Here is a 71,353-nt window from a genome sequence, read left to right as displayed (position 1 = left end):
AGTTTACACCCACAAGTTCAAATTCAGGAATTTGGCACATTAAGATGAAGTCAGTGGTGATGATTCTCCAGTCAGGCACCCTTACAGCTTCGAAACGAGCAGATCACAAACCGCAGAAATATTGTTTGTTTCGTGTGAGAATCACATCACGTTTGTCTACCTCTATTATTTGTCTCTTTAGTGTTGAGTGACATTTAGGTCACATGCTTTGTCTACATGATGATTTAAGCTGTTTGCTACTACGTGTTGCTACACAACCTTTTCCTTCAGCTCCCCTGTTTTGTTACCTTGTACCAAATAAGACTACTGCTTTAGTGGAGTTCACTCTTATCTCCTCATCCTCATCCTGACTCAGTGTTGTGTTTACAGCCTGGTAGTTTTCCTGCTCTGTGTAGAAACAGCAGAGGTAACACCAGACTGCTGGGCAGGCTGAACAAAGCTTTAACTTCCTCCACCACACACCAAACGACGAGGCTCACTCCTGGTGAGAGTAACACAACATAGCAAACCAGAGTCCCTCCAAACCTCAACCACAGCACTCCCATTATGATGATGATCATGTGGAAAGCTCTTCGCTTTGATTGGTCAACGCGTGCCCCCTTCCTGCCTGCCTCCCCTGGCCGTGGGCGAATCAGAACACGGAGAATAGAAAGGCTACAGAAAGTTACAGCAAAAAAATGGACATTAACCAGATAGCTGGCATAAGGTTAGAAGCACTGTTGTTTCCTGCCATGTACCAAAACCCCCCCACTACAAAGCACTGCAGCCAAACGAGACCAGTGCTGATATTTCTGATGTAGACACCGGCCACTTGTTTCAGTCACCGGGAGGTGATATATCATGAGTAATGACGCAACTGACATTTTCGTCACCAACAGAAGTAAAATTTATTGAACTTCACCTTTACCTTTGCTGCTTTTCCTACAAATGTCTTAAAAAATGATGAAAAATGTAAAAAAGATTAAAAACTTCCACCTTACCTGATCTTCCTTCTCCTGTGTCAGTGTTGTTGTGTGAGGGCTTGTAGTCCGGATACTCTATTAATGCATCTGTCTGTGCGTGTGCATCTATGTTGTGTTTCATGTATATGTAAAGCATGGTTGGAGGCAGGGCTACATATTTTCTGGAACAGGAGTGGAAAAAAACAATAATCATCACTCAAGTACTTCATGATTGGAAGATGGTCACAGTGTCCTGCGACAGAGAGGTCAGGACTCGGGGTCAACTGCAAAACAGCAAGGCAAATTTAATGGATTGAAGCATAATATTAATAATAGCAATACATTTAAATATATGTTTCTATCGACAGAGACAGAGATTCATGTGAGCCAGTATTTGCTCTATTCTTTTGTATAAAATGAATGTTGGGACAGCCGTATCTATCACCACATTTATGTCACAAACACGAAGCTCTAAAACATGGATGACCAAGCTGTTTCCCATTGAGGGCCAAAACTGAAAGGACCACAGGACTGGTGGACCACAGGCCAAAAGAAAGGAGCTAGTTTACTGTATTTAATTGTATTATAAGTTGTGCCAAATGACTGACTTCCTGTGCCACTCTGGACGCCAAGCTCAGATTTTGAAAAATTTTAAAAAAATGAGGGAATCCTTTGTATTTAAAGAGCATTTTCCCTCACAAAAATAAAACAGAATAAGTAGTTAATTTGTGACCTGTAATCGTAACTTTTTGACTAGGAACCACCCTGGACCACAACTGAAGGCAGTGACATTTATCAAGGAGAAAAGTTATAGTTGTTCTTCTGACACTGCTACAGGTGTAATCAATGATCCAGTTAACCATAAGTAAATGTATAAAGGTTGAAAATACAGTGTACTTTCTGCTAATCACTGCTAGTATAGGCAGTGGTAAAAGTTTGTAGTAGTGGTAGTTGTCATTGTAAAGGTAGAGGTCAGATTCGAATCAGCAACCTTGTGATCAAACAGTTAAATAGAAGTGCATGTGTCCTTAAAGAGCTGCAGCAATGCTCGGGCAAACAAAGCACAGTTTAATGACGATCATGCAAATGCAATGGACTGATACTGAAGGTGATTACGTGAAGGACCTCTACTGACCCAATGGAGAATATATTATTGGGAAATGTTCCCACAAGCATGCTCACGCTTCATTCAGTCTCTGTGTTTGACAGGATTCAAATAACCTATAAACCACCTGCTGCAAATCAGAACACCTGTGTTTTGTCCATTTGGCCGTGTGTAGATGCTGGTGTTGATTAGAAAATGCGATCATCTTGACAGTTAGTTATCAGTTAATATTTATTTTCATTTGTGAAAGACTAATTATTCAGGAGCATTTAAAAAAGCATTGTATTTGAATAGGTGTAAGTAATGTAAAGGGCTATTTCAAATCAATTGTATTATTTAGCCCAAAATCACAATCACATTGCCTCAGTGGGCTTTACAATCTGTACAGTGAACAACATCCTCTGTCCTCAGACCCTCGATTCAAGTGAGGAAAAACTTAACATGTTGATGGAAAAAAAACCTTTTGACAGGGTAAAAAAAACAATGTAATAAACCTCAGGAAGAGCCACAGGAGGGATCCCTCTTCCAGGACGGACAGACATGCAATAGATGTTGCATGTACAGAAAAGAGCAACAATTTAAAGTTTACAAGTTACATTAACAGAAAGTCTGATACAAGTTATATGTAAAGTGAGTGGATCCAGGAGACGACCAAGCAGGACGAGGCATCACCAAGTGGTGCCCGAGCCACACGGCCTCCTATCCACCATGGTGACCTGGAAGAGGGCAGGCCACACAAGATCCTTAGTAATAGACAGAGAGAGGCATCAAGATTAACAGAAATAAAGATATGAGGAGATAGTGAAGCAGAGGAGAGCAATGATCCAGCAGAGCCCGGGGTGTGACGATCCAGATCAGTCAGTATTTCAAGGCAGCAGGAGCCCGGAACCGGTAGATGTTCCCAGGGGGCCGTGGTCCATCAGAAGGGAGCCTGAAAGAAAGAAGGGAGGAGGAGAAAGAGAAGGAGGAGAGAAAGGAGGAACCTATAGAGAGTGTAGAGAGTGACACAGCTTGCAGCTTGTGGGAACAGAAAACAAAAGCAAAGTTTAGAGAAATACAATATTGATCAGAATAAACAGATTGTTTCTTGTCGGCAGCACAGTGTAACTCTAGTACTATAGGAACTCATTGAGACTGACACTGACCCACTGAAGAAGCTTACAATTTATATCAGGGCTAATTAAAGGCTAAATCGAAGAAGTGAGTTTTGAGTTTAGATTTAAAGGCGTCAACAGAGCCAGATTATCTGATGTCAGCTGGGAGGTTATTCCAGAGGAAAGGAGCCCGATAGGAAAAAGCCCTGCAGCCAGCTGACTTCTTCTTAATCCTGGGAACCATCAAGAGCCCTGAATTTTGAGAGCGTAATTGGAATATATGGTGTAATGAGATCTGACATGTACGACAGGGCCGTGTACAGTTTTGTATGTCATCAGCAGCACCTTAAAGTCTGATCTTAGATGCACTGGGAGCCAGTGCAGAGATTCTAAGATTGGTGTAATATGATCAAATTTTCTTGTTTGTGTTAAGACTCTGGCTGCAGCATTCTGAACCATCTGAAGACTTTTAGTGCTCTCACGTGGAAGACCTGAAAATAAGGCATTGCAGTAAACCAGCCTAGATGAAACAAAGGCATGAATCAGGAACTCTGCGTCCGCGGTGGACAGGAAGGACCTCATTTTAGCTACATTGCACAGGTGGTAGAAGGTGATCTTGGTGTAGAATCAAAAGTAACACCTAGATTCTTGACGGTTGAGCTTTGAGAAAAAACACAGTTGTCGAGAGTTACAGTCACCTGGTCAACATGGTGTCTCTGTCTGGCGGGGGCGATGACCAGCATCTTAGTTTATTTCCGAATTTAGGAGCAGGAAGTTTTCTGACATCCACTTCTACACTGCATATAGGCAGGTCTCTAGTTTCGTGATTTGAGATTTGTCATCAGCTTTTAAGGGCACATACAGCTGAGTGTCGCCCTCATAGCAGTGGAAATTTATTCATAACTCTGAATTATTTGGTGGAGAGGTGAAATATATAAAGAGAAGAGCAAAGGGCCCAGAACAGAGCCCTGGGGAACTCCATACTTCACAGCAGTAAAAAATGATGAAGTACCATTGTAGGAAACACACTGGCCCTCATTTATCAAACGAACGTACGACAGAAAAACGTGCGTACGACCATTTCCACGCAAACTTCGGCATTTATCAATCTGAACGTGAGCGGGAGCTACGATCAAATCTCACGTCAGGGCTGAGATCGTGTACGCAAATTTGAGTCTGTGGATTTGCGGTGCAGCACAGCAAAATCTGGCTGAGTCTGAAAATAACAAACCTCAGCTGTCATTAAGCATAAGCAGTCACATATTTAGATCAGATCAAAACGGGTTCTTAAAACGAATAAAACAAAAACATTTTTTTTAAAAGCCCACATTCTTACTGAAAGGCTACCACTTTTTTGTAATATAAAATATGATAGGCTACGTGACAACTAATTAATGGAATACCTAATAACCCTGCTACAGAGCAGGAACGCAGACACAGTGCGCACACACGAACACCGGTCACAGTGGAGCTGCTTCGGGTTGCTGAAGGGCAGGTGGCTCTGTCCCGGACCAGCAGGGGGAACGCTGCACCCCGGAGAAAGTGTGCGATATCATTTTGGCCTGTCAAGTTTTGCACAACATTGTATTAGTGAATGGAGTGAGTGCCTTCGATGTGCTGGCGCAGCCAGATGAGCCAATGCCCATGGAACCGTGGCCAGCACAGCCTCCACTGGGGGCTATACGGAGGAGGCAGGACCTCATTCATCACCTTTAAAACGTAAAGTATACCTTAAACTCTTGCAAATGCTCTGCAGTATTTAATCAGTAATGTGAATTATTGGTGGAATTGGCTAAAGGCATAATAAACACAGAAAATGGACAACATTTAGTCATTTTTAGACTTTATTAAGGCTTTTTTAGAGTTTCATTAATTTCTTTTAATGTGTTATTTGTTGCCTCATGTGCGCCGACAACTGAGGCCAATAAACTGCATATTTCTGTGTGTCTGTCCAGGATCTCTGCCGTGATGATGTTTGGTCTGGGAGCAGCACCGGGGCCAGAGGGCACGCGCTCTGGGGAGGAGACCTGGCCGACATGATGCTGGTGCCTGGCTGTGAAGCATTTAAAAATACAATAAAAATGTATACCCATGTAACATGTGTAAGCCTAATTATGTGTAGGAAATGTGAACAGTCAGAGTTTGATAGATTATACAATGCAAGCAAAAGGGGGTTGTTAGTTACCATTCTGCTCTGACTCTGACGCGAGTGTGTCCGTGTCACCTCAGCCGGAGTCCGTTCCTCTGGCAACGCTGTTGACTGCCTCCGTTATTCTCTTCCATACAGCGTTTTTATGACCCCCTTTAATTCCATTTTTCAGACTGCCAAAACGCAAATCTTTGTTTTGCTCCACCTCGGATGTCAGGATGCCGAGCTCCATCTCGAAAAAGTTTATTTTCTTGCCAGTGTTTCTTCTCTCCATGTTTGACCTCAGTGGGCGTGGCCTCCGAACCAGGAATATTTAAGGGCGTAACATGTTAATGACGATCGAATTCAGCCGCCGCATTTATCAAGACGCGCTCATTCGTACGCTGAGATTGGTCAGATACGAATGTTTTATAAATCACACGTGTGTCCTGTCGTACGACCAGTTCTGCGCTCAGATCTGCGCCCGTTTTCACGCAAGATTGATAAATGAGGGCCATTGTGTTCTTTCAGTTCTTTCAATTTTAGCCAGGCTAGAGCCAGGCCAGAGATGCCAAATTGACTTTCAAGTCAGTCTGACAGTATGCCATGATCTATAGTATCAAATGCAGCGCTGAGATCCAGTAACATAAGCACTGAGGTCGAGTTAGAGTCTAAGGTGAGTAAAATGTCATTTACCACTTTAGTAAGGGCGGTTTCGGCGGAGTAACAGGCTTTGAAAGCTGACTGAAAAGGTTCCCGGAGATTATTATTGAGTAGGTAGCCTGAAAGTTGTTGGGACACGACTCTTTCTAAGACTTTAGAGAAGAAGGGAAGGTTGGATACTGGTCGATAGTTATTTAGTGATCCTGGGTCAAGGTGTGGTTTCTTAAGTGGAGGCTAAACCACAGCAGACTTAAAATTAGAAGGAACAACACCAGTCAGGAGTGATGAGTTAACAATATTAAACATTGTAGGTCCCAGTGCTGGCCATAGTTCTTTAAACAGTATGATAACAATAAGATGGATTAAAAGTTGCCATAAATAGTGAATGAATCATGATTAAATCATTTCTTGGGCCTGAGGGAGCTTAATTTTTAAGGAACTTTGGTAAATTAGGAAGAAAAAAAAAAAATTAGAAATTAGATTTTTTAAAATTAAATCCCTATTGTCACGAAAGATGGAATGATCACAGTTGCCATATTAATATCAGATAAAACATTTTTTAAATAGAAATCTAAAAGCAAAATAACGAGTACCATTAAGCGATTTTGACTACCTGAATCTCAGCTCGACTACACTCAATAAAGCACCGCTGAAGGTTACACGTCTTTTGATAGTTTCCGGTTGGAGTGTGTATTTTGTTCTGTGTGTGTGTTTTTAGTTGCGGTCAGTGTGCTTGTTCTCTCACTGTACCACAGTCATGCTGATGAGTTCAACCTGAAAGACACTCTGGCTGCATGTCTGACGGACAAAGACTACGATGAGCTGCTGCGCACGGTGAAGGAAGGGCTCCCACAGAAGGGAACATCTTATCATGTTGCTATTGTCGGAGCTGGCATGGCGGGCATGACGGCCGCCAAGTTACTGGCAGTGGCCGGACACAAGGTACATGTAGCAGGCGAATGTTAGCAAGCTAACTGCTGCTTATCAAAGTTACACAGAGTTGCCAAACAAATTACTTCCCATAAAGAACATCTATACACGGCAGCAATACACACACACATACTGGCAAGCATACTAAAGCAAAATGTGCTTCATATGATAACAAAGTTAATGCTAGCTGAGCTGCAGTTGACACAGAAAGAGCAACATGGAAAAACAGTTACATCAGACCAACTCATTGACATTAAGTTGGCCTCAAATGAGGCTTGACATTCACCCAAATTCTTTTGACTGTCCTTCAGTATTACAACATTATTGCGATATTCCAACATTGCCTCGGACTGGCAGTCAGCAGATTTGTTGAGCAACGTACTTACACCTGATTTAACAGGCTGACCAAACAGTAAAACAACAACACTTACAGCTTCCAAGTTTGACACCAGGTCACCGACAGCTGTTATTGATCCATTCCTGAGCTTGGACTGTTACCAGCCCTTGTTGATAATGGAGTCCATAGTAAGTCTCACACATCCGCAAAGTATGTACAGTTCAAATATTTATTTCAAGATGCATATTCAACTCCCCAGAAACCCTGTCATAACTTCAGTAATGCGAATAATAATTATATGTCAGTAAGAGCAGCAGTATAATGTACAACATCAAAAGTAGTAGACAAATCAATTCATAATAATAATAATAATAATAATAATAATAATAATAATGATGATAATAATGATGAATTTTATTTGTAATGCACTTTATATTGACCAAACAATCTCAAAGTGCTACATCAATAAAACAAGAATTGGAGAGAGAACGTCTCCAACTAGATTAATAAAAGGCTTTCTTAAAAAGGTAGGTTTTTAGGCCTTTTTTAAAAGTGTCCAGGGTCAGCGATGCTCTCAGGTGGTCAGAGAGAGCATTCCAAAGACAGGAAGCGGCGTGGCAAAAGGCTCTGTCTCCCATGGTTCGGAGCTTGGTCCTTGGGATCTGCAGGACGTTTGCCTGACCGGAGCGGAGGTGTCGTGAAGAGGGCTGAGGGGTGATTAGCTCCTTCAGGTAAATTGGAGCATTACCATAAAGGCACAGGTGGGTCAGTAGGGAGACCTTGTATTCAATCCTGAGTGAGACAGGGAGCCAGTGGAGGGATTTGAGAACTGGTGTGATGTGATCAAATTTTCGCGCCTTTGTGAGGATCCGGGCAGCACAGTTTTGAATGTATTGGAGCTTCTGAATGTTTTTGTTGGAGATCCCGATAAAAAGAGCATTACAGTAGTCCAGCCTGGTGGAGACAAAGGCGTGGACACTTTTTTCTGCATCTGGGAGAGAGAGTGAGGGGCGGAGTTGTGCAATGTTCTTTTGGTGAAAAATAGTTTTTGCAAAGCTGTTTGATATGAAGTTCAAAGGTCAGATTAGGGTCCATTATTACACCAAGGTTGGTGACTGATGGAGAAAGGTGGATGTCGTGGCCGGCGAAGGTGATACTGGTAATGGTGGATGACCGGGTCTGATGTGGGGTGCCAACAAGAATGGCTTCTGTTTTTGAACTGTTAAGTTGCAGAAAATGTTCCTTCATCCACACCTTTATCTCCCCCAGGCAGGTGGTGAGTGTGGAGGATGCACTGCATGAAAAGTGGGATTTTCGGCCCCGTAAACGCCCGGAAATCTCCTTAATTTTTGGCAGTTAACGACAATTTACAGGCTGTGAACGTGGCGTTTGTCTGTGCCGAAAATTGTCGGAAACGAACCATGACGTCAGTGGAGCTCCCGGATGTGCGAACGTCTCTAATTTGCATATGAATAGCAGCGAAACCACGCCTGGCCAGAGAACGTGTGGGCTGGCTTCAATATCCTCACTCAGTATTGGATGAAACCACTACTCATAAACAAGCAAAATCACTCATGATTGGTCACCATGGGTCATCATAAATGTAAACCCCGGTGGGAATATATATATATATATATATATATATTATGTTTATATATTTATATTTATATGATTTATTCATTCATTTATATTTACGATATCATCAATGACATAAATGAATTTACTGAGGAAAGGAACATTTACCAGGAAGGAGTTGTTTATTCAAAGAAAGAGTTTTATTAGCACAAACACAATCACACAGCATGTACAGAGCATAATCTGCCCACACAACAAACGGGAAGATCACAAGAGGCCCAAAATCCTGCAGCACCGCGAAGTGTCTGTTTTTGCAGACGTCTGTGGTGCTCTGCTCTGTACTTCAGAATCGCCTCTCATGTGACAGCAGTGTGGCACAGAGCTCGGTGAGCTCCCGGCTGTGAAAGGACGGAGGTCGCACAATTCATCCAGACACCCGCCATCTTGAGCCGTTTTCCTCTTCAGACATCAGGTCCATGGCGGCGCAAATCGAAAGATCCACCTCATCCTCAGCAAGCACTCTGTCTCGCTTTCAGCAGCTGTAAAAACAAAAAATAAAGACGATCAGTACTGCGCGATGCACTGCGTGTGGATACAACACATCTATTATTTAATAGAATAATAGTCACACTGACCAAAAACGGATCTAATCTCATAAATCTTACCCTCTTTGTCCTCGATCGACTCCGAGCTGAACTCCTCACAGCGTCCGCCCGCGATGCAAGATCTGGTTGTTTGTTGTCCTGCGTACTGCCTCGTAATGTCTCACAGGCAGCTGGAAAACAATTAAAAAGACTGGTATGAATAAAGAAACGTAAGTCACAGTAAAATTAAAACAGGGAGATAACAGTAACAGTTAACGTTACTTACACACAATGGCGTCATTATCGGCATCGTGTAAATCCGGACTTGCAGACGTGGCTCCGAGCTAACAGGAGGTCGTGGCCTTGTTATGAGGCGAGGTTAGTCTGTGAAAACAAAATGCTCGCAGTGATAAACCTCCGTGTCCCTCTGCCGCAGGGAAGCTCCGTCCGTCGGCGACATTCTTCGTGGCGACCCGGCAAAGCTCCTCCCGTCAGCGCAGACGTCCTCTCAACAATGGCCGGGCCGCTAGCCTAGCTCCCGCTAGCTAGCCTAGCTCCTGCTAGCTAGGTTAGCCGAACTTGCTTCGTGTCCATTAAAATACAAACACTTCGACTGCGATGGAGAGTCCAACTCACAGCACGTCGTCCGACAACAGTTCACAGTCTGTCAGTGATAAAACACAACACTGACGACACACACAGTCCACCGTCAGCTGCTCGACACCATTAACTCTCCGCTCCTTCTTCCTCGTCACTGTCGCTCCGGTCTACCCGGAAGTGTAAAAACTCTTAAAGGTCATGAACTCTCACAGGCAATAAGCATTACTTTTTAACTGCTTTTAAAACATTCAGAACCCATGAAATTATAGAAATACTTGGTTACCTCAAAATATTTCATGCACATTTTAACTTCTTAACAACTGGAGTTTTATCTTTAACTTGTTCCCAGGAGAGAGAGAGAGAGAGAGAGAGAAAAGAATAAATAATCTTTTTTACATAACATTGGCCATTGCTAATGACATACACAGTAATTAATCTAGCATAATTTCATTAAATAAATCCATTCAAGCTCAAATATAAGGGTTTATAATTAGGCTATACTGAGCCTCATCTATTTATACCAGAGATTTTCTTAAAATTAAGTCAACACCTTTTAGAACAAGGTTACCTGGGGTAAAACTCCCCCTGCTACCCTGATTTGCATTTGTATAGCCTCTATGTTAAAGCCTCCTCTAGAATCAGGTGGAGGGGGGTCAAGGGGGAACAACTGCCAAGCAAGGCCCACGTCAATTTCTGACAATTTCCGTCAGTTTTCAGTGTTGCCTGCAAATTGCTGCAAACCTGAAATTCCACGTCAATCTACAGTGCCGCATACTGACGAAAATCCCACTTTTCATGCAGTGATGGCAGGGATTCAGAGGATGCTGGGTTGATTTTGAAGTAGAGTTGGGTGTCATCAGCATAGCAATGGAAAGCTATTCCATGCCGGCTGATGACACGGCCAAGGGGAAGCATGTACACAGTGAAAAGGGTGGGGCCGAGGACCGACCCTTGGGGGACACCACAGGAGACAGGGAGCGTATCAGACTTGGCTTCTCCCAGGGAGATGTATTCAGTTCTGTTAGTGAGGTAGGAGGTGAACCAGTTGAGAGTTGAGTCAGAGAGTCCGATGATGGAGTGTAGGCGACGAAGGAGAAAGTGGTGGTCAACCGTATCAAAAGCTGCAGTGAGATCAAGAAGAATGAGCAGAGATGGTGAGCCAGCATCAGCTGACATCAGTAGATTGTTGGTGACCCTGGCCAGAGCAGTTTCTGTGCTGTGGCCAGGGCGTAAGGGTTTGAAACTTTTCAAACATGTTGTTAGATTTAAGGTGGTCATGAAGTTGGGCAGCAACTACCTTTTCCAGCACTTTTAAGATGAACGGGAGATTTGAAATTGGTCTGTAGTTGACAAGCACTTCTGGGTCAAGGCTGGGTTTTTTCAGGAGTGGCTTGATGACTGCAGTTTTCAGGGCAGATGGGATGTGGCCAGTCTGAAGGGAGCAGTTTATCGATCTATTTCAGTATCCAGGTCACCATATTAGAGGCCAGTGGTCGTGTTGGAGGACGGGTGGAGACCTACAGGAATGAAAAAGAGGGCTGGTATGCAGAACTTGGAGCCATGCGGATCCCAGGTTTTCACCAGTAAGTTTATGCAATTTTTAAAGTTTGGAATTTACATATAGACAGAAATGTGTCTTAATTGAAAGAAACAAGATTGAACCAGTCTTTTGATATGCAAAATTCAGGTGAGGATCAAATATGACACTAAGGTATCTGGAGTGTGGTTTTTCCGAGGGGGCAAGTGGACCAATATGCTGAAGGATATTATTTGAGGAATTATTGGGACTGATGGTAAGAGTCTCGGTTGTGTCAGAGTTTAGTTGAAGGAAATTAGAGACATCTAATTCTTTAGCAATTATCATGACATTTATTCAACTGACAACTATATATGATAATAAAGTAAAGAAACAGCATTTTGATTTTTGGGACGGATAGCATGTTTTTTTTTTTTTGGTGCAGTGGTGGAAAAAAAAGTAAGTCTGGATCTCTCAAATGGAAGATGAAAAGGAAAACTGACAGAACCCAAAAACTCTGAGGTAAACAGTTACGCTGTTGTAAAAGTCATACAATAGGAACAGTAGAATTGACTCTGAAAATGGTCTGTTGTCAACAGCATTTGTCCTTCATTATATTAACAAGCTGGATATCAAGCTCAATAATTTCATCATGGATGACAATCACACCTTCTACTTGGTGAATCGGATACTGACAACGACAAAAACTGTAAAAGAAGACCCTGACATCCTGCAGTACAATGTGACAAGACAAGAGAAAGGGATGTCAGCTGAGAAGCTGCTTCAGCAAGCTACACAGAAGGTATGTAAAACAGAGGAAAAGACAAAACAAAGTAATGGAGTCAAAAGACGAACCTGCTGATTAATCCTCCTGAAACTTTACATTATGTCCTGATCAACTCAAAAACAAGTTGCACAGCCACACATTACAACAGCATAGCTGTTTATCTTAAGGTTATTTTTGACGAAAAGGTTTTCATGCAAGTATTTTAAAATGTTTGTATGTTAAGGAATCTCAGCTAATGAACTAAGTGTCCAGTCATCAACAATCAACAAGTAGGACTGGTTGAACAGAGAGGTGGTAGCTGAAACCTTCATCACCCCATGATGGAAAATCTAATTACAGGGAAGCTTTCAGCAAAGGATTTTGTCTCAACAAGGTGTTAAGACTAATTTCTGAGCCACTCTGACAGCATGACTTTTTCTCTTTAATAGGAGTATCTGATAGAAGAAGGAGATCTGAGTTCACAAGCAATCAGAATGATTGGAGATCTGCTTAATGAACAGAGCCTCATGTACACAGCGCTGAGTGAGATGATCTATGACCAGACTGACATCAGTAATGACATTCAGTAAGGCCCTACTCCCCGCATTAGTCAAAGTGTAAAAAATGATGTAAACCCCCCTGCCGGAGACTGCCCAGTGAGCTCCAACCAGGATTTAAATATTGATTTCTAGTTGAATGCTGGGTGATATTCGATCTCTGAGGTTCAAAACATGTTATTGCAGGTTATGCAATCCAGACATCTTTGTCTATTAGCCTGGCTAATAGAGTCCAACAGCTTTCCCAAATGAGAGCCAACATTGGAAATCCAAGGGAAATATGGTCAATGCCATCAAATATTCTGTGACAAAAGTTTCACTTTGAGCAATGTATGAACATCTTTTCATCAGCTACCATATCCTTTTATAAACCCCTTGGGATTGAATTTGTTTACTTCGCAGATGAAAGATTTTATACATTTTATTTCCTAACAATATGTTTTTGCATTTCATTTTCATATCAGTTGTCACAGATAAAACAGAAAACTAAGATAATACTGTGGTTGATGGAGTTAACTTAATCAGAACTGAGAATTGTGGTATGACGGACATTACATTATTTCCCATTTGCAGTGGCAGCATTGAACTAATCTCAGTTGGAGACAAACAATGTTGCCCTGACAGTCTGCATCTTCTGAACAGTTCATAATCATCTTAACATGTAAATGGCAATGACTTAAACTAAACCACAGCATAAAAGAAGGAATAAGAGCATCTTCTTTCCTTTTCTTATTAAGGTACAAGGAAGTGACTGGTGGGTCAGACCTTCTCCCCAGAGCTTTTCAGAAAGCCCTTGAAGAACTTGATGTCTCTATTCATCTCAACTCTATTGTCAAACGCATCAACCAATCAAATGAAGGTGTATTCGTTGAGTATCAGCAGTCTGATGCAATGCATGTCCTTCTTGCCGATTTCGTCTTGGTAACAACCACAGCCAAAGCAGCCCTTTACATGGACTTTTATCCCCCTCTTCGCATTGAAAAGATGGTGGCACTGAGGGCCAAGGGCGCTGCCAGGGATTTTGGGCCCCATGAAAAGAAATATTACTGGGATTCTGTATAGCCGGCCGTAAGGCCGACAAAAAAATGTTATGCTGTTTATGTGAAACTGTGCATTTTAATGATATTTTTGACTATAATTTGCTATATGTGTGAAAAGAACAACATGACAGTTACTTGGTAAGGGAAGCATTGAACACTCAGAATACAATGGAATTTAGATTCATTGTCTGCAAGTCTTCAACTTTAATGGTTAAAATATAAAATTCTCTTAAATTAAATTACCTGAAAAATACAAATGCATGATGCACATGAATTATATAGAATTTCCTGTAATACCATTTGAAATAGCATCACCATCACCAGATTCAGGTTTCCTCCCACCATTCTGTTTTACTGTCAATGATTTGATCAAAAAAAACAAAAGAAAATGGGATTTTCACAACCAGTACACCACTGCTCACTGTCTCCCTCTTGTAGCCCTGCATTTAGGTCTAATTTATCTCCAAAATTACTATTATAGCAATACCACACAATTGCTCTTTCAAACATGCACATCACCCCCCACACACACTTAGACCAGCCACTGCACTCAATGTAAAAACTGTATGCTGTCTTACATTATGTTTTTGTTGCTGTTTTTATTAAGTTTGTTATATACGTTTATATTTTGTTAAAAAAATCTATTAAAAATAATAATAATAATAATAATTTATCTCCAAAACTGTACGTGGTGGAATTAAATACATAAATGAGGCTCTATGGTCGTTGGGATTTAATATTGTTAACGTTTCTCTGATTGGATTGAGAGCAGTCACTTAGTCTGCAAGCACAACCACAAGGTTAACGTTAAGATTAACAACAGACTAATGTGTTCCAGAACTTTCCACCCCATGAACCAAATCCACCTTGTTTTTGGAAAAACTGGGTGACATACTGACGCCCCTTTGCTTCTCTCTCCTGCCTAATCTTTTTGTCTTTCCTTTTTCGGCTACCCGACTTCTGGGGCATTTTGCCTTCTCTCGGTCTCCTTACTGACTGATACACCGCACCACGCAGCAGTTCAGTTGATTCGATGGGAGGACTGAACCATTTTACGTAAGGGGGGTGGCCTTGAGAAATGTTTCCAAAATCAACTTAGTGTTATTATCAGTGCATTAAGTGATGCATATTTATGATTATAAACTAACAAATTAGTGTCATATTATTTTTGTCAGTATTATAATTTTATTAGGGGCCTTTCTGGGCCCCTTTCAATGATGGGCCCCTAGAATCCTTCCCCTTATCCCCCCCTTTTCGGCGCCCCAGCTTGTTACTTTGCACATTACATGCTGCATCAGAGCCAACACTGACTCTCACACTTACATAAAAAATGCATACATGTTTTACTTTTAAATGTACTTTTGACACTTAAGTTAATTTACTATCAGATACTTGAAGACTTTAACTCCAGTACTATTCATATCGGTGACATTTACTTTTACCACAGTGATATTTCTTTTTTAGGATGTCCTTACTTTTACTCAAGTTTGACTTTTGACAACACAGATAAAGACAACTCTTTTCATCTCAGGCTCAGGGAGTGAATGCTAACAGTACTAGCATTATAACATCACAATACATTATATTGCAAACCTGTGCTTTTGGAAACAGATCGGGATTCTAAGAGCCACGACATCAAATTGATAGAATGAAGTACATGCACAAATATTTTGATAAACCATTTATACAACTTAAAAAAAAAGACAGAAAAGGTGATAAATTGTCAGCATCAGTTTAAACTACAACATAACATCCATCCTTAGCATCAATTCCAGTTTCAATAAAAATAACTGGTCCAAAAATCACAAATGTTCCTTGAAAGGCAGATTAACATTTAGTTAAAGATTAACAAAGACACTTTGGTCCGTTATTAAGCAGTAAATTACACCCAGAATGTTTCCTAACATAGTTAAAGAATATACAATGTTAAATACCAAAATCATAGTCACAGAAAACATGTACACATACAGACCTAAGATTCAAGTAAATTCTTGGAACAGGAACATTAGGTTGATTAGGCCGTCCTGAGAAATAAGTCTGAGAGTTCCTGATGTGGTTCATATTTTCTTGGAGGTCACAATTAAATCCCCTCGCATAAATTATTCATCAAACTGTAACCTTGACTAAAAAATGAACAAACTGAATATGAATGGATTTTGGAGCTTTGTACATTGACAAGAAGAGGGATGGTAATTCTTCAACATCTTCACCTACACACCTTAATTGTCTTTGAATGGTACCTTGAAGAAGGCATTCACAAATATGTAACACAAATGTTGGCCGATTTATCATGACATTGTCAAAAGCAAATTTTACACCCATGAGTCATGTTATGAATTGGGCACATTCAGATAAAGTTGGTGGTGATGATTCTCCAGTCAGGCGCCCTTACATCATCGAAATGAGCAGATCACAAACCACAGAAACATTGTTTGTTTCATGTGAGAATCAGATCACATGTTTGTCTGCCACTCATATATCTACGTTGTTCCTCTTGTTTCATTGTGTTGTTATTGTCTCTGTGTGTAATTCTGCTGCTACACTGTAATTTCCCAGCTTGGGAACAATAAAGTATATCTATCTATCTATCTATCTATCTATCTATCTATCTATCTATCTATCTATCTATGTTGAGTGACATTTAGTTCACATGCTTTGGGTACATCCTGATTTCAGCTGTTTGCTATCACATGTTGCTACACAACCTTTTCCTTCAACCCCTCTGTTTTGTTACCTTGTACCAAATAAGCCTACTGCTTCAGTGCAATTCACTCTTATCTTAAATAATCTACATTAACTTCTCATACTCTGACCTGAGCTGATCCTCATCCTGACTCAGTGTTGTGTTTACAGCCTGGTAGTTTTCCTGCTCTGTGTAGAAACAGCAGAGGTAACACCAGACTGCTGGACACATTGAACCAAAGTTGAGCTGCCCCCGCCACACGCCGAACACCAGGGCTCACTCCTGGTGAGATTAACACAACATTGCAAACCAGAGTCCCTCCAAACCTCAACCACAGCACTCCCATTATGATTATGATCATGTGGAAAGCTCTTTGCTTTGATTGGTCAACGCGTGCCCCATTCCTGCCCGCCTCCCCTGGCCGTGGGCGAATCAGAACGCGAAGAATAGAAAGGCTACAGAAAGTTACAGCTATTAGAAAAATGGACATCAGGCAGACAACTGTTGTAAGGAAGACATGAGGATTCTTTTTGGTCAGGAAATAAAATGTAACCCCGAAGAAGCACTGCAGCCAAACAAGACCAGTGCTGATATATCTGATGTAGACACCGGCCACTTGTTTCAGTCGCCGGTAGGTGATCGGGTAAACACCGGCCACATAGCGATCCAAACAGGTCAGGATGGGAAAGCTCATCTGTCCATTCCAGGGGAAAATTAATATGACAGTCCCCATCTCCACCAACCAAGAGAGACGGACGTATATGTTGCAGATGTTTATTATACACCCAAATACTCCAAACAGCTCAATCACAGCCATGTTGTAGGTGAAAAAGTCAGAGAAACTCACGACAGCTGCTGAGGAAACAGAACGCTGTTGCTTCCATCGCTGAAATCCCAGATTGAGGACAAGGACAGAGAGAGGGAGGAGGAAGATGACATTTGTAAAGGAGGAGGTCATGTATATTTCTACACCAAAGGACGAGTCAGGGCATCCAGGGACATAGAGGGAGAAGTTAGTGGAGGATGAGGTTACTGACATTTTCAAACAGCAGACGCCTGTAGAGCTGTGACACAGACATGGAGGGAAAATAAGATTTACACAATGAAACAAAATGACACATGAATTGGGCAAAAACACGACCCTTACAGAACAATATTCATTTTAGTTGCTTATAAATTATTTTACAATTATATATGATTGTTAATGAAACACTTTACATTTTCGTCACCAACAAATGTAACATTTATTGAACTTCACCTTTACCTTTGCTGCTATTTCTACAAATGTCTTATAAAATGATTTTTTTTTTTTAAATATAAAATGATTAAAAACTTTCACCTTACCTGATCTTCCTTCTCCTGTGTCGGTGTTGTTGTGTGAGGGCTTGTAGTCCAGATACTCTATTAGTGCATCTGTCTGTGCGTGTGCTTCTATGTTGTGTTTCATGTATATGTAAAGCATGGTTGGAGGCAGGGCTACATATTTTCTGGAACAGAAGTGGAAAAAAAACAATAATCATCACTCAAGTACTTCATGATTGGAAGATGGTCACAGTGTCCTGCGACAGAGAGTTCAGGACTCGGGGTCAGCTGCAAAACAGCAAGGCAAATTTAATGGATTGAAGCATAATATTAATAATAGCAATACATTTAAATATATGTTTCTATCGACAGAGACAGAGATTCATGTGAGCCAGTATGTGCTCTATTCTTTTGTATAAAATGAATGTTGGGACAGCCATATCTATCACCACATTTATGTCACAAACACGAAGCTCTAAAACAAGGATGACCAAGCTGTTTCCCATTGAGGGCCAAAATTGAAAAAGGACCACCGGACTGGTGAACCACAGGCCAAAAGAAAGGAGCTAGTTTATTGTATTGAACTGTATTATAAGTTGTGCCAAATGACTGACTTCCTGTGCCACTCTGGACGCCAAGCTCAGATTTTGAAAAATGTTTTTAAAAAATGAGGGAATCCTTTGTATTTAAAGAGCATTTTGCCTCACAAAAACTAAAACGGAATAAGTAGTTAATCTGTGACCTATAATCGTAACTATTTGACTAGGAACCACCCTGGACGGCAACTGAAGGCAGTGACATTTATCAAGGAGAAAAGTTATAGTTGTTCTTCTGACACTGCTAAAAGTGTATTCAATCATCCAGTTAATTATAAGTAAATGTATAAAGGTTGAAAATACAGTGTACTTACTGCTAATCACTACTAGTATAGGCAGTGGTAAAAGTTTGTAGTAGTGGTAGTTGTCATTGTAAAGGTAGAGGTCAGATTCGAATCAGCAACCTTGTGATCAAACAGTTAAATAGAAGTGCATGTGTCCTTAAAGAGCTGCAGCAATGCTCGGGCAAACAAAGCACAGTTTAATGACGATCATGCAAATGCAATGGACTGATACTGAAGGTGATTACGTGAAGGACCTCTACTGACCCAATGGAGAATATATTATTAGGAAATGTTCCCACAAGCATGCTCACACCTCATTCAGTCTCTGTGTTTGACAGAATTCAAATAACCTATAAACCACCTGCTGCAAATCAGAACACCTGTGTTTTGTCCATTTGGCCGTGTGTAGATGCTGGTGTTGATTAGAAAACACAATCATCTTGACAATCAGTTAATATTCATTTTTATTTGTGAAAGACTTATAATTGAGGAGCATTTAAAAAAGCAATGTATTTACAAATCCTCCCTAAATTTACACAAGGTTAAGATACATTTATAAAGTAATCATAAAACAACATTTTAAATGTAATGTGTAACTATAATCTTTTCTCTAGCACCATCATCAGGGTAACAATTAATTCACAATTGTTTGTGTTTTGACTTAATACTTGAAAAACTATAATGACAAATCCCACCAACAACTCAGCAGGTAAACATGGTCAACATTCAACTACAGATTAGCATTTAACTTGGGGGCTAGTGGGGTGAGTGACAACTCAGTGCTACACTTGTTTAATTTAAAACTTAATTTAACTTACATGTTTAATCAGTTAAATCATAACTGATTTAACTGATTAAACATGTTTCTACCCTACTGATAACAATGATGGCTGGGGTCACACACACAAAAGCTGTTTATTGAATGTCATCATCAAGCAAATACAGGAGGTTTGCCAGCAAACTGTACTGTGTCCTGTGTACACACAGTCTGCATGGCACTACTTGATTTGAATAAACACCTGTCTACACTTGCAGGCCATTTGAATCCTGTCAAAAGTAATGGACTGATGCATAGCATTGAACTGTATATGGAAATAAGCCACAGATCTCTGCTATTAGAACACTATAAGAGAATGTTGAATAAGAATAATAAAATAAAAATGGACTCACTTTGTCCTGAATGGTACCAATCTGCAGCCTACTGTCATAAAATAATAAATATTTCTCAACGGGCTCTCAGTTTAATTCATTTTTGTGTTTGCAGAACAACAGGAATGTATTTAAGGCCTAACGTTTTTTATAAACTTCAATCTGACCCAAGGGTTTAAGAAGAATTTGAAAAGAAAAGCTGCCTAATTTACAGCATATTCACACACAAAACAATCTTGTTGTTTGTGTGACATCAGGGAAGAAAACAGTCCTCCTGTTGTCCGACACGAGAGCATGATCAACACACCCATGCACAAGTGTCAATGGAAAGTCCATGTCAGCAGTCAGTGAGCTTGGAGACGTGGACAATCAGCAACGAACACTTACGAGGTGAGTGTTTGTAATAATGTAGTGATTATCAGTTCATATTTCTAAAGTTACACTCACCTAATGCCCTGTTTTCCACAGATAAGTCTGCCTTGTTTGTTTTGCACTGATTTCACTAGCTCAAGAACACGTCTACCAACTTTAGTCCAATTTTGTCAATTTTACAGATGTTATTAAAAAGTTATGTAAACAAATATATGTCGACATAAACTTGAGTGAAAAGTCATCAACAGTGTTTATGTTTGAAAAAAAACATTTGCATTCATTGCACAGAAGCGTATAAAACTGGAACAATGTACTTCCTAGACAGCTTCAAAATTGCAATGGCCTAAGGATCAACAATAGTCCATATGGGTATGGATATTAAACAGTTAAAGATGTCATATGTAAGATCTCTGCATTAAAATGTTGGAAAACAACTGGACATCTGTTTTTCTATTTTGTTAAGTTGTGTAATACCAGTATCCCTAATGCTTCCAACAATAACACCCAACAACAGAGGTCACAAAAATGGCTCTGGATCAGAGCAGAAGCTGATGTGACTCCAGAGCCATTTGTGTTAAGTCCTCCAGGAAACATTTTCAGAAGCAGTGTGAATATAACTTTTGTCTGAATCTCACTCTTTCGCCTTTACCTTGCTCGACAACTCCTTTCTCCTTATTATCTTCTTTAGTCTTCTCAGGTCAACAAATAACTACAGTAGATATGCCAGTCAACTCCTCCTCCAACACCAACTCCACCGTTTTTTTAGACTTCAACTGCATCAGTTACATCAGCCTTGCCGGTGTTGTTGTGAGAGGTATCTTTTCTCTGCCTCTCTCCATCCTCGTCTTCTACCTGGGTCACCAACAATGACGGCGGCAGCGCTCCTTTAAAACAACAAGTCACTCTGACATCTTCACCTACCACATGTCTGGCATGGATCTCTTCTACTGTGGAACATATGCTAATCTTCCGGAGATATTTTATTTCGTTTCATTTACAGCGCTTTGTTCCAGCTATGGCTGCTTAAAGCGCTTTATAAATAAAGTTGAGTTGAGATGAGTTGAGATGATGATGATAGGAGTCCATGCTAGTGCCGGCTTTTTCTATGGAGCAACCCTCTTTCATCTCCTGACTTGTGTGGAGAGATACCTAGCTGTTGTTCACCCAATCATCTACATGAAGCTGAAACATGTGCGTGGGGTCTGGATCAGAAATATCAGCATTGGGTGCGCTTGGATGCTCTGCTTTGGATATATGGGAATAAGTGCTTTGTATCTGCCTAGCTACCCCATCATCCCACTTCTCTGCTATACGGTCGTCTCCTTAATAGTTGTGTCTTTTTGCGGCCTTTCTATTCTCTGTGTTCTGATTCGCCCAGGTCCCGGGAGAGGAAGAGATGAAAAGGAGCCCATTGACCAAACAAAGCAAAGAGCCTTCCACACCATTGGAGCCATAACCGGAGCGCTGTGGTTGTGGTTCGGAGCGCTGCTTATTTCTATAGCTCTGGACAACTCACCACTGCTGAGCCACAGTCTCAGGTGTCTGGTGATCTCATCCATAGGCTGGTTTAATCTGCCCTGCTATTTGGTGTTACCTCTGCTGTATCTACATAGGGCTGGAAAACTATCATTTTGCTGTTATAGCAATGAGTAAAGACGTGCATTTAATAACAGTTGAGTAGTTTTGCCTAAACCAGACCACCATTTGGACAAGTGTAGCTTAAATCATTTTATTAAAAATGAGAAATTTACTGTATACTGTAGGTTAGATTCTGCTAAATTGCCCTCAATGATGTGACTTGAGTCAGCATCGATTGGGTGTGATGACTACAACTTTGAAGTAAAAAAGATTGCAATTTAGATCATGGATTATAGTTGCAGTTAAATTAATCACAATGGGCCTCATTCACCAATATCTTCTTAAGAATCTTCTTAGATTCTTTCTTAAGTTGTTCTTAAGAGGTTCCTTAAGAAAACTCTATGTCAGATTCACCAACTCGTTCGTAAGCCTCAGAATTGTTCGCAGCTGTGTTCTTACATTGATGAAAACCACAGAAGCAATATATATGCCATTGTTTTGAGGGCCTTGGATGGAGAAATGCCACGTATAAATAGGGTGGGGGGGTTACTAATTGATGGCATGTTTCCAATTTACTTGATTTATCTTAAATCATTGGCACATTTAATTTATTTTAGAATTTAAATTCTTTGTAAATTACCAAAAATATGAAATAAATAAATAAATGAATAAATATGACAGAATTATCACTGTAATATTGTATTTTATTGAACTACACAAGAGAAGAAAACACAACCATGCCAACATGTCGGCACTGAAATGTGCGTAAGAGTACTCCTGAGTGTTCGTAGGATTTGTTCTTGCCTAAGAAAAAATCCTAGATAAGAAAAAATTCATGAATGCCACAATCTTCGTAAAATCTTCGTAAGTGGGACTTAAGAACAAATTTGTTCGTAAGAACGGTTCATGAATGAGGCCCAATGTTATTTTTTGGGCTGGTTGCTCACCCCGACTAGTGGGTATTGAGTTGTTTCAAGGGTGTATCAACCATGCTCAGTGACGTCTTGTTTGCGTGTGACTTGTAATGTGGTTCGTAAGGGTTTCAGGTTTGTTTCTATGGAATTTGTATCAGATTTGCTACATGTATGGTGATTTGGGGTTGATGCTACTGAGCACTTTATATCTGCTAGGGAATATTTTATGTTTTTATTTGGGACAATTCTATCAGTATCGTTAGCACTTTTATTTTATCGACGGTGATATGTTGTGGTTTCTTTCTTATGACAAATGTACTTACTGAATATCCCTTTCGACAACAGCGTCTGCTAAGTGCCCTAAATGTAAACGTAAAAGTCAAATTATGTTGGACAGTAATGGTCTGAAGTCAGTCTGCCTAATTGCCGTGTTCCTTATTTACCAATAAAAATATTACTATGGATATTACATTGCATTTCTGCCAATAGATCCCCCTGAATCCTAAACACTGGACCTCTACCAGTAAAACCCAGTCTTCACAAAATATTCTGAAAAATCATTTTGATGTTCACCCTCTGGGGTCGACGGACACATCGGCGCATCCAAATGATGTGAGCGATTTAAGATCATGTAGCAGCAAGACGCAGCTTCAGTTTCAGTTTCAAATTATGTGAAGGTGCGGCCTTCAAACCATATACCAGTTGTTTTAATTGGGTTAATAGGCCAAGTAAAATAGTTAAAACTGGCTTTTCTCACAAAAGTGGTGAAAAAGTGACAGCACCAGTGACGGCAATAGAGACAGCATTAGAGATAGCGAGTTTTGAGAGTTGAGAGATTTGTGGCATTTAGTTTAGCTTGGAGTGTAAAGTGAAGTGAATATTTAGATTTGTTCATAAACCAAAGAAAAACACAATCTACATGACACATTTAAACAGCAAAACTGAAAGCTGTAAATAAACTTGACAGGACAGGGGAAACTCTCCAGAGGAAAAATAATTAAAGGTTTAGCTTTTTCATATAGTTACAGTTAATTTGATGTGTATAAATACCAACCAACCTTGTGAGTAGAGTTTTCCTTAACTCTGTTTCCTCTGCATTGATGAAGCTGTGTCCCTTTGTTTCTGCCCACAGATTGCCATACACAGGTGCCCTGTCAGAACATATAGTTGATAAAGGTTTGTCTTATGTATATGTCTGTTGAAAATAAACACACATTTTGGGTTATTTGCATGATCTATGTGGGATAACCCTCCTCACCCTGTCTAGCTGTGGTAGATTTGTGCCCACTGACATTAGACTGCACAGCAGCAATGGAGACCAAAAACTGGAAACATGCTGATTAGCCAGTTTTTTAAATGGGACTTCAGTTGAGATAGTGTTGAACAAATATGGCACTTTCCAAAGCCACTGATGTTAGGATGCAAATGTCAGCAAAACACCTTTCAAAGCACAAATGTTCACAAAACCAAACCACAACAAATGGCTGCCATTTAGGAATCAATGCTTTATTTCAGTGTTGAGCGTGTGTGAATATTAAAGAGACAGTCCATACCAGTGAACAGACATGACAGATAGTAAATACAGAGAGAGAGAAAGAGCAGGCAAGTGACACTGTAAGAAACTATCAGCTGTGTTTCAAAGCACTACACATCCATTTGAGGAAAAAGCAATGGTACACATCAAAGCCTGTTATTGATTAAGGAATTTATACTTTATTTTCACATTACGACTGATAAAATAAATTCCATACATCATATTCCCTTAAATGGATGTGTAGTCTACAAATCAGCTATTTGTTTGGAGTTCTATTGCATTCATTCAACAAATAGCTATTTGTTACATTTGCAATAACTTTCAAACCAAGATTACTGAGAAGGCAATTCCATCATATCAACTTTGAAACAACATTCATATGTATTACTGACATTAAGGCTGAATGTTCAGCAAACAAGGCCCAGATTAATTTAAGAAACACAACCTGGTTTTGTTGAAACAATCAATAATGCCAACAAATCCAAAAATGTTATCCCAGCTCAGAGTCAATGAGCAAAATTTGAGATTCAGACACCGTTAGGGGGAAAAATGAACTCCTGTTTGGGACATTGACAACTCACATTTTGAACTGCTATTTTTATTGAACATGCACTTATCATATTGATTTTAAAAACCTATTTTGCCTTGCTATGTGTAACAGAGACTGCAAGCATTGTTAGCATTCATCATTGAAACCCATGGCTACAATTAACCAAAATCCTCTAAGTTAGCTTAAAACTATTTGAACCATTTGTTACAACAAAAGAAAAAAAAAAGTACTTGATCCTTAAATATACCTCCTGACTTGGACAGCTGACGGTTTAAACGTTTGTTCACTGTGCTGTATTCTTAGCTACAGCCAACATATTAGCTTTGTGTTAAAAGTGTCCATTGGTTTCAATTAGAAATGCAATACTAACAAGCTAATTTTACTGACTGGCTGGTGTGATTATTTTTCCCCCACGAAAACTTTCATTTAACAAAAAAATTATCAAATGAATGTTAAATGCTGATTTGTCCACTCACAACAGTCAATATAAAATGTATCAAATACCAACAATCATAGTTTGAGTCAACACAACAGGCGAAATGTACAAAAAGAAGAAATATAATGGGCACTTAAGAATGTCAATGCACATGGTGGAACACAATCAAATGGCAATATAGAAAGATTGAAAATGATGAAATAAATAAATGGACAAATAAATTAAAATAACTGACTCAACGTTTACAAAAACGTTTCAGTTGTAAAACAACATATTCATGATATTGACTTTCTCACTTCCTGCTTCAATAAATAGAGTGACAGACAACATCATGTTAATAATTGAAAGGACACCACTTCCTCTACCACAAGCATCTGTTAGTCGACAACGATGTTTTCTGTTTATTACTATTGAAGATTAAAGTGACCAACTGAATTGCGATGTGATTTAAGTCCTTATCTGTTTAATAATTAATGTAAATGCTTTGTATCACTATCACCACTTACACATAGCGCTTTTCCAAAAGTAATTTGTAAATGCTTTGCAGTGTCTCATTTGTCTCATGTCCTTTGCAGTACTTAACTTCACTGTAAATCTTTTTAGGAGCGGGTGAACTGTTTGTAAATGTTTTAAGTGGTACATTTGATGTCAACAATCACGTAATACAGAGGCATGCTTCTAGAACAATGAGGTATTGTCCGATGGGTGATGACAGAACATGTGGAATTGTACAAGCGAGCGACAGGACTTCCTGGAATTCTAGAATCCTTGGCAATATGACGGAATGAGTTGAAAAATTCTAGAATGCCCGTCCCCCGGGCAACTTGCTTATTGAGACAGCGAGCAGAAGCATTTTTTTTTTCCCCACAAGACCGTTTCACCTTGTCTAGCCTGACAGCTGTGATTGGCTGGTACCATTGATTTACCCGCAAGTTTCCTGGGGAAGAAACTATGGGTGAAATTTTGATGCTCGGCAGAACTAGCATGAGTGACGACGTATCATAATAACTAACGCACTTTCACACATTAAAGGCTTTAGAAGCATTAGCTAAGTGGGCTAAGCATAAAATAAAAGTGTGCGTAGTAGTCACTCAGTAAAGTTCCTAACCTCACTCTGCATGAATGAATGATATACCATTTCTTCCTGGGTACGGAGCCCACTAAGTTTCCCCCACTAGACCTGGAAGTTCACACACGGACCACAAACTTTTCACTGCGATGTAACAGTTTTTCACGCTTTTCTTAGTTTGAGCAACATTTCACAAATATACAACGTCAATAAGCGAACAAGTGCTTAAAAATGTTAAATGATCCATACTGAAACAAATCATGATCTTTTCAGAAAATGAATTACTAGTTTTGTCACCTAAATCAAAGCAAGTAGTTCTTTGTCTAGCCTGACTGATAAAACCGTGAACATATAAATCAACCCTGGTCTTCTGGGTTAACGTCAGATCCGGTCACAAGGACTCATAAACGCAACGAGTTCAAGACAGTCATACCACAGTACTACCAGCCAATCACAGCACAGTACTGTCTTGCGACTTGGTGGAACAGTCTTGGGAAACAAAAAATGATGCAGAGCAGAAACTGTGTAAAAATGTTACTGATTCCAAATATGTTAATGACTGAGCATTTTACATGATATTATTAAAGGTATTCTCACAAATATATAGGATAGATTTATAGAATTTTTTTCTCCTTGCAACAGATTTCTGAGGAAAAATATATGAGCACTCAAACCAAGCATAGATAGACAATGCTGCTCGTCAAAGCTACCATGTCAATCAACCAAATCGATCAATCATTCAGTCAGAATAAGAATCAAGCAACCGTTTCTGCTAATGAATCTATTGCCTAAGACTTGTAAAGAATACTAGCATATGGCAAGAAAATAAGAAACATTCCATATTCAGACAATCTTAATGTACAAACAATGGACAACAGGCTAAAAGTGGCCCATGTCTTAGTTTCATATGTGATTAATGACCATCGCAGAGTGAACAGTCAATGGAAATTGGGCTTGGTGAGGTTGCCCTTTTCAAGCTTGCTTTATATTTACAGATTTACACGTTTACTACCACTGTGCTCTGCTACTGGACCAGTTTTAAGTTAAGTGCTTTGCTCACAGGCGCACAAAGAAGCAAAGAGTTGGTAACTAATGTTAGCTTCCAATTGTTAGAGTGGATCTTTGTGTACAAATGTAAAACTAAGGTACAGAAGCCATAAGGGAAGTCTGTGATAATGACCTGGATTAGTAAATGGTGTCAAACCAAGACGTAGACCTGTTTTAGCTCACTGGCCACTATTTTGTCAATACACAGAATAAGAGAAGGCAGAACATTAGAAAACATTTAATCTTTCAATCCAACCTTTATGCATTCATCCATGCCTTTAATACTTCTTTGTTCCATCGATCCGTCATTCACTCCATTGTGGGTTTAGGAAGCAGTGGTTTCTGAAGACCTTCTCTTCATTGCAACCTTTACTTGTTCTTTTTTACTTTCCTTTTTTAAAGCCTTATTGAATCCATTCTTCTACTAATGCCAAACTCAGAGAAAGAGGGACTTCTGGAAATTGACATCATGAATTAGTCATTGCATAACTTTTTCTTTTTTACTCCATCCTTGCATCACTCAGTGTTCCATTATGCAATATTTCTCAAACTTGGGTCTTGAATCCAACATTTTTCCATACCTCGTCTGCCAAAATCATCATTTCATTTTTAGAATTTAAGAGACTGTAGTTCAAGACCGGTGTTTGGCCTACCTTTCTTTTTATCCATGGATTAACTTTTGATGATCTTACTTGATCAAAACCATTGAAGATGTCAAAACTTGATCCGATTTTTTGTTGTGGTTTGATGTAATGACAGCAAATCCTTTTTCTTCGCTTCCTCCTCTTCACCTTAATCCTCCATCCCTCCTTCTATCTTTACAGGCTGTGGTTCATGCAATCATTCCTACAGTTTGACATCGTGCACCACATTTTTCCTCCACATCTGCTCCCTCTGTCCGTCTCTCCTGCCTTTGCTTCATTTCTCCGTCCAAGCCTTCATCATTGTAGGTAACGGTAGACTTTAAAGCAGTGGTTGCCAGAGTCAGCCACTACCACATGTCCATCTGAGGTCAGAGCTAGACCTTGGGGTCCGTACAGAGGGTCCGCTGATGTGTTGATGTAGGAAAGGAAGGAGCCACTGCCGTCAAACACCTGCAAATATTGGAACAACAAAGATGTATTATGATGACTGCAAAATCACCCCCAGTAAGGGGCTTCTGACAGTTTGACGCTGCAGTACCTGTATTCTGCTGTTGCCCCAGTCAGCTACGATGATGTTACCATTAATGTCCACAGCTACGCCAGTGGGAGCGTTGAACTGTCCATTCCCCTCACCGTTAGAGCCAAATTTCAACACCAGCTCTCCCTCGGGGGTGAAAACCTGACCATGACAGAGAAAGAAAACGGTCATTGAGCAAGAAATTGACTATCTAGCTGTTCGTCTGGAACAAGGGAAACATATATAAAGGTAATGTTCAGTCAGTGAGACCTCACCTTGACAGAGTGGTTATGGAAGTCAGTCACAATGATCTCATTGTTTTTGTTCACTGCTGCAAAATGTGGACCTTCAGGACAGAAAGAACAAAATCAGGTTGTGCAATCAAGACTTCAGCCAAAATCTTCACCTGCTTTCAGCACTTGTCCACATAGCATCTCTTTCTACAAGAAAAGCAATGGCCGTTGATGGATTGGGCCAGTATGAGCTTTCCACTACATTTTCTTAAGTACCACGGTGAAGGATGGCAAGTCCCACCTGATCTAATATATAATTGGTTGATCGAAAAAGATAGAAGAACACATTGTGGACACAGGCCCTGACAGACTGACACTAAACTGACACTTCATCATCAACTACTTTCAGTCTTTGCATTTAAATGGACGATTATAATTTAGTCCAAAAACATTTCAGACTGGAATATTTGTCAGTCTTATTCTTTGGCTTTTTATTCATCTCTGGAATGTCTTTGTCCTGAAACAAATTCTACCTGCAAATTGCTTGTCACCGTTGCCTCGACTACCAAACTTAGCGATGAGCTTGCCGGTCAGCTGGAAGATGAATACAGTGCATGCCTTGTTGTCAACCACGATCACATGACCATTCTGGTCCACGGACACACCCTTCGGCCCCATCAGTCTACCAGAGCCAAGCTTTGCCTGATGGATGTGAAAAACAACAAATGATATGTAAGAACCAGTCAACAAAACACAACAACATTTTGTTTTCATGTATTAGAAAATCTATAGGCATGAAAATGTCCTCGAAAGGAAGCCGTCATCGTTCAAAAGCTCCAGCCCACATTGATGCACCTACCTTGAACTTGCCCTCACAGGAGAAGATGCTGACCCACTTGTTGTCATAGTCAGCAATTATAATGTCACCGCTTGGGTGAACAGCCACACCTGTGGGACGCTGCAATTGCCCTGGTGACCGTCCACGCACTCCAAAACGACTCTTGAATTCACCCTCGTTGGAGAAAATCTGGAGTGGGGGAGGTAGAGACATGATGCATAATCCAAGTCCAAACCTTCAAACAGCCAGTTGAAGGTGCGAGGACCAGATAAGTCGTCCTTTACCTGAACACACTGATTGTTGCTGTCAGCAATTAGAATCCTGCCGCTGGAGGAAGCAGCCACTCCTTGAAGGTTGGTGAACTCTCCTTTATTCCTCCCCTTCGTTCCTGAAGAGAGCAAGAAAAGCAAAACAATCAAATTCAAGCATCTGCTCAGACTACCATTCTGGTTTAATCTTTAAGTCTTGTACCAGTTTATCTTAATTAGGTGCAATAAAGCAGGCACCTGAATCTAATGGTGTATTTTGATGATAACGAATGTCTCACCGATCCTAAAGATGAGGTCATCCTCAATGGGGTTTTGGGTTTTGCGTCGTGGGGTGCCGAGTGCGCTGCTGGCTCTCTTTGAGCCCTTCTTCTTCTGTCCAGGAGACTTTCCTCTTCTCTTTGCCCCCTCAGAGGAGCCTGTGGATGGGGTAGCGTAGGCTGCTGAGTTGGTTGCTGTGGTGGTTGAGGGGGAAACCTAGAGACAATGATATAAGGAGAAAACAGTTCTTACAAACAAGAATTTGGGATTTTTTAGTAAATATTAACTTGAAAACATTTAGTACATGTTCTTTACCCAAGGTTGGGCAGGGGGCACCACGCCCATGCAAGTCAAGTTAGTTGCTTGACTTATGTTGCATGACCACTCTTTATGATAAATGTTATTGACTGCACATTAATGTAACCTGTGGACCTGTTTCCTGAGATGTGAGGTAAGTTAGCAAGCCAGCAGAAAGTTTAAGAGGGAGATTTCCCTTTGAACAAGATACATGTAGTGCCCCAATAGTATTGATGTCATGTTAACTTTCTGAAGGGATCAGTATGCGCACGCGAAACTGCCCTCATCAAATATCTTTCTAACATGCAATAGAGAGAAGAACTTGTGGGATCAGCTTTACAGTAGGATATTAACTTTTTTGGCATGTAGTCCCACAGTGTGAGGTCATAATTACACTCTGAAGGGATCTGTATGCTTGACTGAAAATTGTTGCCAGATCATTAAATAAAGTTGGAAATATCATCATCAATTCTCTGTCTGATGTCCAACTGAGGGCCTGCATCCTTTTCCGTAACTTTAACTGTAACTTCTTCTTTTTCCTTCTTCTTCTTCCTTCATACCCATAAATGGGTGCAAAAACATGAATGCCTTTGGGTACAATTATCTAAAAGTGTGTGTTGTTGTTCTCACAACTATTTTTTCTTGCCTGTGTTTATTACAACAAGCATTTTACCATGCCTACCACTGTGAACGTTATTAAACATGTTTTTCTTTGGATGTAGTTGGACGTCCCTTTTATTCATGTCTACCATCGCCTAATGTCTACTTCACAGTTAAGCTCTACAGGAATCCAATGAGTAGTTGTCCAAGGGTTGGGTCAGTAAAAATAAACTCTCACACTTTTTTATTAAATTCAATTTCCTCCACCCACCTCGACTTCTGTCTCCGAGACCCTGCTGACAGTCAGTTTGAAGGGACTTCCTTTGATGTGCTGGTCGTACAGACGGAGAGCCAATGAGAAGTCACCTTCTTTTGGCACTATGTACACAAACTCATAAGTCCCATTCTTGTGGTCCACTATTTCACCATCCACTATGCTGCCATCTGGAGTGAAAACCTGGATTAACAAACGTAAACACAGGAAATGTTTAGTCTTTTTTTGTGGAAGTGTTTACAGAACTGCATCACATTTTATCTGAGTGGATGCTTAAAACGAACCTCCGCCGACAGGATTGCATTTCCACTCTTGCAGGCTCCACCTGACTTGTCTCTTGTCACTATGGTAACTGAGGCAGGATGTCCCACAATGCACTGCTCCAGGCCTGCGCCCATAGCCTCGCTCTGGCTTGCCACAGCACTGATAAAGACAAGGGTGGAGTTAAATCCTCTTAAGCGCAAAAGTGCTTTTTGATCTTTAATATTCTGTGTCAGCATGCTCTCACCTGGTTGTGACAATGGTCCCCAGGTTGTGTATGGACTTCCTGAGCCCGTCAGTCTCCATCACCAGATCCAGCTGGTCGTTCTCCTCTGGCTGACATGGCAGGCCAAGGCAGGTTAGCTCGCCCAGCCTCTCCTGGAGCTCCTGCTCAACCTGCAGACTGGCCACGCACGCCTCCCCAGCCAGAGCCTCCTCCGACTGGGTACAGGAGGCCATGATGTCCCCCTCTCCCCGGATGAGGTTGTCCACTTGGGCCTGGAGGACCTGGAGACACGACATAAAATGTTTTTGATGTGTTGTCTGATGTTATCTATCTCGTGAAGCAGAAATCTTGTTCTTGCCAAATCCTGCAGCTGACCTTCTGTTTGAGCCCATATGTGACTTCCAGCTCCATCAGCAGAACACTCTTCCGGACGTCCAGCTGCTTGTGCAGATCCTCGAAACTCGACTGGATGTCCTCTTCGATGGAAGCTCTCTGATTGGTCAGCTGTTGGAGGATCTCCTTAACGAAGGACAGGGTGTCTGAAATCTGAGGGAGTCTGGGGCAATAAACATGAAGGGTAATGAGGACAAAAAGCTTGTACAATTAATTTTTTATAATTGTCATTCATTTACAAAATGACAACACCATAGCACACACCAGGGGATGCTTTGTTGTTGCTTGTTTATCTCATAAAATATTCATGTTTGTAACCCGGAGTGAATATAAGACTGTTTAATAATTTTCTTTATTTAAAATTTAAAATCTTCCACATCCTGATGAATCACTAATGGATGGATGTAACAAGCATGCAAGACACACTGCATATGTTTGTATGCTTGATCGCTATCTACATCAGTATTTCTCATGTGGTGTCCTCATTGCTCTAACAGCCCTGCACTTCCCTGACTGTCCACCAGATGTCAGCCTCTCCTTTTTCACTCCAACACATGTCACATTAGTAGCTGTGTTTCCCCTGTGTGCCCTTGTACAACGCTGGATTGTAGGCATAACTGAGTCATTTACTCGAGTACAAATTTAAGGTGCTTTTGATTTACTTGAATATTTCCATTTTATGCTTCTACTCTACTCCAGTCCAGAGGTAAATGTAGTTTTAAGTTCACTTCAAAAGACATGATCAGTAATTCAAATATGATGCATTCTTACAGTTGAAGTAAAGGAAATAACAACTTTATTAACATAGCACCTTTAAAAACAGAGTTTACAAAGTACTTTTTAAAGACAGAAACAAGCCCAGACGAAGTAGAAGCTAGAACAGAAAAGCCAAGAAAACACAACATATATGAATAGATACAAGTTGTGATCACAAAAGTGGGATTATAGACAAATAAAAAGGATAAAAACAATGAAAAGCAACATCATGTTCAATAGCATGTCATAAATGTGGCTTTCTAATAAGTGAGTTCAATTCAAGTTAAAAAATAAATGACTGATTCTACAAAGCCTGACAGTATCTACCCAGGTAAAAGCAAAGTCCTCTTCCACTATGAAATGTCTAGAAGGGCCCCAACCGAGGATGAAGTCGTAAAAATGGCTTGTTAACCAAGTTTACCTGTTCTGGACGGTCCCCAGCTTCTCCTGCAGGCTGCTGCGGTGCTGCTCCAGGGCCTGGCTGAGGGCCACCTTAGGGTGCTCTTCATGCTCCGACACACAGTCCTCACACAGCGCACACTCGCAGGCCGAACAGTACAGGTCAGCCACCTGTAGATGAAAAGGTGAGCGTAGGTGGCAGAGAAAAAGTGGACACACTTGAGGTAACCTTCATCAACAGTCTCAGTGTTGGATTTAAGCTTTTTGCTGGTTGTCATGTGTGTGAATTGGCTGACGGATACATTTTCCTACCTTCCCTGCATGTTGCGGGCAGGCGTTTTTGCCGGGCGGAGCCTCCAGGACGGTGCACTCCTCACTGCTGCTATCTGGGGAGTGTTGGTGGGCCTCCATCTGCGGGTGGCAGCCTGGTGGGGGTGAACCTCCGAACACACCCCTTATTCCACACGGCAGCCAGGGGAAGGGGCTGGATGTTCAGGTACAAGGTTTCCTACTGTCTGCTTGTGTGGGCGCTTCAGTAAACTCCTTGTTTCACACTTTATTCCATTGTGTGTTTGAGAGGAACAGGCCAAAACATTCAAACAAACTCCTTATGATGACCTCTGGCACGAGGTGGATCTCGGGATGAGCATGGCTTTTGCTGTCTGCCTCTGCAGCCAAGAGGAAGGGCTTAACATCACACACACACCTGTCTGGAGCCTGCAGTCAAATCTGAGGGATTAAACATCCATGTACTCCAGGATGTTTCCACACACTCAGGAAAAAGTGAAAATCAAAGAGATGTAGGTCTTCTTTTTCTGTGATTCTAATGTTCAGTCATCCACCGCTGTCAGGGGCTTTAATTCCTTGATTTCTCTGGCACAAAGAGGGAGGGATAACATTTCAGACATGCCCCGTTATTTGAGCCTGTGGTCCAGTCCTGTCGGATAAAAAGGCGTAAAGGGATCCAAAACTCTGCAAATCTTCCAATTACACCGCCCGTCTGCTTCCATGTGTTTGCAATATACCAAAAAGTCAACCCTCTTCACGTCTGATTTGAGGAAAAAGAAGCAGACGTTGGCGTTGATTTAATTCACAGAGAGTTCAGACTGAGGACAGTTTCCTGGGGAGAGAAGAGAGGCGAGGATTAGGTGGAAAAGCAGATAAACATGGATGTTTAAAAAAACTTCTTGGCTGTGTTGTTCCCTGCCATGCTTAGCGAGTGTTTTGTTTAAAAGAAGGGCTTCCACCACAGGAACCTAATTTGATTTAAAAAGATGTTATTTACACCCTCGACACCGGGGTCAAACTCATGCAACCGCTTTTAACTTAGCGTGTGAAGATTACAGGTTACAGTGAAGATTTAAGTAAATAAACAGTGTAATTAACATCTTTAAAAATCAATTTGGGAGCTGTATGGAGCCATTTCATGTTTTCTTGGCTGTTTTTTTCTGTTTTAAAACAAATTGGCAGCTGCTTCAGTTGTTTAGCAGAATGCTGCAAACTCCAGAACTGTTTTGTGGACTACGACACTTCCACTTGACTTTGCATTGGATAGTTGGTGAATTGTTCCTTCAAGTGGGAGTTACAGAAGAAAGCATGCAACAGATTGACCAACAACTAAGTTGTATATAATTATGTGTAAATACAGCTATCACAAATATCAGCCGACTAATTTGCCAAATCTTTGCGGGTCTTTCGTCTCCAGTGGGTCTGCAGACGGTGATAGACTGAAATGTTGTGACTGACTGAATGTTCTGGGCACTTTGTACCAAAAAGTTACCACCAAGATGGATGCTCTCTTGATGTCGGGTGCTGTTGATGAGATATAGAGCAAGAGCAGGCGTTGATTTTGACTTCATGGCAGCTTTAAATATTTGCTGTTTTCTCTGAGAACTTGACCTGAACACTGTTTTAAAGAGGACAAGAGGAGGTCATTGAATTTTGAACGTAGTCTATTACTGTTTCTTGTAAACGTGAAATAAAAAGACAGTTGAGGTTCATTAAAAAAAAAATTTCAAACAGTGCCTTTAAGCTGCAGTCCCTTTAAACACCACTAGAGGATTCAGACTGCTGGAAGGTGACTGGGAAAACCCCCGACTGCATCACCCTGACGGTGTTTCCCCCAACTGACAACTGCCTAATATCGAAATCTGACAATGTGATATTTTTTGTCTTCAAATGTGTGAGATTAGTTGATAATAAAGTCAACAACGTGAGAGACAACTCATCAACAGATTGTCTTCCCCACTACAGGAATGCCCATACGCTCCATCCAGGTGGTGCATTAGATCCCTGCACGTCCCTAATTAACTCCCAGACGGTAGAACACTCTGCAGTGAGGCGCAGATACAGATGGAGGTGGGGGAGGTGGAGGGTGGAGGGCTGCGCTGCATGTCGGACCAACCGAGGGTGGTGAATGAGCAGTACGATACCAATAAAGAGCTTGTAAGAGCAGAAATGTAGGTCACCAAAATGTCTTCAAAGTGATGGGAGAAAAAAAAGGGAGGCTGAGGTTACCATGGCGACAGACTGCATGGGGAGGGGTGAGGAAGAGACAACAGAAAGTGAGGCAGTTGTGGTCCCTTTAATCCTAAAAAATCCTAAATTTAACAGTGTGTGTGTGATGATTCACAGTGTCCCAGTTCATGAAAGACACACAGACGTGATGAGAAGGAGACCCACAAACATCTGTAAAACAAATTTCAGCTTGATCAAAAATTTGTTTTTGTCAAGTATTTCCAGGTTCTTTCATCAATTTTCTTTTACATTTCCACACTTTTTGAATTATATAATATGTGAGATTTCTGCATTAAAAACGTCTAAAAATGACTTGACATTTGTTATTTATTTTATCGATTTGTGTACTTACATTATCCCAAACCAGAGAAATCCACAAGTTCACTTAACAGTTATAAACACTCGTAAAACACAGGTTCCTCCAACAGCTGTATGACTGATATGAGGTCTGCAGAGCGCTGCTGCAGTCAGGTTGATAAATAGGAATGAAGATAAATCCATTTCTTAATCCCAAAAGTCAAAAAGTCATCTCTGAGGTGTTTGTTCCTCCAGGTGTTCTGGATCTGCACCAGACTCTTGAGTCAAAATAGTTACACAAGCAATACAATATATAATAACTGTTAAAAGGTTGCTTTAAACTATATGTGACATTTTTATATGTTTACATCTACATTTTGTTTTATGTATTTTCTTTTCATGATATTCCTTTTTTTATATCTTTAATATGTTTTTTCAAATATTTTCTATAAAAGGTGATTAAAAGAGTTAAAAGTCATTTAAAAGCAACTCAATCAAAGCAAAAAACAAAACAAAACAAACATGAGTAGTGAGGGATCAGCTGTGGACTTCATTTAGTCTATTTTTAACATTCGTAGACGAGGTAAAGTTTTCTTTATATTACTTGTAGTCTCGATCGCCAACTCACTCATGGACGTTAAAGCAGGCGACCAAATGAAATGTTACCATATGACACATCATTTATTTTTTACATTTCTAGTCCTGGAGTGGACGTTGGGAGTAAAGTATTTAATATTCAATCTGGTATCTCGTGTTGTTAGTCTTTCTCTGTAAATTAATTATGTCTACGTATATAAGCAGCACTTTAAGTTACACTAAAGATCTGCTGTGTGAACATCACCTTCTTTTTACTGTTTCCTGTTAAACCTTCAACATTTTCAGCCGTTCTTCTCTCCATCACATGATTTCCTTTGTGTTATTGTTTCACGTCTCCCTTCCAGACAGTATTTTTTTTATTTTTACCACATCTGTGTGTAAAAATATGAGCCCGACATACGGCTGAATAATTCATAAAGGGGAGGGATTATGGTTATGAGTTGGCTGTGATCTTGTTCATAATCCTGTTCTAACACCTCCCCCCTCGAAGACTCTGTTCAGAAAACACAACCTTCCTGACACCAGAGTGGCCTCACACACACACACACACGCACACACACACACACACACACACACACACACACACACACACACACACACACGCACACACATGGATTTTTTAATCTTATTTTTTCAGGAAAATTCCTTCTACACTCCCAGAACTGCAGCACCCCCACACTTCATTCAAGGATTCACTGCAGTACAGTGCTGCAAAGGATTATGGGGTAACAGTGAGGCTCTATTAGCAGGGTGTGTGTGTGTGTGTGTGTGTGTGTGTCAGGGCCTTGTGATTCTGTGGTGACTGTTTGTAACTGTCACTTACAGAGCGAGAGACAAATGAACCCTTTCTGTCTTCCTTCCTTCCTTCTTCCTTCCCTCCCTCCTTCCTTCCTTCCTTCCTTCCTTCCTTTCTTTCAACACCTAAAAATGATGCAGCCTGATTTGAAATTTGGGCCCAAACTTTTAACCGCGTCCTTGTTCCCGTTATTGACCTGATATAGGACACGTATGGATGTTGAGCCGAACGTCTGTTCCCCATCTGCCACAACAGATCGATCCCCACGGTTTGGGGAAGGTTCAGTTCTGCAGGAGGCATGCAGACTTCAACACACCATCGTAACAACATAAAGAACAAAAGGTTCACACACGAAGAATAAGATTGAATTTAACTACTTTTTTATCAGTTCTTGTTACTTCAAAACTTCATGTGTGAGTTCTTGCACTTATGACCGATAAAAAGTAAGACTGTTAATGTTGGACTCCTTAAAATGTTAATTGAATAAAACTCAGTGTCTGAAACAATTTGTTCTCTGCGTTTTCTCTAAGATCAGTAATTACCTCACTATTTAGTGGGGTTTTTGCTAGTCCGCCATTCCCACACATACAGTGGGTTCACAGGAAAGATGCTGTGTGTAATCAAGTGTAATTTGAGCTTTGTGTTTCCAGAGATGCGCCTCATTAGCGCTACATTGAATTCTGGCTACTTTATGCAGATCAGGGGCGTGCAGCGTGACACGACACCTCTGATAGTTCTTGGAAAAATATTTTAAAAATAAACATGTTCGAGTTCAAATAAAGACAGACTATTGGAGGCTAATTTCTCCCTTAAAATGTCTGCAGAAATACGGTGCAGAGCTGTTTTTGTAAAATAAGAGAACATTTCCAAACAAGCCACCCATTAAGTGGTGCTCATCCAATCAGGTGAAGCCAGGGAGTGTTTGCATGGTTGAAGGAGGCTGGACACGTACTTTTACTGCTAATGCTAAGTTTCTACTACTGCAGCTTCACATTAAAAGCATTCAACTCGAGGAACACAGGGAATCTTTTATTGTGAAGGAGTCGCAAGAAACACAATCTGTTTCTCAATGATTCATCAAAAATGCTTCCACAAAACAACAAACAGTTCTGGCATTTTTTTTGTCAGGACACACGTTTTTATTTTTGCTATGAAGTCACATCAGAGTTGATGTTAATACTGACTTATGTCTTTAGTTTCAGGGCAATAAAATTAACATTAATCTGCTATTTCTTCTCTGTTTAATCTTGTGGCACCTCTTCACAGCGAAACATCATTTCACATTTTGATTTGAGACGAGGATTCTTACAAACTAAAACATTATTAGCTGATTGGAAACCTACTCACATCTTCTCGGCTCAACGGACCAGACTCTGCGACGTCATCCTGAGATTCTGTATTTAAAAAAATCCCAGACGCTCGATGAGGATCAGCTTCAGGGGAGCGGTATGTGTACTCGAGGCTGAACTGCGAGAGTCAAACCAGTTTCTGAGGAGCTGGTCAGTGAATCTGCTGTGACGTCACAGTGACAGACGAAGATACAGCTGAGGTATACTATACACACACACACACACACACAAACACACACACACACACACACACACACACACACACTGGTAATCTGATCTCATTCTCTTCATTTTCCCATGGGAAAGTTCACGGACACTCTGTCTCTCTGTGTCAGGTTTTCTGTTTTAATCACTCGCTCTTCCTCTCCGGGTTCAGAATCTATCTGTCTGTGTTTTGGTGACGTTTCTTAATACAGATTAACACTTAATATTGTAAGTATGCAGAGTCTTCATGCTAAGATATCACCAGATTCACAATCTACATCTCCATCAGGCTTTTGTTCCACTATGAGCCCAGTGATGGCTGGTCAGTAGAGGGCGCCAGGACGCTGGCCCTCCCTCTGCCTGCATGAAGAAGAATCATGCTGGATCAGACTTTAAGAAATCACTTCATGGTGTATTTCTTTTTAAATTTGCAGTATAACGTGGAAATCTAATACTCGTTTTAAAAAAGCTTTGTTGTTTGCTGCTGTTGACCTGCGTGCAGCCAAAGTCATCTAAAATGTGACTGGTCATCAGTGCCAGGACTTTCCATCATTTGGTTTATGATTTTGTGTCAATTTCATAGTGGATTGCATCTCTGTGGTCGTCCTGTGTGTCTTTGTGGTCGTTCTGTGTGTCTTTGTGGTCGTTCTGTGTGTCACACACACACACACTATTTGTGTGTCTTTGTGGTCGTTCTGTGTGTCTTTGTGGTCGTTCTGTGTGTCACACACACACACTATTTGTGTGTCTTTGTGGTCGTTCTGTGTGTCTTTGTGGTCGTACTGTGTGTCTTTGTGGTCGTTCTGTGTGTCTTTGTGGTCATCCTGTGTCTTTTTGTGGTAATCCTGTGTGTCTTTGTGGTCATCCTGTCTGTCTTTGTGGTCATCCTGTGTGTCTCTGTGGTTGTTCTGTGTGTCTTTGTGCTCATTCTGTGTGTCTTTGTGGTCGTCCTGTGTGTCTTTGTGGTCGTTCTGTGTGTCTTTGTGGTCGTACTGTGTGTCTTTGTGGTCGTTCTGTGTGTCTTTGTGGTCGTTCTGTGTGTCTTTGTGGTCATCCTGTGTGTCTTTGTGGTCGTTCTGTGTGTCTTTGTGGTCGTACTGTGTGTCTTTGTGGTCGTTCTGTGTGTCTTTGTGGTCATCCTGTGTGTCTTTGTGGTCGTTCTGTGTGTCTTTGTGGTCATCCTGTGTCTCTTTGTGGTCATGGTTTCTTGTGTCTTTTTGGTACATCTCCAATCTCGTTGAGGTCATTTTGCATTACTTAGTGCTCATTCTCTGTCTTCATTTGGTCATCATGTGTCTCATAGTAGTGGTTTGATTGACTTTCCAACAGTAAATGTGTATATCTCATACAGAGGCTCTGCTCTCAGGGCCTCCTGACCCCTCCAGGCAGTGTGTCAGGGCCCATCCAGTACCTATAGCTACAAAAAATCAGGGTGGAGGAGCCCAGTTTCTGTTCACAGAAGTGACGTACCTCCTGTTACTGTTAGCACACAGGATGCTAATGTGCTGTACTCACAGGCCTGACACACACACACACACACACACACACACACACACACAGACTATTTGCTCTGAAGCTGAGATGGATCAGTCTGTTCTTGCGTTTGTTCATTCATTCGTACTCCACCCTCGTTCATCCTGCAATCTGTCCATCCTCATGTCCTCCATCACAGCTCCCTCCCTCCCTCCCTCCCTCCTCCATCCCTCTCTCTCAGGGAGGCACGCCACACTACAGATGCTGCTGTCATCCCCAAACATTCCTCCACCCATGAATCCATCCATCCATCCTTCTCTCCATCCATTTAATCCATCCATCCACCCCTCCACCCCCCTAAAACAGAAAGAGAGCCAGCACTCACCATGTTCCCCTCAGTCGCAGGTGATCACTGAGCTCCTGTTTTCCAGCCTGAAGCCATCGCGTCATGATAGCGTCTTGTTTGCTCCCTCTGCTCTCCACTGAGTGTGTGTGTGTGTGTGAGTGTGTGTGAGTGTGTGAGTGTGTGTGAGTGGGAGGGGGAGGATATCATCGTCACGGCAACACCAGCAGCTTGCAGCAGCAGCAGCACCACCAGGCCGAGGAGGAGGAGGAGGAGGAGAGGGGGGATAGAGGGAGGAGAGGAGGCCTCGCTCCAGCATCCACCAATGAGGAGCCAGAGGAGGGAGACAGGAGAGAGGTGATTGGTTCATCCGTCTGTCAGTTAGAGTAGTGTGGGAGTATGACTCTCTCTCTCTTTCTCTCCTCGTTTATCTTAATGTCTCTCTCCCCCTTTTTTTAGTTTTCACTTGTTCCAAATTAGTTTAGTTTTTGTTTCCTTCTTTTATTTAATATTGTGTTTTTTCTGCTAAATATGTTGTGCTGCTAAAGTTCATGTGAAAAAAATTGTTATAGTTACTAAATACTTACTACTAAATACGTATCAGTATTTATTTTGATTATTTATATATATAATTTGACATGTGTCTTAATAGCAGTGATGCAATGTACGTACTCTACTTGAATATCTTCACCTTCTGCTTATTTATACTTCCACTCCACTACATGTATCTGATTACTTTAGTTAGTAGTTATTAGTCTATTTTTATCAGTTCGACTATCTGTTGACTGTATACATTCATGTGATTTTTTGTTTAATTTACATACATACTTAAGTACATTTATTGCCAGTAAATTACTTTTTACATTTAAATATCAATCAGATACCATAAAAAAGTAAAGATATTGTGTCAAAGTAAAACTTTGGTATAGGTGAAATCACCCATCTAAATAGTACTCGAGTAAAAGTCTTAAAGTATCTGATATTAAATGTACGTCAGTATAGAAAGTACAAGTAATAGTCAATGATACATATATTTACATTTCGTTATATTGGTTTTTTTATGTTATCATTGCAAATAAAATGAATAAATTTATAAAAGTTTTACTTTGGCTCTGATGCAGCATGTAATCTATAAAGTAACTAGTAACTAAAGTAATCAAATAAACGTAGTAGTAGAGTGAAAAGTACGATATTTGCCTCCATAATGTGGCGGAGTGGAAGAATAGTGACTTTAACTTTATCCAAAATAATACTACTGAAGAAGAAGGAGGAGTAGGAGAAGGAGAAGTAGAAGAACAACAACAACAACACAAGGTAGAAGAAGAAGAAGAAGAAGAAGAAGAAGAAGAAGGAGGAGAAGTAGAAGGAGAAGTAGAAGGAGGAGGAGAAGAAGAACAACAACAACAACACAAGGTAGAAGAAGAAGAAGAAGAAGAAGAAGGAGGAGGAGAAGGAGAAGTAGAAGGAGAAGTAGAAGGAGGAGGAGAAGAACAACAACAACAACAACAACACAAGGTAGAAGAAGAAGAAGAAGAAGAAGAAGGAGGAGGAGTAGGAGAAGGAGAAGTAGAAGAACAACAACAACAACACAAGGTAGAAGAAGAAGAAGAAGAAGAAGAAGAAGGAGGAGAAGGAGAAGTAGAAGGAGAAGTAGAAGGAGGAGAAGAAGAAGAACAACAACAACAACAACACAAGGTAGAAGAAGAAGAAGAAGAAGAAGAAGAAGAAGAAGAAGAAGGAGGAGGAGGAGAAGGAGAAGTAGAAGGAGAAGGAGGAGAAGAAGAAGAGGAAGAAGAAGGAGGAGGAGATGTACAAGAAGAAGAAGAAGAAGAAGGTATGTAAACAGTACTTGATATCACAGTGAGTACTGAACAGTTCGCCCTCCGGTCCAGCAGGCGGCGGTAAGGCGCCATTAACCAGTTTACCAGCCGCCATGTTGGCTCATAAAGAAGCGAGCGGTCGTCCGGACTCACTTTACGCCGCGGAGGAGTCGAGACAGCAGGAGGGTCCAAACTCTCCTGACTTCAACGGTAAATATACTTTTAAACGACTCTTTACACATCAAATAGAAGCTTGTACGTGTTGACAACAGCTTGTAGAAGGTAAAGATGGCGACGTGCAGCGCAGATGGTGAGTTTATTTAACGGATGGTGTTAGATTTGTTTCAGAAACAACGCCTCTGCACACGTTGTTAGAAATATCACTGTTGGTGTCTTAACGTGTTAAGAGGTCAAAATGGAGCTTTTACTTCAGTACAACCACATTAATTAGTAACAGATTAAAGCAAGACCTCGTGTTTTTATCGTAGGTGATATATATTACATATAAATGTAGTTGTAGGTGCTGGAACTTTCCAGAAGAGATGAAGCCATAAAACACACAGCAGTGTTTGTTTCTGTAGCTTCTAGCAAAGAACACGTGGACTTAAATTCAACAAGTATTGTGAAAAATCAACTCTCATCCTTTGAAGTCACTCTTGCACATTAAAGTGCTTTATAGAGAGGAAAATGTATAAAGGAGGTCAAGATATGAACAAGATTACTGTAAAAGACAAACAGTGACGTTATGTATATAAATGTGGGTCACTTTTCTAAGGAATAACTGGCATTTAACTGAATTTAATAACTTATATATTATCTTTGCAGGTTTTAAAAATGTTGCATCTTTGGCGCCCGTCTGGTCTGATGATGCCGGCGTCACCTCGGAGCTGTTGCCCACATGTTCCAGCAGGTAAGAGATGGTTTATTAAGATATTTTCCCCCCTAACTTTCTGAACCACGTGTCCTTCTACGCTGTGATGACATTATTTCCTGCCATTCGTAGTTTCTACCAGAGGTCGAAAGACCAAAGATGGTCCAAACCTTCCTTGGATGTCTGAGCGTGTTCTTTAATTTAAAAGCTGTATTAAATGATGAGCTCCTACATGGTTATTAAATCTGAAGTTTGCTTGTTTTCAGGGGGATAATGACCTTCAGGGACACCGTATAGAAGCTGTTCAACTAAGTCACAACGGACGATGCGACGCTGAAATGAATCCGCTCCACTGGACCCTCGGTACCGGTGAGCTGATGAATATATTTACTGGGTTTCTGTGATTATCAAAATGAAACTACAGTGAAGTAATAAAAGTAGATGCTGGTCTGAAACGATCAGTTGATGGAAAGAAAATGACTTGCCAACTATTTTTATGATTTTAATCATTTCAGTCTTCCAGTTTTTATAACAGATTATAACAGTATATTTTTATTAAGTGAAAGCTGTTTTTGTGCCAACAATATATCAGAAATACCCCAAAGATCCTCCTTTAAAAAAAAGTTAATTTAGTTGCACCAATACATTTTGATGTCAATGAAAAGTCTAAAAAAAGGCGAAGAATGCCAATGAGGAGTCCTACGTGATGTCTTTTACCCCCTGAACAGTCAAAAATATTACTATTACATTTAAACTTGTATAATCCAGAGAAAGGAGCACATTCTCTGTATTTTATTCTGAACATGTACCAATAAAACCCAAAATAAGATGAAAATGGAACAGAACCTATGCAACAAATTCAATAAAAAACAGGATTTAGTTGATTATGAAAACTAATTTGAAGATGTCACTGCAGACACATGTTTAACGGTGTATTCCTCTCTCTGTTCGAGATGATATTCTTCAAATGATCTTTTGATATGCGTCCCATGATTGTAGACTATTTGCATATTTTCGCTGTGATGACATTATTTCCTGCCATTCGTAGTTTCCACCAGAGGTCGACAGACCAAAGATGGCCCAATCCTTCCTTGGATGTCTGAGCGAAAAATAAAACATTGTAACGTGTCTCCACATGTCTCTACTTTTTAGATCTAACTTTGTGTTTCACTCTCAGGGTGACGTCTCGATGTCGTGACAGTCAGACATCGTCAACACTGATGACAATCACGGTGCATGAAGCTGGTATGTTTCTTTGATTACAATCTTTTTTTAAACTAGCTGCTATAAGATGTTTAGTCCCGTCGCTGTGATGACATTATTTCCTGCCATTCGTAGTTTCCACCAGAGGTTGAAAGACCAAAGATGGCCCAATCCTTCCTTGGATGTCTGAGCGAAAAACAGCAGTGTGTAACTTGTCTCATAACACTTTTTTGCCTTTTTTAAACGTATTTAATCTGTGTCACTTTCAGGGTGGACATCTTTTGAGGCGACAGTGCTGCATCCATCAAAGTTATGGAGTGATGTCGATCAAAGCCTGTGAAGCTGGTACGTATTTTTATTTCATTTCCTGCAAAAGCTGCTGTGTGAAATGTTTAGTCCTGTCGCTGTGATGATGCTTTTTCCTGCCATTCGTAGTTTCCACCAGAGGTTGAAAGACCAAAGATGGCCCAATCCTTCCTTGGATGTCTGAGCGAACAATAAAATATGTAAACTTGTCATTTCACACCTCACTGCTTTCAGATCTCACATTCTGTCTTAAATTTCAGGATGAACATGTTGGTGATGACAGTTCAGCATCCTTCAAAGTTTGTGTCGGAGTGACGGAAATCAAAGGCTGTGAAGCTGGTATGTATGCTTTCAGATTTACAATAGCAGTAGCTGTTCTGCTTTCATCTTGTCGCTGTGATGACATTATTTCCTGCCATTCGTAGTTTCCACCAGAGGTCGAAAGACCAAAGATGGCCCAATCCTTCCTTGGATGTCTGAGCGAACGATAAAAATCTGTGAACTTGACACGTCTCTTAGCTTTTAGATCTAACTTTCTCTGTCTTAACTTTCAGGGTCAACATCCTGCTGGCGGTGCCATTGTCCATCAAAGTGATGGAAATCGAGGCCTGTAAAGCTGGTAGGTTCCTTTTTTTTTTTTTTTTTTTTTTTGAAAGAATAAAATCTTCCCCAAGTAAATGCTCCATGAAGTTTATATTCCTGCTTACAACCAGTCGCTGTGATGATGCTTTTTCCTGCCATTCGTAGTTTCCACCAGAGGTCGAAAGACCAAAGATGGCCCAATCCTTCCTTGGATGTCTGAGCGAATTCAGAAGATGTGAATAAATCAAAATCTTGTTTTAAACATCTCAGCTAACTTGTCATTACTTGTCTCTTTCAGGGTGAAAGTCTCTACTATAGAGTGCTTCATGATCTCCAGTGTCGTCTTGCTGCTTCTTGTCTGGTATGCATTTTTACTTTGAACAATATATTTTAGTTTGAAAATCCGATCCAGCTGTAATGTACAGACTGACAACCTACAGTTCGCTGTGATGATGCTTTTTCCTGCCATTCGTAGTTTCCACCAGAGGTCGAAAGACCAAAGATGGCCCAATCCTTCCTTGGATGTCTGAGCGAACTCAGTTCTAGTTGCAGCTGTAAGACCAAAATGTTGACCTGTTGGTTAATATACATTATTTCTTTCCTCCCACAGAAAGAACATGAGCATGGAGCGGCATTGATTTCTCTTCAGTCGATTCAGGAGGATCTTTTCATCAGTTTTTGTATGCAGAGTTTTTTTTTGTTTGCTGCTTAAGTAATACAGCTGAAACTGTTGCTAACCTGTTGTGTCAAACCCCAGTGAAATAAAAGGATTGAGTGTGAATTTTCTTGTCTACGTTGTTTTTTACTTGTGAAATTTGCCATTTCTGTAGGTCATAAGTCACAAAACTACCATCACACTACACACACCACAAGTTATGTCGTGACCTGAAAACATATCGACCAGAACATAAATTTGCTTATTTCATTTTGTGTGTGTAAACTGAATACTGTTATCAGATATTCAATAACTTTGTCTCCTGCATTATTTACTTGCAGTGAGTTGTATTGAAGTGGTGGGAACAATTTTAACCTGTCTCAACATGTGACTGACTGCTGGCAGTATAAAAGGTTTATTATGATGCTGGAGATGATGAAAGTGGGGACAGCATTGCACAAACACTTGTTAAAAGAAATAGAAATAATTAATCTTAAAATAAATACCTTTTATGTACCTCAGCTCAAGATTTTTGTATTGCAGAAAAGAAGCTCTGTGGCAAGTTTATGATACTTGTGTATGAAGCTAACAATGATGCCATGTTGGCATGGTGTTTAATGTCTCTTACAACCTCTGTGGTCTCATTTAGCTGCCTTGTTTTTTGGACTCATAGGACACTTAATAATTTCAACAGGTCTTAATTCAGACATGTAGCTGAAAACCCATTCAAATTACCCACTGACTTCACAATGAGGGAAATGCAAGTTTAAAAAATGCAACTTCTGGGTTTTAGGACTCATTCCTGCAGGAATCTACCAGATGATGTACCATAAAATCCAGTTAGTAAGATGTTTGCAACAAGACACTCTGATTGTAGCCTATAGTATACTGATAACTAGAGGTCAACTGATAGTGGATTTTTAAAGGCCGTTATAATAAAGATGGTTTGGAGCAGGAAAAAGCCGATAGCCAATTAATCAGCCAATACCACTCACCATCACCCCCCCACGGAAAAATTCAACACTGTTGGAAATGAACAATCTTTGACTTTATTAGCAGCACCTGTTTTACTGAACAGCTAAGTCAAAGTAATAAATATCCAAATATATAAAATCTCCAAGTGAACATCAAACTCAAAGTAATAAATACCAAAATAAATATATAAATCTGGAACTGAACATCAAACTAACAGTAAAGAATCTAGTATGTAAAAGAAAAAGTCAGTTGGAGTGGGAGCTATTTCTTTCCCTCAAAGTCAGTAATCCCAGTTGAGAAGCCTGATATTGTAATGGAGGAAACAGAGCTTGTCTGCATTCTCTCCAGAAAGGCGGCTCCTCCGCTTGTCATAGAGGATCCCCACCTTGCTGAACACTCGCTCACTTGGGACGGTGGAGGGTGGCAGACAGATATTCAGAATTCAATTCAAAATCCTTCTGTACACTTTCAAAGCTATTCACAACCTCGCCCCTCCTTATTTGTCTGATCTCCTTCGCATCTCCAATCCAGCACGCTCCCTCAGATCCTTCTCTTCCCTCCGCCTCACTATCCCCCCTGTACACCTCCGCACCATGGGGAGCCGAGCTTTCAGTCACTCTACTCCCCAGCTTTGGAACTCCTACCCGACATCTGTAACACCAACTCCCTCCCTGCTTTCAAAACCAGACCCAAAACCCACCTGTTTAAAATTGCCTATTCACTCCACCCCTAACTGTTACACCGCCCTACCTCTATTGTTGTTCAATTTTGTTGCACACTGTATTTTCACTGATGTTTTTGAAATGTTGTTAATTGTATGTTTCTCTTTCTTTGTATTTGGATGTTTGAATGTTGTCTTATTGAATGTTTTAAATTGATATTTGTTATTTTTATTTTTTTTATCCATTGTTTTTTTTTCTGATGTCCCTCTGTAAAGTGTCCTTGAGTGTCCTGAAAGGCGCTTTGTAAATAAAATGTATTATTATTATTATTATTATTATATTTTCTGGCCAGCACAGCAAGTCTTTGAAGTCTCGCCTCATTTCTCTTCCACCACTCCAAATGCTGGGTACTCCTCTCAACCACTGGCAATTTCAGGTAACACTCCAGCTCAGTGTCGAAGCTGGACTGGGCTGCATCTGTGTGGTGAGCTGTTCTAAGAAGTTTAGCATACAGTCTGTCCACAAGAGTTGGAGGGGGATCAGTCTGGAGTCTCTTGTCTTTTTGCTGGATCCTCTGCTTCACCAGTCTCTTCCACTGTTTTTGCCATGTCATGTGCAGCTTCTTCTTTCAGCCAGTCTTTTGCTTTCTCTACTGTCTCTGCTGAAGTGAAGGCCTTGTCCTTATAACGGGGATCAAGGACAGTTGCCAACACCAAACACTTTGTGTCCTCTGCCTTTGAGAATTGCCTTGTCAGGCTGTCAAGCATGGTCTTCCACAAGGTTTTGATGCCTGCTGAAGATGGACCCTCATGTTGCAGCATCAGTTTCAGAACAGATACACTGGGGAGTACGCATGACATATAGCTATTAGCTTTATGTTATTATATGTTGATGATTAATATATAATTAATATTATATAATAATATATTTAATTTAAACTTGTATGTTCAATATCTATTAAAATCTACATGGATGATTTAAGTTGCACTTTAATATGGGGGGGGGGGGGGAATTAAGTGATCCTTCACATTTTGTGAGTGATGGCACTGTGTGCCATAAAAAATAATAATCACAAAATAACACTGGTTAAACAAGGCGTATAATGAAGGGATTTGAACTGTGATTTTCTCATCCTCCCATAGTCAGGCTGTAACCACTAACCAGCTAGGGATGGTATGTTAGGATTTTATCTACATCTTAACAGTCCTGTTCTTTATCACTACTAAAGAATCTTTTTTTTAAGAATACATTCAGAACAGGAATTCATTTAAATTTCAAATATAACTACATATTGTTTCCACTGCAGCAACAGTAAAGTTTACAACAGCAAAGTCACTATATAAACTCCGTAATATCTGGAAACAAATCGGGGGGGGGGCTGGTTTGTCTCAGCCAGCAGCTAAAGTTTACAAGAAATTGCCAAATTTTAAGATTCATGGCAAACTAATGAACAGACTACACACAGACAGCTTTCATTTTAGCGTGTTCTTAACAAGCTGTTAATTGTTAGCTTAACAAGCACTGTGGTCGTGTAAAACGTGCCGGTGGAAATGTCGCTGTTTATGCTGAAATATGATGCACGTTTATGCTTGTTGAACAACTGGTACTTATTACCTCCACAAAGGACGTTATGTTTGTTGACTTCAACTCGTGAAGGTTTTACAATAACGCGTGTCGCCGTCTCCACCTGGGTCACTTCTCTCCTCTCCCTGCTGCCGCTGCACACGCCCCGTCTCTCTCTCTCCCATGCTCTGTGTGTGTGTGTGAAGAGCAGCCCCGCCCCCCAGTGATCAGACAGACAGAGAGCAGGGCAGGGAAGAAGCAGTTTATGGCGCTGTGGAAAAAACTGCAGCCAGCGGCCACTATCGGAGCCAAGTTCCGCCGATTCCGATAGTTTGTTAAACGTCCTATTGGCGCAGATTATACGGCCAAAACGATTAATCGGTCGAACTCTACTGATAACATGTAATAACCTACATATTTCACATGACACTTACTACTTATTTGGTCATTATTTTGCACCAGAATAAGCAATAGATGGCTGGAAAGTTTCTGGTTCCATGTTACTCTTTTTTAGTCTTACCATGTATATATATAACACGTACAATGGTCATTTAGAAGAGAGGGGGAATATATGAATATATATATATATATACATATATATATATATATATATATATATATATATATATATATATATATGTAATTTATGTATTTGTTTATTTTATTTTTATTTTTTAAAAACATTATGCTTTTAAAAATATATGATGGGGACAAAATGAGGCATATGTACTACACGTATGATTTTGGCCCTGTCGGCCTGCCATACACGGCGCGTCGGGGCGGTGGGGGAGCTGCTGTCACAGCGGAGCTAACGTAGCTGCTTGTCGCCGGCTAGCTTCCACCGGGAGAGGCTAAAAAAACAAGAATGGCGGGCGTGCACCCCCAGGTAAGTGAACCCGGGTTATGAACGCAGCTGTTCCTACGCTGTTAGTCCTGATTAACGACCATTTTAACGTAAATCTGAGCATTAAAACGGTGGTTAACGGTGGCTAACGTCCTCCTAGCTAGCTGGTCAGCTGTGAACGAGCTGTCAGTTGTGAGGCTGCAGCTGTTGGGACGTGGCAACACAGACACACACAAGAAAACGCCTTTTTTCTTCACTATATATCTCGTCTTGTGTTATCAAATTCACCCTAAATGATCGTTGTACGTGTTAATAAGCGTGGGAAGTTGTATTAACCTACATAAAAGCGTCCAGAGAGACTCCCAGCTGCTATTTCTGTCTCTGTTACAGGACGACCTGCTGAAGATGACACACAGAGAGAACTGGAAGTGAGCACACAAACTGTTTCTGGTCCACTTGATCTCCATTATCATCATTGATCATATGTTAAAACTGTGCATGCATCTTCCCCTCTGCCTCCACCATCTCCTCACATGCTTTTTCCCCCCCTCTCTTCTTCTTGTCAGGGTGCAGCATGAGCGTCTGCATGTGAAGCACCGGGGTCATGAGGCCATGCATGCAGAGATGGTGCTGATCCTCATCGCCACGCTGGTGGTGGCTCAGATAGTCCTGGTGCAGTGGAAGCAGCGGCACCACCGGTCCTACAATGTGAGTGACAGATATCACCCCCCCCCTTCAATGCTGATGGAAAGTCAGCTCAAAGTCTCTTTAGTGGCTCTGCTTAACGACTGAAGTAGCTGGAAGAAAAAAAAAAAAAACTCAATTTAAACTTTGCCGAATTAGCTGTAAGCACTTCCTGTTTGCAGTGTACATGTGCATACAGATGACTGTCACTGGATCACTTTTATACTGAAGAAAACTTAAAAACGTGACGTTTCCAAGGCAAGTTCTGAACATGAATGAACTGTCCTTTTTTTAAGGATTTCTATGCAGGTTTATAAAGACAGGTGAAGCTTCGTAGTCCACAAAACATTTCTGGAGCTTCACACTGAAACAGAGTTGCAGCATTCTGCTAAACAACTGACGTAGCTGGAGACTTGATTTAAAAGTGTTTGCTTTACCCCCAAAAAATTGATCACTTTCTGCACTTCATGTCACAGTTCAAGCTTTTAAAGACCTTATTTTATCAGAATTTATGTAACCTTCGAAATCAAAACAAACCTTGAATAACGTCGAAATGGTTGTTGAGGGATTTTGTTGAGTGTTTGAAATTAAACATTCATTATTCGTGGTGCTGACAAGATAATATTGACTAGAGCTTTTAATCCCACTGTGAATCAGCACCCAGGTTCACATCTTCATACATCTTTCGGTTGTTTTCATCTAATCTGGGGAGGTTAGCTGCATGTTAACGCTTTTTTAGCCAGGAGATTTCGCCGTAAATGACATATTTTTAAATCGGTTTGTGATCTCAGGGCTTCTGGAGACTTGGATCACAGCAGACGAGTTGTACAGAGCCATTTTACGTATTTTTGGTAGCTTTCTCCATTTCAAAACATGTCTCCAGCTACTTCAGTTGTTAAGCAGTGACGCTGCATCTCTGTTTTGCTGTGAAGCTCCAGAAATGTTTTGCGCACTATGAAACTTCACCTGACCTTCCATCAGTCCCCTGGTGGATCCTACATATCTGTGTGGTATTTAAAGAAGAGGTTCACACATTCTTTAAATTCCTTCCTCCTGCCCAGTAAATATCCCCATCTTATAAACTCCAATCCTTCAGTTTATAAGCAGCTTTCTGCTAAATGTATAATCTCCAGACTGTGACATAAATCTGACGACATCGCCGGCGTTGTTCGCTCAGATGTGACAAAGCTCCTCTTTGTCAGCGCCTGAGGAGTTGTAACCATGACTGATGAACTAACATGTGTGAAATGGTTCTTAGATTTTGAACAAGTCTGCCATAGAAGGTTTTACAGTGTGTACAATCAATTAGAAAATGTCAGGAACAAGAGGGGAAGTCAGGTCAGGCTAAAGCAGCAGGAAAATCAGTTACAACAAAGTATGATGGTAAGTAAGTGTAATAAAGTGTCGTTCTCCTCCTTAGCTGGTGACTCTTGTCCAGATGTGGGTGGTTCCTCTGTACTTCACCATCAAACTGTACTGGTGGAGGTTTCTGTCCATGTGGGGAATGTTCTCCGTCGTCACCAGCTACGTCATCTTCAGAGCTACTCGCAAGCCGTTGTCCTGCAGGACGCCGAGGTGAGACGAGGGCAGACGTCCTGACTTTCATCACTGGGCTGTCTTTTCATTTCAGTTTGTTTTTAAAAAAGATGAAGAGAAAATGGGACAGAGTTTAGGATATTAACAATCCTGGAAACTGAATCCTGAGGATCGCTCCTGGTGTACAATTTGAGTTAGAAGACAAACAAAGCCCTGTATTTTAAAACCAGAGTCATAAAGTTAATAATGTTAAAAGGTAATTATTTAGTTTTTGGTGAAAACGTCAGAAGAAGACACAAATAACAAATCTGCATCTATTGTTGTTGTTAAAAGTTGTTGTTTTTTGTCCTCATGCACATTTTTGCATTTTAAATTTACATTTCTCATAAAAGGCTAATTTAACCCATGAAATTTTGGTGCAGAAGAATCCATTTTGATAATTTGTGAGTAAATAAAGTTGATCAGCGTATTTAGATGGCTAGTGAGTGAGATTTAATGCTAGATCTGCTGAGCTTATATCATGCCTTATTTTTCAGGTTTTGTTTCTTGTCCGTCCTCTGGAGACCCCGCAGATTTACCACCAGATAAAGTTCACATATTTTAATGAGAATTTATCTCTGGATTAATGTGACAGTGTCTTGATAGTCACCAGCAACCATTTAACGATTATACAAAGGTGTGCTGGTTGTAAAAAGAAAAAAGACATCTGGTCAATTATTTATGGTGTCTGTGTTTTTCAGGATGGTGTACAAGTGGTTCCTGTTAATCTACAAGCTGAGCTATGCGGTGGGCATCCTGGGCTACCTGTTCATCATGTTCACCATGTTCGGCTTCAACGTCTTCTTCAGGTGAGTCATCGCTGACAGTCAGTAGATTAGAAGTGTCTTTTAAAGCCCAAACTGAACAGTTGTTGCGGTGTAATTGTTGGTTGTCACAGCCCTTAGGACAATTCAAAATTTAGAAAAAGGTCATTTATGGAATTTTACCTTTTCACATGTCAAAATAACAATTTTGCCTAATGTTTTGACATATTAACAAGCCGCACAGGTGCTTCTAGTCATGAAATCTAGCCAGTCTGTCTCCAAAAATAGTGCGAGGGAAAGTCTGAAATATGTTGCTTCCTTAATTGTGTGCGCTGCAGCTGGTGAACAAATCACAAAGAGAAGCAGCAAATCCTCATATTTAAGAAGCTGGAACCAGCAACTATTTCACATTTTTACTGAAATAATTACTGAATCTTATAAAAACAGTTAATCAATCCTACTCCTGTAATCGACTAATTGTTGCAGCTTTACATAACTGAAAATGAGGCGTTCAGGGAAGACCTGGAAAACAGATTGATTGGTGCAGACACATATATTGAGGTTTCTTTTTGCAGGAAAAATGCATCTTGGACATCCTGTAAAACTTTATGATTTGATTAAGAGAATCAATTAATACATGTGGTGGTTAATCATCTTTGTATGAGCTTTTCATCGATTGTTGGCCTCTGATCATGTGTATAAAGCTTCCTGTTCCAAACCTATTTTACCACTTCAGCTGAAGTCAAATATTGATTAATAGATGATCAAAATCGTTACTGCTAATTTTTTGGTTGATCAAATCAGGGAGACACTCGTACAACCTCATTCCAATCATCTTTATATTAAATATATGGTCTTTATGTTTTTATCTCTGGCTGCTCCAGCAGTTAAACAGCAGATCGCTCTCTTTATTTAAAGGCTAATAAACTGTAATAATAATAGACTGTAAAGCCTCGGTGTACAGTATAATGGCCTTAAAGTTATTTCTGTCAATTTAAATGTCTCTCGGTTCAGCTAAGCACAATTTATATGGCTTTAATTGGCAAGATAATGCACATTGATGGTTTCTTCTTATGAAGAGACAGCTGATCTTTCTTTCTCTGTGCAGGATCAAGGCAGAGGACACGATGGACGTTGGTGTCATCATGCTGTTTTACGGGCTTTACTACGGCGTTATGGGCAGAGACTTTGCTGAAATCTGTTCTGACTACATGGCTTCGACAATCGGGGTAAAACACCTTTTATATTGATGAATTCCACATGAAAAATGTTCAAGTTTCAGTACTAGTTAGCAGCCTTTGGATTTAGTTTCCCCCTTTAGTTTATGAGTGAACACATAAATCTGTCAAATCAGAACAAACAAACATGATACACATAATTTTAGATTCAGTGAGACTTCCTTCATCATCATCAACATCATAACAAACATCCAACATCTGCTTTAAAATCATAGAAAACAGGCGTTCCTTATAACTGCAGAACTTGCCTAAAAAACATAAGAATTTTAAGTTTTCTTCAGTTTTAAAGTAATCCAGTGAAAGCTGTCTGTATTTGTACACTTTAAACAGAAACTGCTGACAGTTAATTCAGCATATTCTTTTTTGGTGCCTGTGGACACATCTATTGATTTAAATTAACAAATCGTTGACCTTGCATGTGTGTTTTCCAGTACTACAACAAGGGAGGGATGCCCAGCAGGAGCCTGACCGATGATATCTGTGCAGTGTGCGGCCAGAGGATCCTGGTGGATGTGGAGGAGGAAGGATTTATAGAAGACACCTACCAGCTCTCCTGTGGACACATGTATCCTAAAGCTCAGTAAAATCCTGCAAGAGAAAAGGCTTTTTATGTCTCCAAAGTTAATGGATGGTTTTTTTTGCTTTTATTTGTCCCTAAACAGTATTATTTCAGAAAAACTCTAACTCAACTAAACACTAAATTATTATTAAACTTACCTATGTAGTGCTTCATGCAACATTCATAGGGAATTTGGGTTCAATTTGGCTGTCAATAATTGATGATTACAAAAAAACGTCTACTCCTGTTGTAGACTACTGGGGGTAAATGTATAAACTTCTTGCTAAAGGGCTCAAGATGTGAATCTAAAATTTTAGCACTGGCCAAATGATGCTGAAATTAATTTTAAACACTTGGGAATTGGCATTGCCCCACGCGGGGCACCATATGTAGTGCTCTGTGCAACATTAATAGCGAGTATTGGGTTAAATGTGGCTGCCACGTTAATTTTGATAAGTAATGAAGCATAATTCAGATAATGTCAAATTTGTCATGTAGCAAAGCAAACTACCAATGACCTCACGTGAGATCACAATGTGACCATAACAGTGAACAAACGCGTATATTACATCAGCAAGAGTTAAAAGTCCTGTGCTTAGCCGTGGTATGCCCTACCGTGTACTATCTAGGTCAAGTTCAATGTGACAAGTCTTTGAAGTCAAGGTTCTGGTGGTTCTTTGAATAAGGAAATAAATAACTATAATGTGTCAAATGCTCCTTTCACTCTCAAGTTGGACCATGTAAGACTATATGATATGGACCTATTGTGTTTCCTAACTAGTGAAATTGTGTAGCCATTGGTAAACTGTGACTGGGTCTTTTGTTAATGTGGAAATAAAGGATTTTCTGCCTTAACTTACCCCATCGCTCAGATTCCACGAGTTCTGCATCCGCGGGTGGTGCATCGTGGGTAAGAAGCAGACGTGTCCGTACTGCAACGAGAAGGTTGACTTGAAGAGGATGATGAACAACCCGTATCCTTTTATTTGCCATGTAATGAGGAATTCCTTACATTATTCCTGTTCTCCCTCTCACCTTTTTCCTTTCCCTTCCTTATATCTCTCCTGACCTTCTCATCGTGTTCATTTCCTCTCCCCTCCCTTCCTTTCTTTAAAGTTGGCACTGTCTTGTTTAAAAAAACACCGCTCACAGGTTGCCCCCTGATGTCCAACAAGACTTGAACTATTAAACCACAACTTCTTTATTGAGTGCTCTCCTTAATTCCTTTGTCTCCTGCCAGCTGGGAGAAGACACATGTTCTGTATGGGCAGCTGCTCGATTGGCTCCGATACCTGGTTGCCTGGCAACCCATCATCATCGGCATCGTCCATGGGATTAACTTCTCCTTGGGCCTCGAATAGAGCCCTGAGGAACGCTGCTTTATGTACGACCTGAAGTCGCGAATAGTGCGAGGAACATTTGGCAGCGAAGTGTCAAAGTCAGCGCTGATAAGAGCTGATTCAGGCTGCTTCTCAAGTCTTTTGTTTCCTCAGTACATGTTGGACTGAACGCTTGCACAGTCTCCAGCAGAGTGAACCCAAGCAGTCTGGGTCTCTGCGTGCAGAGGAGGACACTGTGATGACGAACTGCTGCCAACTTGACCAAAAACATTGAAGAACAGATCCAGTATTCGATCATTTCAACGCGAATGACATGAGAAAGTCTCGAAAGGAGTTTACTTTGTAAAGTGTGGAAACGTTGCTGTCATGCATGTCATGTTTTTGTGATAAATCATTGCTTTACTTTGTACTGTATGATTAAAAAAAAAACCTTTTTAAACAGTTTTATAGTTTGCAGATGCCTCACTGCCGCTTCTGTTGACGCCACTAAATCAAGCTAAGTGTTCTTTCTTATCAGATTTATTACAAAGAGGACAGTAGTGTTACATGACCCGTTTACATTTCAGATTGTTTTGTTGATTATAAAAGGTTTTATTGAGAATGTCTGTTACTACTGTTGCTGGAGCCGATCATCCATAATGGTAACTGTCTGTGGTGCGACTGAGACTCAGACCCACCTTCAGGAGCGTGACCTTGAACATATAAAACAAGCTATAAAAAAAGGAGATTGGTCATCTTCCAACAAAACTGTGGTAACCACCCTCTAAGTTTGTTCACATCTTTTAAGAGTCTCTCATCTTTTGCTGTAGAGCTGCAACAAGAAAGTCGCTTTTTTGTCAAATGGACATTTCTCTGTTGTCAAGACTGCTGCTAATATTGATTTTTAATTTATTAAATGTTTGTTGAACTTCATCAGTGTGTCAGAAAATGTATTCATGCACAGGCTCCCTAGGTCTCTGTTTCTCAGCTTATCGTAATTTTCTTTAGTTTTTTCTTGCATTTGAGGGAATAACTCAACATCCACTTGCACAGACGCAAGGGCAATCTCAGAATGAACACAGAATGGATCTGTATCTCCTTTGTTTCCTGCTTTGGTCTCTGCTGCATAGAACTCAACCTGAGATTCCTCCAGATACATGTCGCTGATTTATGGCTCAGTCCAGCAACCCCCACCGGTTTCATTTTGTGTCTTACACGGCGCAGTACTGTTGACAACTGGTGTAGCAAGACCGAGGAGTTCCCGTGATAATCACATAATCACTCGTGACCGCGGTTATAGCTATGTGTGATAAACACGCCAACATCAAATCAAATCAATTGTATTTATATAGCCCCAAATCCCAATCACATTGCCTCAGTGGGCTTTACAATCTGTACGTGAACAACATCCTCTGTCCTTAGACCCTCGATTAGAGTGAGGAAAAACTTCACATGTTGATAGAAAAAAAAAACCTGAAGAACATGAAGTGTTCCCCACCAAAGGATTAGTAGAAGAGCTTGTATTTATCTCTTTTTTAAGATTTGTGTACATCAACACTGAGTGTTTTATTTTTGAAAGTAACCAGTTGTCATATTATTGTTTCAGCTGAATGCTCCATCATGCTCCAGTATCCACCAGAAATAGAAGTCCTGCGCATCTGTTCCGGAGGGCTCCAGACTGCCGGAGCTGTGATGGAGCAGATGTGCAGCGGACTTGGTGGAAGATGACACATGAACTAGAGTGAAACTTATCAGCTTTGCTGGCATGGCAGATCCGTAACGCAGTGGAAACGTACCTGGTGGAATCGCGGAGTCAAACTGACAATAGCTTCAAACTGTTTAAATGGGGATTCAATCTTGACTTGTTGAGCAGTGCTGGGTCGTGGATTTAGGTGTATGGAAAGGGTTAACAGAAGGCATTTGAAACATGAGAAGACAAACGGCCAGCATACCAGAAGATCCCCTGTACTTGCTCTCTCACCACTTCACACTGTTGTTCAGTGCCAGTCGACCAGCGTTAAGGTAAGACACCCAGATTCTTCCTTTAAATCTAAAGTATGGATAGACTTTTGTTCTTTTAATGATTACTTATCATTTGTGGAGAAAGAGATCTTCCAGTTCAGGAGGGGGCTTTCAGTCCCATATGCTGGAAAAAGGAGTCAATTTGGGTTAACGGTACTCATGGCTGAAATGAGACCACTTTAAGATGCAGAGACAAAGGCTTGTGTTCTTACACTAACATCTAAGCTAAACAAAAAGAAAACCTTCTAGAGTGGTGATGAAGAAGTTCATGTTGGCTGAAAGATGTACAGGCAAACAGCTTTTGGACCTCTGACATGTCATGACATGTCCTCATCATTGTAAAGCCCACGCTGAATTGTCCTGCTGGTGAACACTGACATTAGATGGTTATGTTTCTGGTGTTTATGGTTTGAAACATTTGAACTAAATGTATTATTGTGCTGATGGAACATTCTGATGCAGAAATCAGCCTCAGCTTGTCCAACTGATTTGTTTGTTTTGTGAATGCATCATTTTATCAGGACAATCCTCACAGCACCAGCTTGACCACCATGGAGAGTAAACAGCCAGGTGGAGCTTCAGGCCCTCAGGTGAGTTCTCCTCATCAGCTGATATAAATACATTTACTTCTGTTAAGATATTTTGGTGGTTTAAGTTAAAGGCACAGTTCACCCAAAAATTACACTTTGGTCATTATCTCCTCCCTCAATGCTGATCAAAAGTCATGTGAAGTTTTGTATATTAAGTAGTGTAGGGATAATGTATTTTTATAATCCTGCTCTGAGGTTAGCTCGGCTCATGGTCCCACTGTGGGATATTTGACATGGATTTTAGAATCGATCCGCTGTGAGGATGTTTCATGTCCTTGACAACCTCTGTAGTCTCGTTTAGACACTTGTTAGCAACCACTAACTGTTTTTAACATGTGAAAGAGCTTTTTCAATTAAACTGTGGGACATTAAATGATGTTGGAGAACAAAATGTTTAAACATGTTCAGCCTGTGGTAACCACACACTTAATTTTACACATTTAACTGAAAATATCAAACACCTGGATTAATTTCTGGTTTTAGGACTTCAAACTGCAGCATTCTGTAGTTTGTAGTTTAGATGACCCTTGTGTTTTCAAAAAAAGTCCATCATTCATTATTTTACAGCTGTCAGATTTATTATTTAACTGTAACTTGCCACAAAACATAATTATCAAGAATATACTTTGGAAAGTTTGCAAATGCAGAGGATCAAAACCAAATTTGGACCCATTCTTGAAAACATTACATTACAAATTTGTCAGGGATTTCTTTAAATGAGGCTTGATGTTTTTACTTTTCTCATTTTGCAGACATACAGCCATGTTAGAGTGAAGGAGCTGAACTATGGTGAAGCCACGGTTAGTGGACTGTGATACACTGCATGAACAAAAAAGACTGCGTTTTTATTACATTCAAGGATGTGTAACCTTATTTATTTGCTCACTCTGATTTCCTAAAGGACGGGCATGGGCATCATTTCAAAGTAAAATTCAGCCACAAAGACGACAAAGAATACAATGTTGATTGTGATCCACCTTGCACAGTGCTGGAGGGAATACAAAAAAACAGAAATACAATGAGCTGAATTGTCCAGATGAAAACCTTGTCATTAAGCTGGGTGGAGCAGATGATTGTATCGTTGCAACTCATTTTCCTTCTTCTTGTGTCACTCTTGGTGAGGTTCTGACCATATCATGTGAATCTGAAACAGTCGAAGAGGCCCAAATCCAACCTGCCAAAGCAAAACATTCAAGGGACAGATATTCTGTTTTCTACATTCATACAGTCGGAGGAACAAATGCCAAAACAAAGAAGCTTTTTAAACACGATGCTGTCAAAAAGTTCACGTATGTGTGTGTTTATGGGGAGAAGGGGACGACGGTGGAAGAGGCTCTGCAAAGAGACGGTCGCTTCAGTGATGATCTCTGCAACTTCACTTTGTCTAACAATGAAAATCCCAAGTGCTTCACTGAACCTGTAGACAATGTTGACAGCTTAAACGGAAAAAAATTCAAGATATGTCTTCCACGGAAGAAGAGAGCAAATTATAAAAAACAGCAGGAAAACACAGGTGCATCCAATTATCCACAGAAGAGGCGCCTTACCAGATCAACATGGGTCCTAAGTGTAGTCCATCAGAGAGGAAGAAGTGTCATGGCAGCAGTAGAAGAGAGAAGCAACAGTGATGACACTGGTGAGATTTATACATTACTGTGTGACCAGTATCCAGCTCTGAAAGAACTGATGCAGAGCAGATTCCCTGGTGATTCTTACCAGAAAGCAGTAGAGCTGAGGAAGGAAAACTTTGGAAAGATCCAACAGTCATTCAGTGAAGTGCACAGAGTCAAGAGGCTGTGAGAACTGGATGATTCTGTCTGTAAAGTGATTGTTAAGGATGTACGTGAGGGCACAGGCTTTGTGTTGTTTGACAACTTCGTCTTGACTAACGCACATCTATTTTAAGGTTGTGTTGAAGAAGACACGCTGAAGAAGGGTGTGGAGGTGTCTGTTCTCTTTAACTATGATGATCCTGAGCCAGGCACAAACTATTGCTACTTTGAGGTAGTTAACTTTTACATTTACCTCAAAGTGGATGGACTTGACTATGCTGTACTTGAGCTCAACACTGAGGGCCAGAGGGTATCCAGGCTAAAAACCCAAACAGAGAAAATGAAGATACCACCAGGACTCCTGAAGGACTTTGGTCCAAGGCCTCAGAATGGGTCAGCCTGTCTTATTGGTCATCCAGGAGGAGAACTTAAAAAAATGGATCCCACATGTATCATTGAGAAAGAGAAGAGGGGGCAGGCTGTTGAGGATCATTTACACCAATACAGAGACAGTCATTTCATTCTCCACTCAATCAGTCGCCTCATCAGAGAACAAGGCATTGAAAACATAATGATTGGTGGAAAATTGGCAGAAAATAGGTCGACCTACCACACCCCCATGTACCATGGCTCCTCTGGCTCTCCAGTGTTTGATTCTCAATGCAAAGTCTTTGGTTTGCACACTGGTGGATTCGTCTATCGTCAGAATCTGACAGAAAGTGTGATGGAGTTTGCCCAACCACTGTGTGCTATATTAGAACACTTTGTGAAGACAAAGAAAAATGAAGAGTTGTTAAAGATATTTGAGAAGGCAGCAAAGGGAAACTCAGACCTACAAAAAGTCCTTCAGTCTGTATCTGAAGAACAGGAAGTCGAAGCTGAGCCAGCAGACTTTGAAAACTGCTCTGGCTCTTCTGAAGGAATGGACACTGATTAAGTATTCAGAGAGTCCATGGACGAGTGTGGAAACACATCTGGCTGAACAGGTTGTTGTTTCTAGTTCATGAAATGGTTATTTTCCCAGTGACCAAGTAATTGTATTACTGTATGTAAATGTAAATACTTTTAAGGATATTTTAAGGGGCAGTCAGCTGGAGGCTAGCATGCTTGTTGTTTACTGTAACAAAATCATCCACTGTGGTGGGTGTAGTTTTTTTTTAGAATAAAAAATATCTCGTACCCAATCACACTGAACAAAAACCCACTAATGCCTGCTAACATCTGACATTCATCTACAATGTGAATGTGTGACGGCATTTTCCAGCTCCAGCTCTGATTGGCTCTTATGGCTCTCCCCTTTTTCAGACGCAGTGAAGTGAAAGATATTTAAGAAAGCAACCATGTTAAAGTCTCGGTGTCAGTTCTGTGCTACTACACAAGCATTGTAGGCTGCCCAACCGGTACTGTGCATGTGCAACTCTCAACAGAGATGAGATTTTACTTTTAGCATTTCTTTTGGTGTTTTTTTTTTAGACATGCTAATTTCGGTGTGAAAATGTTTTTTGTTGCTTTTATAGCATTGCTTCTGTAGTCTAGCCTTCCTTAAGAAGCTGGCCTACTATTATCACAACTATCTACTGTTAACTTTTGTTTTGTAACTTGGTTTAGATTATAAGTGAAACTATCCAGACTGGGCCGGACATAGTTCTAAAACTGATTCTGCGCTTTCACGGTCAGTAATTTTATGTTGGACACACTAGATTTAAGGGTTCTGTTTTCACTGTTTAGGATTAGATGGTGAGGCTTTACTTTCATTTTTGGTTTATTTTAGGAATAGTTAGCTCTTGGTTTTGGTCCTCTTTTGGTTATGTTTATGTCTTTGTTTTAACAGCAACAGTTAAGTCTTTCCTTTGTAGTTTTGCCTCACCTCATTGTGTTTGTGACTCCGAATGAATAAATAAATGAATAACTGTGCTTTAACCAACAACGCCTGTTTTTATGTTGCTTCGCTCTCCCATAGCAAACTGGGTGGGTTGTAACATAATGTGACAGTCGTTGGGTTTGTACCAAACTAACATGTTTTATTGCATCTGGAGAACATCTGTTTTGTGACATATTTGACCTTTGTCAAATAAAATACAGCTTCTGTGATTTGGATGATGTTTTTGATTAATTTTGCAGTTCTTATTAAAACTTGTTTTAAGTCTGTTTCCTGTCCTAGTCTTTTCCCACCCATAATGTTACATTGTTGTTCCCAACATTTTCTCTTCTCAGTCTAGACAAAGGGTTGTAACACCGTCTTGACCAGTTAAGTTTAATCCATGTCTCTTTGGTACAGTTACAGTAAGATTTATATTTCCCCATTACACTTGAATTCACTAAAGAATATCCATAATCTGCCATATAAAATGTAAAAGCTGGAGGCAGACATAAAGAAACAATACTCCAAGGTCTTCACAGGATTGGGCTGCTTAAAAGGGGAGTACAGAATTAAGGTGAAAGAGGATGCCGAGCCCATTACTATTAAACGACAAGGTCAAAGAGGAGCTCCAGAGAATGGAGAAAATGGGGGTGATTATACCCATCGAAGTGGCTACAGAGTGGTGTGCGGGTATGGTTGTGGCACCAAGGCCCAATGGAATGATCAGGATCTGCTCTGATATGACACATCTGAATGAGTATATCTGCCGAGAGAGACATGTCTTGCCGGCCATCGATGAAACTCTGGCCAAGCTTGCATGGGCAACGGTCTTTACAAAGCTGGATGCCACGGCCGGATTCTAGCAGATACCCCTACATCCAAAATCAGTCCCGCTGACCACATTTATCACTCCTTTCGGGCAATACTGCTACAAGAGACTGCCATTCGGGATTTGGTCAGCACCCAAACATCTTCAAAAGCAGCTAACACAAATGCTGACAGGGTTGGAAGGGACTGTATGTCATGCTGACGATATCCTCATCTTTGGATCAACGCAAGAACAACATGACCACAATCTGCACAGAGTGTTGGGGCGGCTCCAGGAAGAGGGCCTGATGCTCAACAACGACAAGTGCCAGTTTGCAGTACACAGGGTCATGTTCCTGGGACACATCGTCAGTGCAAGGGGCATTGAGGCAGACCCAGGCAAAATAAAGGCAGTCATGGAGATGCCCACGGCCAAAGATGCTGCTGATGTAAAAAGGTGTGTGGGCATGGTGAATTATGTGGGAAAGTTCTCTCCACACATAGCAGAGCTCACACGACCGCTACGAGACCTGCTCAAGACTGACACCGACTGTGTGTGGGGAAGTGCTCAACAAAGGGCGTTCGATGAGCTGCGAACGGAACTGAGTTCACCACCAGTGCTGGCGCAGTACTGTTTGCACAGAGAGACCACGGTTGCAGCAGACGCTTCCTCCTTTGGGTTGGGAGGTGTTTTGACTCAGAAGCAACTGTCTGGAGAATGGCAGTCAGTCGCCTTTATATCACGCAGCATGACAGACACGGAGCGCAGATACGCCCAAATAGAAAAGGAAGCGCTCGCGCTAATCTGGGCAAGTGAGTGTTTTCAGGCTTACCTGATAGGGATGGACTTTCTGATACAGACCGACCACAATTCGCCGATTCAGAGGACCTTCAGGACAAGCAACTGGAACAGGATGTGTGTGTGTCCATCAACATCATAATGGAGCACTTGCTGGCATCAGAGCAGAGGCTGGTGCAGATCAGGACAGCACAGGACACAGACGACATCTGCAAAAGACTGAAAAATATGGTGCAAACAGATTGGCCCCTAACCAGTGAAGCTCTTCCACCTCAACTGAAGCCATACTGGCAGTATAACCAGGACCTGCTGGTTGCAGACAGACTTCTGATGAAAGGTGAAGGACTCGTCATACCTGTCACAATGCAAGAGGAAATGCTCAACAAAATACATGAAGATCATCAAGGCATAACAAAGTGTGTCGCCAGAGCGCAGCATTCAATGTCATCGCCAGGTCTGACAATACAGATTAAACAGTGGAAAACTGTGCAACCTTTGCATGTGAGGTCTACAATCCACCAGAGCCGCTGCTAACAACTACGTTGCCATGGCAGCGTGTGGCAACGGATCTGTTCCAGTGGGACAATGCCATGTACCTCATAGTCATTGACTACTACTCACGCTACATGGAAGTGGCAAACCTTACCTCCACCACCACAGCCCACGTGACAGGAAAGTTGAAGTCCATTTTTGCACGTCATGGAGTCCCAGAGACAGTTTTTATGGACAACGGCCCCCAGTTCTCTGCAGCTGAGTTTGCAGCCTTCGCCAGAGACTATGACTTCACACATGCAACCAGCAGCCCCCACTATCCTCAAGGTAACGGAGAGGCTGGGAGGGCAGTGAGGATGGTAATATCTCTCCTGAAAAAGGGGGAGGATCCACACAAGGCTCTCATGGCTTACGGGGCCACTCCCTTGTCACACGGCTCATCCCCTGCACAGCTGCTGATGGGGCGCAACATCAGGACACCTCTGCCTGTCAGTCAAGAGAAGCTACAGCCAGGATGGCCTGATCTCAAGGCTTTCAGAGGGAAGGATCAGGACCTCCTGGTTCAAAAAAAGACACAACACAGAGACAAGACAAGAGCTCAGACCAGGACAAAGAGTCTGGGTGAAGGACTCAAAGGAAACAGGGACTGTCAGTGGCCCAGCTCAGACACCGAGGTCTTACCACATAGACGTGCTCTCAGGAAGTCTTGGGAGCAACCGATCTCACATCAGGGTCATTCCAGAGACTCCCAGAGAGACTAGATCGGGCCGGACCATAGGCCCACCAAACAGAATGGATTTGTAGGTTAGGTAGAAAGCTGCGGTTTGTTTCACAGGGCAGAATAAACCCTGCACAGCTTGGGGACCTGGGCAGTTGACCCCGATCCCTAGAGAGGAAAGATATTCATGTTCAATGTTTGAAAAAAGAAAAAAAAAAATGTGTGTCGTTATGGAAGATATTTGAAAAAAACGGAACAAAAAAGGAAAAGTAATGCTGGTCACTTGAATTTTAAGTGCTCAGGGTAACTATTACATGTTTACTGTTCAAGTTCATTTACAAATCGAACAAAAAAACAAAAGACGTTTTTGTGTGAAAGTCTGACAGTCAACTAAAGGGAGGAGATGTAACAGGAACAGATGTGTACCTGTTTAGTGGGGAAGATATAAGGGGACGGACCCCCAGAAGTACAGGTGTGTGCTTAACGTAAAGACTTGTAAATAAAGCGAGCTGCAGAATTACAAGTGTCTCCCTGTGTGGAACTATATACACAGCCTGAACCTGGCATGTTACAGTTTAGGCACTCTCTTTGCCATGCTCGCAGTCAGTCGCAGCTTCCTTGCATCAAACCAAAGTTGTGATGCACTCTGTATTTGGGTCTCTTCACTCAATGTCATGATTGTAGATCTGTTTGTTGTGTTGTCTGGTTTTGTCTTGTGTTTTTTTTTGTGTCTAATTTCCATGTCTTTGTACCATGTCTTGTGTCTTATGTTTTGATTTTCCATGCCCTCATGTGTCCTTAAAGTGTCTCCTATGTTCTTCCCTCTGTCTCCCTCTGTCTGTCAGTGTTCTCATCCATGCATTCCCCTCGTTATCTCACCTGTTGGTCCACCTCACCTGTTCCTCGTCTTGTCATCAGTGTCTGTGTATTTAGTCTCTGTGTTCCCTTCACTCCTTGTCTGGTCATTGTTCTTGTCAGCCTCTGTCTGTGTCCATGCTCCAGTTCTTGTGCCTGCTCCTGTCTGTTCCTTGTTCCCCCACGATATGTGTTCTTTGGATTTTGATTTCTGGTTTTCTGATGTTTGAGTTGAACTTTGTTTTTTTTTCTTTGTGCTTTGTCTTGCCTTTTAGTTGCTACTTTGCCTTGCTGTTTTTGATTGCTACTTTGCCTCTTGCCCCCGTTTTGTCTGCTTCTGTTTTTTGTGTTCAGCTTTAAAATAAAGCGCGCTTATTGTTTCCCCTTATCCATGCCTCTTTAGCGAACTGCATTTGGGTCCACCTTCCCCTTATCCTTAGTCTCCCCTGTAACCCTGCCTGACAGAATGACCAGACCAGAAATGGCCCCAGCGGACTACACAAAACAGCTCATGGCGATTGAGGAAAAATTGTGGGGAAATCTTGATACCAAGACAAACGTGAGAGAAATGCTACAGGTTTTAGCTGAGTTTAACAGGGACATATTTGAGAGGCCTTGGTTGTGGGCAGTTCCATATGCTGTGGAGATAATAACTGAAGTGGCTGACCTCAGAAGAACCTTGATTGCCCAACTAAACGGCTGCAACTCCCAGTTAGCTCCCAGTTTTCGATCCCAAACTGGTGCCTCAGCCCATGCCTCAGCTCCATCCCAAGCCCATGCCTTGGCCTCAGCCCATGCCTCAGCCACAGCCAAGCCACCAGCCCAAGCCCATGCCTCAGCCCAGCTACCAGCCCATGCTTCGGTTGCAATCCTGGACAAACCCTCGGCTTCCCCTTTTTGTGGAACCCGCCTGGCCTATAAAGTACCCCCACCAAGAAAGCGATGTTCTCGGCAGCGTCCTGGCTCCTTGAAGTCTGGCTCTGGAGCCCCAGCCCCATTGTCAACTGCCCAGCCAGTGCTTGCCCGGTTTGCTCCGCTAATGGTGTGGCTGACACCCAGGCCAACACCTGCCGGTGGCCTTCAGTCGGCGGCCCGGTCTACAGCTGCCGGTGGCCTTCAGTCGGCGGCCCGGTCAACAGCTGCCAGTGGCCTTTAGTCGGCAGCCCGGTCAACACCTGCCAGTGGCCTTCAGTCGGCGGCCCGGTCGACAGCTGCCAGTGGCCATCAGTCGGCGGCCCGGTCGACACCTGCCAGTGGCCTTCAGTCGGCAGCCCGGTCAACACCTGCCAGTGGCCTTCAGCCAGCGGACCGGTCCACACCTGTCAGTGGCCTTCAGTAGGCGGACCTGATGGCGCTGTTCCTGCTCCTCGGTCGGAGGACCGGCCAAGGCCTGTTCCTGCTCCTCAGTCAGAGGCCCGGCCAAGTCCTGTCCCTGCTCCTCAGTCAGAGGCCCGGCCAAGTCCTGTCCCTGCTCCTACGTCTTCGTCGCCGGCCTCCAGGGACTGCCAGCCTACGTCTTTGTCTTTGTCCCTGACCTCTAGTGGGTCCCAGCCCACGTCCCTGGCCTCCAATAGATCCCAACAGGAACAGGCGCCATCAGCTCTCGTGTGTAACTGCATTTGGGTCCACCTTCCCCTTATCCTTAGTCTCCCCTGTAACTATGCCTGACACTCAACCTCTCCACCTGAGCTGGGCTTAGCTTAACACTGGATTCTTAAAAACTGAGACACTTCCTGCAAGTCAGCATTGTGCTGTGCTCTGTATGGGGTATCTGTAGATCATTCTGGCTCTGAGAAGACTCATCTACAACTAATCTGTAACACACCAAAGGGGGCCACATTAGTCTGCAGCTGATAAAGTGGGGCCATCACAGAAGAACGGATGTAAGTTTTAAATTCTTTGTGATCCTTGAACAGTTTGGGAGCACACTCTGCTGATGTCGCACCTGTGGGATCTGATGTTGATGCTGATGCTGATGAGCCTTCATGAATGTGGTCTGCTTTATGGCATTTAAAATTGATGTGCTTCACCCTTTTCAGCTCAGCATAGTTTCTTGTGCCTGCATTCCACTTTCTCTGTGCATCAGTGCATGATGTCCCTGTCGTGACCACTGACACTGCACGTTTTTGTTCTTCGCCTTTTTCACATATTTGTGCTTTCTGTCAGTCAGTATCACACTGATGATCGCCATGGCTCTGGTGCAGCAAAACAATAAAAAGTAGGACTTGAAATTCAAACTTTCTGTCGTAAAATATGCAGAGGAAAACTGGGGAGAAGCAGCTGTTAGAAGTTTCTCTGTCGACCCCAAGAGGGATTGGCAATTTAAAAAAAAAATGGAGCTGTACGAGGAGGACAGCAACAGGGCCAGGCTGCGTGCTGGAGGGAGGAAGAAGGCCAGCGAGGAGCCTGAGATAAACATGCGGGGATGAGTTATCAGCAAACGGTTACGCCATTCGGCTGAGTCGTTTCCTCCGCTGCAACAACTTCACTTGCAGAAGGACGCCAGAGAATTCACAAAGAAGCTGGAGAAGTTTGTGACATTTTTGTTCTGGATTTTTGAGATGAAGGAATTAAACGCCAATCCCAAACAAACGACTTGTCTGTTAAGTGATTGAAACAAATAAATGCCCTGGCTATTATTTGGTATTTCATGGTATTCCATTCATAGATCAAATACATGACATGATTGCACACATTACATGATTACATACGTAACACCATGAATGAAAGGAGCAGGTAAAAGAAAACTTATGATACCTGCCCCTTTCTATAGTTTTAATTACATTTAATTGACTAATTGACATTTAATTTCCGCAAACATCGTTTGTTGCAGCCCTACATTAAAAGCAATGAAAATTATTATTAAAACTACCAGAATGATCAACATATACCTTCCAAAGGATGGCAACAGCGTGGCTGTAAGATCTGCTTTGACCTGCAACACATGAACACCCTGCTGTTTGTATTTCACCCAATGATGACACTAAAACCCAGGTTCGGTGGTGGGGGACTTTAAGGCTTTGGTTGGGCTCTACGTTTGCTTTAATGTAAATCAGATTGTGTCCCGCGATCTCTTTTAACAAAACGCGTCCCACCTTATTACTGTGCAGATACTGATACGCCTCAGAGCTTTTTAGGTTATTCATTGCCCCCCGACGAAGCGGCAGAGTTGAGAAAGTAGCTAAATATGCTACTGTGTGTTATTGTAGGCCACTTTTTCATGCCATCGTCCCACCCCTTTATATTATTAGGCAGTGGGATTGTAATGCCGTCTTGTCGAGCTGTGAAAGCTGGTGTCCCCACATGTTTTAGATAATCGGCTTAGAAAGATTAGCACTGACAGCTAGCATAAAAGTGTGAAAACGCCGGTTCCGGTTTATACCGGAAGTCTCACCCATAATTCACGCAAGGGCTCATGGGAGCTAGGAATACGATGGATATGTCCTTTGTTTCCTGCTTTGGTCTCTGCTGCATAGAACTCAACCTGAGATTCCACCAGATCCATGTCACTGATTTACGGCTCAGTCCAGCAACCCCCACCGGTTTCATTTTGAGTCTGCCACAGCGCAGTACTGTCGACAACTGGTGTAGCAAGACCGAGGAGTTCCTGCGATAATCACATAATCACTCGTAACCGCAGTTATAGCTATGTGTGATAAACACACCGACATCAAATCAAATCAATTGTATTTATATAGCCCAAAATCACAATCACATTGCCTCAGTGGGCTTTACAATCTGTACAGTGAACATCATCCTCTGTCCTCAGACCCTCGATTCAAGTGAGGAAAAACTTCACATGTTGATGGAAAAAACCCCTGAAGAACATGAAGTGTTCCCCACCAAAGGATTAGTAGGAGAGCTTGTATTTATCTCTTTTTTAAGATTTGTGTACGTCAACACGGAGTGTTTTATTTTTGAAAGTAACCAGTTGTCATATTATTGTTTCAGCTAAATTGCTCCATCATGCTCCAGTATCCACCAGAAATAGAAGTCCTGGAGCGGATGTGCAGCGGACTTGGTGGAAGATGACACATGAACTAGAGTGAAACTTATCAGCTTTGCTGGCATGGCAGATCCGTAACGCAGTGGAAACGTACCTGGTGGAATCGCGGAGTCAAACTGCCAATAGCTTAAAACTGTTAAAATGGGGATTCAATCTTGACTTGTTGAGCAGTGCTGGGTCATGGTTTTGGGTATTTGTGGAATGGGTTAACAGAAGGCATTTGAAACGTGAGAAGACAAACGGCCAGCATACCAGAAGATCCCCTGTACTTGCTCTCTCACCACTTCACACCGTTGTTCAGTGCCAGTCGACCAGCGTTAAGGTAAGACACCCAGATTCTTCCTTTAAATCTAAAGTATGGATATGCTTTTGTTCTTTTAATGATTACTGTATTACTAACATCTAAGCTACACACAAAGAAAACCTTCTAGAGTGGTGAAGAAGAAGTTGATGAGGGAACACATTTCATGTTGGCTGAAAGATGTAAAGGCAAACAGCTTTTGGACCTCTGACATGTCATGACATGTCCTCATCATTGTAAAGCCCACGCTGAATTGTCCTGCTGGTTAAGACTGGCATTATATGGTTATGTTTCTGGTGTGTATGGTTTGAAACATTTGACCGAAATGTATTATTGTGTTGATGGAACATTCTGATGCACAAATCAGCCTCAGCTTGTCCAACTGATTTGTTTGTTTTGTGAATGCATCATTTTATCAGGACGATCCTCGCAGCACCAGCTTGATCACCATGGAGAGTAAACAGCCAGGTGGCGCCTCAGGCCCTCAGGTGAGTTCTCCTCATCAGCTGATTTAAATATAAATACATGTATTAATACTAAGATTTTGAGGCGGTTTAAGTTAAAGGCACAGTTAACCCAAAAATTACACTTGGTCATTATCTCCTCCCTCAATGCTGAT

At 41.3% G+C, this 71,353-nt stretch overlaps 2 protein-coding genes, 1 long non-coding RNA gene, 7 other non-coding genes and 1 pseudogene across 10 annotated transcripts; 10 read left to right on the top strand and 1 right to left on the bottom strand.

Annotated features, from left to right (window-relative positions):
- Positions 1-24,199: 24,199 nt before the first annotated feature.
- LOC115589766 (tripartite motif-containing protein 2-like) lies at positions 24,200-41,160 on the bottom strand. The gene is made up of 14 exons (XM_030430910.1): positions 40,934-41,160; positions 33,628-34,435; positions 33,338-33,486; positions 32,143-32,323; positions 31,789-32,048; positions 31,565-31,703; positions 31,278-31,463; positions 30,130-30,325; positions 29,867-29,970; positions 29,604-29,771; positions 29,278-29,446; positions 28,787-28,857; positions 28,533-28,673; positions 24,200-28,444 (listed from the first exon to the last, which is right to left on the bottom strand). The coding sequence occupies exons 2-14, from the start codon at positions 33,724-33,726 to the stop codon at positions 28,292-28,294; spliced, it is 2,016 nt and encodes a 671-aa protein (XP_030286770.1). The 5' UTR covers positions 33,727-34,435; positions 40,934-41,160; the 3' UTR covers positions 24,200-28,291.
- A 1,470-nt stretch (positions 41,161-42,630) lies between these two features.
- LOC115589139 (uncharacterized) lies at positions 42,631-46,454 on the top strand. The gene is made up of 9 exons (XR_003985488.1): positions 42,631-42,921; positions 43,537-43,621; positions 43,849-43,951; positions 44,760-44,827; positions 45,055-45,130; positions 45,352-45,430; positions 45,646-45,710; positions 45,972-46,034; positions 46,284-46,454. It is a non-coding gene; the product is annotated as an uncharacterized LOC115589139 (long non-coding RNA).
- On the top strand, positions 43,681-43,773 carry LOC115590656 (small nucleolar RNA SNORD14). The gene has a single exon (XR_003985807.1). It is a non-coding gene; the product is annotated as a small nucleolar RNA SNORD14 (small nucleolar RNA).
- On the top strand, positions 44,597-44,689 carry LOC115590649 (small nucleolar RNA SNORD14). Its single transcript, XR_003985801.1, has one exon. It is a non-coding gene; the product is annotated as a small nucleolar RNA SNORD14 (small nucleolar RNA).
- On the top strand, positions 44,887-44,979 carry LOC115590648 (small nucleolar RNA SNORD14). Its single transcript, XR_003985800.1, has one exon. It is a non-coding gene; the product is annotated as a small nucleolar RNA SNORD14 (small nucleolar RNA).
- LOC115590651 (small nucleolar RNA SNORD14) lies at positions 45,187-45,279 on the top strand. Its single transcript, XR_003985803.1, has one exon. It is a non-coding gene; the product is annotated as a small nucleolar RNA SNORD14 (small nucleolar RNA).
- LOC115590650 (small nucleolar RNA SNORD14) lies at positions 45,483-45,575 on the top strand. The gene has a single exon (XR_003985802.1). It is a non-coding gene; the product is annotated as a small nucleolar RNA SNORD14 (small nucleolar RNA).
- LOC115590655 (small nucleolar RNA SNORD14) lies at positions 45,805-45,897 on the top strand. Its single transcript, XR_003985806.1, has one exon. It is a non-coding gene; the product is annotated as a small nucleolar RNA SNORD14 (small nucleolar RNA).
- LOC115590652 (small nucleolar RNA SNORD14) lies at positions 46,115-46,207 on the top strand. The gene has a single exon (XR_003985804.1). It is a non-coding gene; the product is annotated as a small nucleolar RNA SNORD14 (small nucleolar RNA).
- Positions 46,455-50,283: 3,829 nt separating the features above from the next.
- Positions 50,284-57,444, top strand: LOC115589047 (RING finger protein 175-like). Its single transcript, XM_030429726.1, has 9 exons — positions 50,284-50,414; positions 50,763-50,800; positions 50,939-51,080; positions 52,477-52,631; positions 53,333-53,440; positions 54,504-54,624; positions 55,065-55,198; positions 56,065-56,166; positions 56,433-57,444. Exons 1-9 carry the CDS (start codon positions 50,394-50,396, stop codon positions 56,551-56,553), a joined length of 942 nt encoding a protein of 313 aa, XP_030285586.1. The 5' UTR covers positions 50,284-50,393; the 3' UTR covers positions 56,554-57,444.
- A 1,640-nt stretch (positions 57,445-59,084) lies between these two features.
- LOC115590418 (protein FAM111A-like) lies at positions 59,085-63,043 on the top strand (annotated as a pseudogene).
- Positions 63,044-71,353: the final 8,310 nt, after the last annotated feature.

This window comes from Sparus aurata, chromosome 10 (genome assembly GCF_900880675.1).
Source record: "Sparus aurata chromosome 10, fSpaAur1.1, whole genome shotgun sequence".
Classification (NCBI taxonomy): domain Eukaryota; kingdom Metazoa; phylum Chordata; class Actinopteri; order Spariformes; family Sparidae; genus Sparus; species Sparus aurata.
This window is presented reverse-complemented; position numbering and strand designations above follow the sequence as displayed.

Bases quoted from the DNA above. Each gene is read 5' to 3' on its own strand.
- LOC115589766 (XM_030430910.1), bottom strand. From the start codon at position 33,726: ATGGAGGCCCACCAACACTCCCCAGATAGCAGCAGTGAGGAGTGCACC. The intron at 33,487-33,627 runs GTAGGAAAATGT...TTTCATCTACAG, and splicing joins GCCCGCAACATGCAGGGAAG to GTGGCTGACCTGTACTGTTC. The intron at 28,674-28,786 runs GTGAGGTCTCAC...TGTCATGGTCAG, and splicing joins TCCATAACCACTCTGTCAAG to GTTTTCACCCCCGAGGGAGA.
- LOC115589047 (XM_030429726.1), top strand. From the start codon at position 50,394: ATGGCGGGCGTGCACCCCCAG. The intron at 51,081-52,476 runs GTGAGTGACAGA...TCTCCTCCTTAG, and splicing joins GGCACCACCGGTCCTACAAT to CTGGTGACTCTTGTCCAGAT. The intron at 56,167-56,432 runs GTATCCTTTTAT...GTCTCCTGCCAG, and splicing joins AAGAGGATGATGAACAACCC to CTGGGAGAAGACACATGTTC.